The sequence below is a fragment of the Magnolia sinica genome, chromosome 2, assembly GCF_029962835.1.
Source record: "Magnolia sinica isolate HGM2019 chromosome 2, MsV1, whole genome shotgun sequence".
NCBI lineage: Eukaryota > Viridiplantae > Streptophyta > Magnoliopsida > Magnoliales > Magnoliaceae > Magnolia > Magnolia sinica.
The window spans coordinates 32545877-32617965 of record NC_080574.1 but is presented as its reverse complement, the minus strand read 5'-3'; the positions used below and the strand labels follow the sequence as shown (position 1 = coordinate 32617965).

Here is a 72089-nt window from a genome sequence, read left to right as displayed (position 1 = left end):
AATTTCGAGAAAATCTCTATAATGTGTCTCATCAATCAATCAACCACCCAAGTCAAGTCCAACCCATACCTAAGTACAAGCACTCATCCCTCTTTCTCTACAAAGTCAACTCTCTCTCCCCTAACCATCTCTCTTCTTACAATTTTCAACCACAACCATACCTTCCCATTCCCTTCCTTACAACACCCATCCCTTTTTAAAATATCATTTCTCTCTTTCTCTCATTTCTCAAAAAAAAAAAAAAACACTCTTCCAAGCTCTAAACGTCCAAGCCCTCTCAAGCTTTCCCAAATCAACAAGTGTGGCTCACCCTCTCATCTCCCATCCCCACCATCAAGACTCTATCATCCACTGTTAAACGTTGAGCATAGGTGCATAGAAGACTAAGGGACCAAGGAGAAGGCCTAGAGGTGGGTAATCCATCGTTGAATTTCATTTAGGGCCCACACTTGTGATGGGACCCATGTTGATGTATGTGTTGTAAGCTAGAGGGATCCATAGTGGCGGGGTCCCTCCATCGCATGTCTCTCTCTCTCTCCCTCTCTCTTTCTCTCTCTGGTGATGGCCCACTGTGAGCATGTATGATGGTCCACACCAACCGATCGTGAGACCCACCTTGCTGCTGCCTTTGGCAGACCCGGATGAGGGCAAACCACATATAGGAGCCTGATCAGAAGGTGGGCCATGCACATGTGGACCCACCTGACGTATGGAGCTCACCCATGCCGTCCCTCTCTTGCGCTAGGCTGCTGGACTGACTGTCCAGCAGCTGCAGGTCCTGGGTATACAAGCAGCAGCTTGATTTAAAAATAATAATAATAGTAATAAATGATTAAAATGTATATATAGCAGCGTGGCCCTGCATGGGACCCACCTTGATGTAATTAGTTTTTATTTGCACCGTCCATTTGGACGGTGTTGTGTAGCATGCACTGACAAGTGGGTTTCACCCACACCGTCCATCTGAGGTGGGCCCCAGCACTTGTACGGGATGTGTGGGGCCACTGTGATATATGTGTTACATCCACCGTCCCTAATGCACGGTGGGATCCAACGTGATGAATGGCTGGTCCACACCGTCCAGATTGCTGGACGGTGAGCCATGCCCTGATATATGTGCTTTATCATTGCCATCCATCCGGCATGTGGGACCCTACCTTGGTGTATTGATCCAGACCGTCCATTGGAGGGACCTCCAGTCTTCTGGACGCTGACACTCCCACCCTCCCACAACACGTGTATATGTACATATATGATATATATTAGTATATAATATAATATTTTATATTACACAATGCTATGGTGGGCCACTCCTACGTGGGACCCACCTTTATTATATTATCTGCACCGTCCAGATAAAGGCAACCTCCTGTGTTTTGTGTAGTATGCAATATATAATATTATATTATATAATATATATTATATTAAAAATGCTATATGTTGGGCCACTCTTTCATGGGACCCACCTTTAATATGTCATCTGCACCGTCCAGATGGATCTGGACGGTGACTTTGGGCAGTCCCTTATCATTGTATGGATATATAATATATAATATTATATTATATAAATATATACTTTATTAGTAATATTATGGTGGGCCACTCCCACGTGGGACCCACCGTACCTACAGAAGCTGTATAGCAGCTGCATCCACGTCAGCTGTCACTGACGTGAGGGCAGATCCTCACCGTCCAGAGGTTTGGATGGTGGGACTCACCGCTGGAGTTTGTGTTCCATCTAAACCGTCCATCCAATTATGGTGATGGGCCATGCTTCTGGACCCCATCATGATGCAGGTGTTGCAACCATACCGTCCATCTAACTGGCAAGCTTGTCTCCAGGCTTGAGACTAAAAATGAGACAGATCCAGTTATTAGGTGGACCACACTGCAAAAACAGTGGTGTTGAACGTCTACCATTAAAACCCATTTGGGTTACAGAAATTTTGAATCAATATAATATTTATTATTTTTCCTCCCAGTCCAGGTCCTTGTGACCTTATGAATAGTTTGGATGAGAAAATAAATGTTACGGTGGGCCTTCTAAATTTTTAACCATGGGAATCATTATCACCACTACTATTTGTGGTATGGTCCATATGATCTTTTGATCTGATTCATTGTTAAGATAATGCTCTAAAATGATCTTTAGCTATAAATGAATAGTGTGGTTGGTTTGGGCCCATTCAACTCGGCCCATTTGACTTGGCCCATTTGATTTGACTCATTTAATTCGACCCATTATAATGTATATGTGGCCCATGAGTGAGGCTCATTGTGATGTATTTCTGGCCCATGAGATAAGGCCCATTGTGATATGTATTAGGCCCATGATGCGTGGCCCATTTGACGTATTCGAGGCCCAGATACGTAGCCCATTTGATGCATATGAGACCCATGTGTAGGGCCCATTATAAGGTATTTTCAGCCCATTTGATGAGGCCCATTATAATGTTTCTCGGCCCATTGGGTAAGGCCCATTGTGAGGTATCTCCGGCCCATTTGGTAAGGCCCGATGTAATGTACAAGGCCCATGTGATGTGGCCCACTCGATGTATGAGACCCTTGTAAGGCCCGTGGGCGAGGGCTAATGTGATGTGTTCATGGCCCATGCGATGCAGCCCACTTGATGTGTATATGACCCTTATGTGAGGCCACGAGCTCATTATATGTTTTGGCTCTATATGTAGGCCACTCCTTAGGAGCAATGTTGGTTAAATGTCCACATTGATGGGCAATGATGGTTGAAAGTCCTCATTGTGACCTTCCCTTAGGCCTTTGGTTAGGCCGTTTACCGATCCCGATTTATCAAGGCCGATTGTATAAGCCGATGCCGATTAGTGATCAAGGTCGATTATCGTGGCCGATTACCGATTCTAATTGACTTGACCGATTTGCCGATTCTGATTATCGATCGATTTCGATTGTCGTGACCGATTGCCGATTCCGATTGACGTGACCGATTTATCGATTCTGATTATTGATCGATCCCGATTATCGTGGCCGATTGTCGATTCTGATTGACGTGACCAATTTACCGATCTGATTATTGAGCGATCTCGATTATCGTGGCCGATTGCCATTCCGATTGACTTGACCGATTTGCCGATTCTGATTATCGATCGATCCCTGTTGTCATGGCCGATTGTCGTTTCCGATTGTCATGACCGATTTGTCGATTTTGATTATTGATTGATCCTGATTATCGTGGCTAATTGCCGATTCTGATTGTTATGACCGATTTGCCGATTCTGATTATCGATCGATCCCGATTATCGTGGCAGATTGCCGATTTCGATTGTTGTGACCGATTTGCTGATTCTGATTATCGATCGATCCTGATTATCGTGGTCGATTGTCGATTCTGATTGACTTGACCAATTTGCTAATTCTAATTATCGATCGATCCTGATTGTCATGGCCAATTGACGTAACTGATTTGCCGATTCTGATTATGGATCAATTCCGATTATTGAGGCCGACTCCATTTGTCGAGGCTAATTCCGTTTATCAAGGCCGATTCCATTTGTCAAGGCTGATTCCGATTTATCAAGGCCAATTCCGTTCGTCGATACCGATTCCGATTGTCGAGGCCCGTATTTGAGGCCCGTTGTGATGTGTATTCAACCCATATTTAAAGCGCAATGTGATGAGGCCTATTGTGATGCATTTGAGGGTCAAGCGATGTAGCCCATTGTGATGTATGTTAGGCCCATGTGAAAGGCCCATCGTGATGTGTTAAGCTCTTGAGTAAGGCCCATGGTATTATATATTTGGCCCTTGTGTGAGGCCATGGATCCACTATATATTAGGCTCTATGTGGGTCATTCCTTAGGGGCAATGTTGGTTAAATGTCCACATTGTCGAGGCCGATTGTCGATTCCGGTTATTGATACTGATTATGAGTATGTGACAGCATAATATCATAATACATGCCCATACGCATCATCTGTATGTTTGTTATAAGATGTGGTTGATCATTGCATGTGTCATTGAGCGTGTTGTTATGAGACTCCCTGATAGGCGAAGGTTATCTCACATGAGCGCACGATATGCGTAGGATTGATACATGACTGGATTGTATGACTCATGCATCTGCATTATGATTACTATACGCCCTAGCGACATCAGGGTCGTAACCTCCACAGGCATATCGTGGATGGCCAGACGGGACACCGAAAATTTATTCTAACATCGGGCTACCATAGATGGCCCTGGGTGAAAATTCCTAAACCCTCTTGGTACCAGAGGACACCCCAACGTCGAGACCGAGTGGATACATGAGCGCCCGAGTGCCGAATACCAGGAGGTCGCATCTCCCACTATGTCATGGTCGGTTGGGAGGGGGTGTGGCCTTACCCGCTCGAGCGTATGGGGCATTGTTAGGCTGAGTTTGACCAGCTCGTGAATGAGTTCGCTATCGACGTGCCGGATAGGTATTGGCAGACTATTGGCCAGGCGGATAATGAGGTTTCTTACGCTCACTTGGACTGTGCGGCTGGGAGAGCGACAATGTTATTTGGAGTGTACTAAACCCCGGTGATGATCCCAAAAAGGAACTGTACTGATATGTGGACTTATTGAGCAGGAGTTGTATACTCATTCATTTATCCATTCACTATCCACTCGGGCTGGTGATGCGCAACTATTTGTTACGTGTACCTTCGCAATGGCAAGATTTCGATTGGGGCGCGCGACAAACCTGAGATCAGGAGTTTACCACATTGAGTCTAACTATCCAAATTAGGTATGAGACTAGTTTGGATAGAAGTTCATTGTGATGGACCCCATAGCCTGCGATAATACGTACTACCATCCCGACTTCACACTCCAGCATGATCATTCCATTCGCACCGCATATTGTATTACATCTGCGGCATATGACATTTTGGGTTACTGTATTTTTACATTTATATGGTCTAGATACGGCTGACGCTATTCGTGAACTCATCAGGAATTGCATATTACATCACATTCTAGACATCTAATAGTTGACTCTTTATGACATCTCATTTGCATAGTTGTTCTATATTGCGTATTCTGATATTAATTGACTCATGGACTTGTCCGTATTTTCACTTACTCTGTTATCGTATTATTTATGATTTTGTCAGCATTTCTGCTTATTTCGATATTGTACGATTTATGGATTACCAGTAATTCCGGTATTGTATGATGATGGCATTGTATTGAATACTTGGCACTTACCTTGTACACACACTTACACTACCATCTAAGCTTTCTATAAGCTTATGCACGATAGATGCGTGCAGGTGATGTTAGGTTGCAGCAGTGTTGAGCTTGGAGCGTGCAGCGGTCTTCTGGAGCTTGATTTTAGATTTATATATTTTCCTTTTATATTGTACTCAATGATTATATTTAAATAGGAGATGATTGCTACATGAGAGAAAGAAGACAGATCTTGCAAGAAATCAAAATGAGAGAGATGAGTTCGATACCTTTTTCCTCGTTTGTGAGGAAGAACCCTCATTCCTTATTTGTGATTCTCTTCCGATCATCCGTATATATGATAACATCGATGCCATTAGCCTGTAACAAAATGAAGAGGGTGGATTGTATGGTCTCTTCAGTGTCAATCACACGTTCGTTCAGAAGATTCGAGTACAACAACTGTGGAATTTCATTTTCCCTAGCCGAAATCCCTCGATGGATTTGAGGGATGGGCTACGTGTGGTGGAGATTTCAATGCGGGATTGCTAGAATCCCTTCAGTTCAGGCATAGTTTTCGATGCGATGTGTAGTGGTGTTCATCTAACCATCCAAAGGTGCACCAAGTGTATTTTGGGATCCAATCCCTCCTATGTCCATTTAAACCCATTTATGTCAATGCACCAAACTCCCTCTTAAAGAACTCCTAACAAGTTGATATCAGAAGGTGGACGATACATTGTCTAAAGAAACCATCTTATTTCCTTCAATATATGTTATAGAATATTGGTTTTCTAATGCCCCTATCATGTAATCATTGACACCATAGTCTATAATTCAAGAATTTGGAAGTCTTTGAGTAGAAAAGACGAAGGAAACAATACCTAAGTGAGGTACAACCTTAAACTTGTTTAGCTATTCAAGTAGCTCAAAGAGCCTTTAAGAGGAATATTGGAGTTGGTAATATTAACATTGTTGACAGAGTTGGCACTAGTTATAGCATCTTTTGGATTACCATAGAGAATCTGACACCATAGATTTTAATGGCAATGGTACAATGCTGGAAGAGGCGACACAACGTTTGTTTGTTAGAGACGGAGCAACCATTGTAGATGCGGAAGATACAGAAGGGGTACGGATCTCTTCTAAGCAGAGGCACTACTTACGGCACATCCAACGGGTGATACAAGATGGCATCGTGTGGGCTAGGGTTCTGCATAACTTGCCCAACATATCTCAACTGATTTGGTCAAACAGAAGCGGGCGATGACGATACCACTATATAATTGAAATTAGGGCCGCGAGAAGTGATAGAAGATCATTCTCTTCATATTGAGAGGTTGCAATGAATCAGTGGCCCATATCAGAGATGGGCTTTAATACCATGTGAAATTTAACAAGAAAAGATAATAATGCAGGAGAAGAAGAAGATATAAGAGACTAAGAATTTCTCACTGTATATTTCCATAATACTAATTTTATATTTGTATAATAGGTGAACTAATTTTAGAAGATTACAGTAAATTAATCCTCAATCAAATTTGAATTTTTCCATATATGCAATGTTAATTAAATCTAACAAATGTAGCAATTAATCTTAATAAGCATCTTAGTTATCTTGATTGTTCAATGGATGAACAGTTCTGATCATGCAGTGCTTTAATAGAATAATTGTTTGTTCGTGTTGAGGCCACTTCTTGACCTCGTTGAGTTATGGAGTTTCAAAGGGAATATTAGTTACTGTAGCAAGTATATTTTGAGTTTCGAAGGCAATATTAGTTGCTTCAGCAAGTATATTTTATCTTACAGTAGGTATTGAGTACCTCTTGTTCACGACTCAACATTGCCATTTTGAGCAGTGACTAATTTTATTATCACCGCAATTATATGCTTCAAATCAGGAAAGAACATAAAAGGCTTAGAATTCCATCTCATATGTGTTGGTTATTAAAACGGATTAAAACTAATTGCATTTTTCGACGCCCTACGATAAGTAATTTGGAACACATGATTAATCACCATGAAATGTGCATTTATGTGTTTGTCTTGTTGGTCAATAAGGGCTTGTTTAGCTACCATCAAAGTGTTAGAATAAAAGGATTTTAAAAAATAAAATTTCAAAAATCTAGAAAAAATATTTTTCCTTTGTTAAATAACTTGCGTTAATTAGGTTTAGTTTTGTCCCCCATTGAAAAGTTATTAAGAAAATTAGGTCTTTACATTAAAACCCATCACTAATCCTTTATATTAGAAAATGAGGGTATGCCCTAGGAGCAACTTCACACGCGCGCACACATCATAGTCGTGAACGTGGACATGGCGAGGTGAGGCGCGATGCGGTACAGTGTGGTGTGCTTTGATCGAATACTTTTAGTTTTCTTGGAATATGTTTTGTACTCATACACATGAAGACGAAGAGCCATTGTACACCTACTTAAAATTAATGAGCCGACATGTGTCGACAAGCATTTATTACGTCGCTCGCATGTGCCTCAATCCCCAATGGTTACCTACCTTTCCTTTATAAAAACATCTCATCTCCATTATAAAATCATTCAAAAATTCTTTCTGTTGATGCTCAAATCTGGTCGATCCTGCCTTACCTCCTTCAAGCCGCTGAGTACCTGCAATTTAATGGAGAACAAGAGAAGACACTGGGGGCGCCGGTTAAAGGCGAGGACCCTCCGATGCCTTAGTCAGGCATATGGACTCACTGTAGGCGTAGTAGAATCGATATATCTATGTTTACCTTGTTCCATGGCGAGGGGCCTATTTATAAAATCTCTCAATTACTTGTGTGTTTTGGTTGGTTTGATAGATATGTTGCAGGGCCTGTATTCGAGTTAGACTCTAATTTTAATAATATCTCCAACTTTACCTCGATCAACATGATTTTCAGTTATAACCTCATCAGATCGATCATATCAAGATTCTCTCTGGATATTTCTATTCTGAGATAGAAGTTGGTACCCGAGGTCGGGGTCGGTACCTGAGGTCAGTACCCGAGGTACATGAGGTCGATCAAGGTCATCTTTTGAGGTCGGCGAACAATGCCGACCTCTAAAGTCATTGGTCGGCACCTGAGGTCGGGTCAATACTCTGCCCTTCTCTGGAGAGTTTCCTATGACCCTCTGTTTTATTCCAGGTCATCGAATTAGTCCGATTTCACCTATAATACTTTCTTCTCTGGATTTTCCTTCTGTATTATTTCCAAGCAAATCACTTCAAGTGTTCTTGAGTTCGTATGGTTGTGATCAAGAGTACACTAGATCTAAGCTGCTCATCATGGAAGAGAGTTATTGTATCCCGAAGGCAGACTTGCTAGGATCCAATGCATCAAGGATCATCTTCCTATGGGAGAAAATTTATCTTTAAGACAGTAATAATAGGGTGCCTCGAATATCTAAATTCTTCTGTTATTATTATTCCTAATTTATTAATTTATATTTTTTTGCTATATCTCTGTATTTTAGAACCAACGAATTAAAGACCAATTTCTCTCAAAAAGATCTCGGTGCTATGGCTACCATTTTCAAGACTCCTAGAATTGAGATTTCTTATATGAAGAACTTCAAGAGATGGCAACAGAAAATTGAGTTTTATCTTACTACCCTCAAGTTGATTTATATTATCAACTATTTAGCCCCATCACTTAAGGCGAATAAACCAACGGCATCTTTTGAACTATTGAAATAAAAGAATGATGACTCTCTGTGCCAAAATCATATTCCGAATGCAATGACCAACAAGAACTATGATATCTATTGTCGTGTCTCCACCGTCAAAGAACTATGGAATCATCTAAAAAAGAAATTCAAAACGGAGGATGTTGGAACAAAGAAGTATGTAATTAGTCATCACATTGATTTTTAAAATTTCTGATAATAAGTCGACAGTAGATCAGGTGCATGATTTACATAAGATAGCTCATGAAATCTCGTTTGAAAGTATGGTGATTGATAAATCTTTCTAAGCTATTGCAATAATTGAAAAACTTCCATCATCTTAGAAAGAGTATAAAAATTCTCTGAAGCATAAGAGAAAGGACATGAGTTTAGATCACATTATCCTTTACAAACTTATAGAAGAGGAAACTGGAAACTGTGATAAACATTATCTAAATTTAGAATCTATAACTAAGGCCCACCTTGTGAGAATAACCAGAATGGTCAAGAAAACTGAAAGTCTGGACAAAAAAAAACATTTACATGGACAAGGAAATAAGAAAATAGATAAGAACAATAAAAAGAATGGAGGATGCTCTGTATGTGGGAGAAAAAGGACACTTTATTAAGGAATGCAGATTCCACAAAGGTGATAAGAAAGAAAAAAATAATGCACATGTTGCCGATTAGTTTATGAGAATCATCACTGAAGTACTCATTTCTTATGGCTCAAATGAGTGGTGGATTAATTCAAGTGCCAACAAGCATATTTGTTACAATCGTGGTACTTTTTCCTCTTACAAGAATGTAGAAGATGCAAGGGACATTTTTATGAAAATTTTATCTAAGGCAAAGTCGTGGGCAATGGGAATGTGAGCCTGAAGCTTACTTCTGGAAAGGTGTTGTCTTTTCTTGACGTGTTGCATGTGACAGACCTTAAGAAGAATCTTGTATTTGGTTACGCTTTTGACAAGAATGGATTTAAGTTAGTTTTTTAATTTGAAAATTGTGTTATATCTAATAATGGTACTTTTGTTGGGAAAGGGCATGTAATTAATGGATTGTTCAAACTATGTGTTATGAATGATAGTAGTATTAGTTCTTCTTCTTACTTGACTGAGTCTCTTAATATGTGGCATGTTAGAATAGGTTATGTGAATTATCATTCTCTTGAAAGCATGTTTAGTATGGGGCATATTTCTAAAGTAGAAAGGAAAAAACTAAAATAAATGTGAAATATGTCTACAATGTAAGAATTCTAAAAAACCATTCAAAAGAGTTGAAAGGAATAACCAAGTTCAAGCTTTGATTCACAGTAACATATATGACCTTAAAAATATTGTGACTCGCGGGGAAAAGAAATACATTATAACTTTCATACATGATTACTCCATATGTACAAAGGTATATCTAATCAGGAGTAAAAATTAAGCAAAAGATAAATTCATAGTCCCTGTGAATGAGGTGAAAAATCAATTAAAAAGAATGGTAATGGTTCTTAGATCTGATCAATGGAGTAAATATCTTTCTCACAACTTCACATCTTACTGTAAATCAAAAGGTATTATACATGAGGTAACTACACCATATTCACCTCAGCAAAATGAAATAGATAAAATAAAAAATAAAACTCTGATAAATATGTTAAACACTATGCTTTCTAATTATGGTTTGCCATTTAATCCGTAGAGAGAAACCCTCCTTATTGTATGTTATATTCTAAATTGTGTACCTCATAAGCATTCTGATAAAATCTCTTATGAAGTGTGAAAGAACAAAACCTTCAAACCTAAGATATTTCAAAGTGTGGGGGTGCCTAGCAAAGTTAGAGCTACATTTATCAAAAAAAATTATGTGACAAAACTCTTGATTGTGCATTCATAGATTATGTGCAGAATAGCAAGGCTTATAGATTCTTTGTTTTAAGGTCTCATAATTATATTGATACTGATTCCATTATTGAATCCTTAGATGATGTTGATTTTCTTTGAAAATATATTCTCAGCGAAATCGAAGACTATTTTTCTATAAAAGTAGTAGATTCGACCATAAGGATTGACGCAGAGAATGACACAATAAAATGACATTTTGAACCTAAAAGAAGTAAGAGGTTCAAAGTTGATACTAGTTTTGGACCCAACTTTTACACATTCCTTGTAGAGGATGATCCATCCTCATATGCTTAAGCTATGAGGTCTCCTAATGCGACCTTTTGGAAGGAAGTCATTAATAATGAAATGGACTCCATGTTGCACAATAGCACTTGAAAATTAATAATCTTACCTCCAGGTAGCAAACGCATATGTTATAAATGGATTTTTAAGATTAAGCTTAGACCAGATGGGTTTGTTGAAAAATTCAATGTTAGGCTTGTGGCTAAGGGGTATAAGCAAAAGGAATGAATTGACTTTTTTAATACATATTCATCGGTTATTAAACTCATAAATATACAAGTATTGATAGCTATTGCCTCCATCCACAATATTGTGATGTACCAATTAGATGTGAACCCTATTTTTTTAAAATGAAGAATTAGAGGAAGATATCTACAAAAACCAACCAAAGGGGTTTGTGATAAAAATTCATGAGAATAACGTCTACAAATTAATTGAATCTCTTTATTGACTAAATCAAGCTCCAAAGCAATGGCATGAGAAATTTGACAAAATATTGTTATTAAAAAGTTTTTGAATTAATGAGTCAGACAAATGTGTGTATAACAAGCTGTTTGAAAATACATGCATTATCATATGTTTGTATGTGAATTACATGTTGATCTTTGGCTGTAACAATGATGTGGTAAATAAAACTAAGTCATTCTTTAGTTCACAATTCGACAGAAAGGATTTAGGAGAGGTAGATGCGATTCTTGGAATCAAAATTATAAAAGACTCCAATGAAATCACTTTATCTAATCACACTATATAGAGAAAATTCTAAGAAAATATAATTTTCTAAATTGTACACCATAAAACACTCATTTTGATATGTAAAATTGTGTAAAAATGAAGATGATAGTATATCACAGCTTAAGTACTCTAGTGGCATTGGGCATTTAACATATCTAATGAACTGTAATAGACCTGATATTGCATATGCAATTGGTAAGCTAAGTAGATACATCAATAATCCTGAAGAAGATCACTAAGTGACGTAAATAGATACTAATATACTTGAAAAAGTTTTACAGATTTGGTTTTATGTATATTAGATATCCAGTCGTACTAGATGGGTACAGTGATGCAAACTGGATATCATATGTAATGGAATCCAAGTCCACTAGCTATGTATTTACTCTTGTAGGAGCCACAGTATCCTTAAAGTATAAGAAGCATACCTGTATAGCTTGGTCCAAGATGGAGTCCGATTTCATTGCTTGTGGGGTGAACCAAGTTCATTGTTTACTCTGCTTTAGATATACCCTTGTGGGGGTAAACTAGTGGCAGCAATTGCGCTGCATTGTGATAGCTAAGGTAAATAATAGGACCAATAATGAAAAGTCCAATATCTACATCTGAGACATAACTTAGTCAAACAATTGATCCGAGATGGGATAATTGCAATTGACTTTATAAGGTCAAAAGAGAATCTAGTTGATCTACTAACTAAAGCGTTAGCCATAGAGTTAGTGTTGAGTACATCAAGGGGAATGGGGTTGAGTCTCATTCAAATAAATCACCGGCAATGGGAACCCAGGTTATATGACTAGAGATCCCAAGAACTAGATTCAATATGTAACAACAAGTTGCTTGGTAAGATTTGGTATTGGCAATGTATATGAAAATTGATAACCCCATTTATATGTTGTAGCAGTGGCATGACCTATAGCGAAGAAGGAGTGATACAGTAGTATGTCTAGCTGTAGGGACATCTCCAATGGACTCACCTATATGAGTGTGCAAGTTGGGCCGCTTCATATGAGAAATGGGACATTCTTTAGAGCACTCATGAAATTGGGTTAAAGCATTAGGTCATAATGTGTTGGCTTAATAAATTCAAGTTGCTTTGAAATGTTGTATGTGTGTTGTATTTGAGTTGTTATTGTGGAGGGTTAGTTCAAAACTTTATATTACTTTCTCCCAATAAACCGACATATCTACACTAGGCAAGGTTCAAATCTTTTAGATACATTCGCTAATGCATTTCATTTCGCTAATTTGCCCTACTGGTTTTATATTCATTTTCTTGATTTTTCAAATTGTAGTGGATTGTTAAACTAAGACGATTTAAAAGATGAAATTTGGAAAAAGTAGAAATTTCATTTTTTTTTCCTTTGTTAAGCATCTTATCTTAATTGGGTTTAGTTTTGTCCCGCATTGAAAATTTGTTAAGAAAATTAAGCCTCTATATTAAAACTCATCACTAATCCTTTGTATTGAAAAATAATGGTATACCATGAGAGTAATCTTGCATGCACACATGTGACGTAGTCGTGGACATGGTGAGGCGAGGCAAGGCGCGATGTGATGCAGTGTGGTGTGTCTTTGATCGGGCACTTTCGGTTTTCTTGGCATATATTTTATACTCATGCACATGAAGATAAAGAGTCGTTATACACCTACCTAAAATTAATGAGCCAGCGTGCACCGACATGCATTTATTACGCCGCTCGCATGCACATCGAGTTCCAACAACTACCTATATTTCCTTTAAAATGACATCTCATCTCTATGCAAAATCATCCGAAAAATTCTCTCCTCTGAATTTTCCTTCAATGTTCTTTATAAGGAAATCAGTTTGAGTGTTTTTGAGTTCGTGTAGTTGTGATCAAAAGTGCATTAGATCTAAGCCGCTCGTCTTGGAGGAGAATTGTTGTATCTTGAGGGCAGACTTGTTGAGACCCAGTGCATCAGGGATCGTCTTTCTGTGAGGGCAAATTTGTCTTTAAAACAACAATAATAACATGACTTGGCTCTCCAAATTCTTATGTTATTATTATTTCTAATTTATTATTTTGAATTTCCAATTATATCTTTGTATTTTAAAACCTAAGATATTCCCAAGACATTTGTCTAACAACTGCAAATCTAAATAAGCTTATATTAAAAGAAAGTTTTGTTGTACCGATCGTTGTTTGTCCAATAATGGAAATAAAATGGATGGATAAGCATGTGTGGCTTTAGTAAACATTCAACACATTGGCACATGTGGACATATGAGGACATTTGCAATATGTGTGGTACATGTAGAGTGCCTAAAGACGCACAACAGCATGTGGGGTGTTTTTAAGATAGGTGGTCCTGCATAAGGAGCATATGCTCCGCATGGTTATAAAAAGAGAAATTTACCACTGTACGACCCATTTATGGCCCATTTACCTATTTAAGCCCACTTCTTTTTACCTCACCAGAATAAGCCCCAGCTGTACGGATGACTTGCCAAAGGTCAAAAATGCCCCTGCTTTCTCCTTCAAGCGGATCGGCTGGTGCTTGAAGGCTGGGGTTCCTATGGCTACGGATTATAACTGAAGCCAAAGCCATAGCCATTGAAAAAAAAAAATTAAACTGGGCAGCAGTACCGCCGACCTCTGGACATCTGTGCGGTAAGTGCCACCCAGTTTTTTTTAAAAAAAATGGGTGGGTCCCATCGTGGGCCCCACATAATTTTGAATGGGCCCCACACTCAATGTTCATGATTTTGGTGGGCCCCACATCCACCTATGCAACTTTTTTTTTTACATGGATAACTTTATTCTACCTACATTTTTCTCTAATACATATTTATATAAATATGTATATATAAGCATATAAAAAAAAATTCTCTCTTTTTTGTCATTTCTTTCTTTTTTAACAAGATGTCTTCTAAACCAAAATTAGTTACTTGATGTACCCTATATGATTTTAGGATAGGAGAAGCTACTTTAGCCAGCCAACCTGTTTATTTTCCAAGATTCCATCAGGTCGATGGTTAAAAATCCATTTCATTCACTTCGTGGTCAATTTCAATCAGTTTGTGGTCAATTTCATTCATTTCATTCACTTCACGATCAATTCCATGCATTTCACGGTCAATCCCGGCGATTCCGCTTCACTTCACGGTCAATTCCCTTCACTTCACGGTCAATTCCATGTATTTCATAGTTAATTCCCTTCACTTCACGATCATTTCCATGCATTTCACGGTCAATTCCGGCGATTTCGCTTCACTTCACGGTCAATTCTATCGATATCGTCAATAATATCGCTTATAACCGGAAATATCGGTATCGCTACAAGTTTCACTGGCCAACGATACGGAAACAATATCGATATCGTCGATAATATCGCTGATAACCGGAAATATCGGTATCGCTACAAGTTTCACTGGCCAGGGATACGGAAACAATATCGATATCGTCAATAATATCGCTGATAACCAGAAGTATCGGTATCGCTACAAGTGAAGGGGATTGACCGTGAAATGAGTGGAATTGAGCGTGAAATGAGTGGAATTGAGCGTGAAGTGAAGGGAATTGACGGTGAAATGTATTGAATTGACCGTGAAGTGAAGGGGAATCACCGGAATTGACCATGAAATGCATGGAATTGACTGTGAAATGAAGGGAATTTACCGTGAAATGCATGGAATTGACCATGAAGTGAAGAGGAATCACCGGGATTGACCGTGAAGTGAAGGGAGTTGACCATGAAATAAATCGAAATAACCGTGAAGTGAAGGGAATTAACCATGAAATGCATGGAATTGACCGTGAAGTGAAAGGGAATCGCCGGAATTGACTGTAAAATGCATGGAAATGACTGTGAAGTGAAGCAAATTGACCGTGAAATGAATGGAAATGATCGTGAAGTGAAGGGGAGTCACCAGAATTGACCGTGAAATGCATGGAATTGACCGTAAAATAAAGGGAGATGACCGTGAAATACATAGAATTGACCATGAAGTGAAGCGGAATCACCGGAATTGACGGTGAAATGCATGGAATTGATCGTGAAGTGAAGGGAATTGATCGTGAAGTGAAGGAAAATGACTGTGAAGTGAATGGAATTGTCCGTGAAATGAATTGAAATGACTATGAAGTGAAGTGGAATCACCGAAATTGACCTTGAAATGCATGGAAATGACCGTGAAGTGAAGAGAGTTGACCGTGAAATGCATGGAAATGACCATGAAGTGAAGGGAATTGACCGTGAAATGAATGGAAATGACCGTGAAGTGAAGCGCAATCGGCGGAATTGACCGTGAAATGCATGGAAATAATCATGAAGTGAAGGGAATTGACCGTGAAATGCGTGGAAATGACCATGAAATGCATGGAATTGACCGTGAAGTGAAGGGGAATCGCCGAAATTGACCGTGAAATGCATGGAATTGACCGTGAAATGAAGGGAATTGACCGTGAAGTGAAGGGAATTGACCGTGAAGTGAAAGGGAATCGCCGGGATTGACCGTGAAATGAATGGAAATGACCGTGAAGTGAAGGGGATTGACCGTGAAATGAATTGAATTGACCGTGAAGTGAAGGGGAATCGCCGAAATTGACCATGAAATGCATGAAATTGACCGTGAAATGCACAGAAATGACCGTGAAGTGAAGGAAATTGACCGTGAAATGCATTGAATTGACCATGAAGTAAAGGGGAATCTCCAAAATTGACCATGAAATGCATGAAATTGACTGTAAAATGAAGGGAATTGACCGTTAAATGCACGGAATTGACCGTGAAGTGAAGGGAATTGACCATGAAATGCATTGAATTGACCGTGAAGTGAAAGGGAATCGCCGGGATTGACCGTGAAATGAATGACAATGACCGTGAAGTGAAGGGAATCGACCGTGAAATGCACAAAATTGACCATGAAGTGAAGGGAATTGACCGTGAAATGCATGGAATTGACCGTGTAGTGAAGGGAATTCGCCGGGATTGACCGTGAAATGAATGGAAATGACCGTGAAGTGAAGGGGAATCGCCATAATTGACCGTGAAATGCATGAAATTGAGGATGAAATCAAGGGAATTGACCGTGAAATGCACGGAATTGACTATGAAGTGAATGGAATTGACTGTGAAATGAATTGAATTGACCGTGAAGTGAAGGGGAATTGTCATGAAGTGAAGGGAATTGACCGTGAAATGAATTGAATTGACCGTGAAGTGAAGGGGAATTGTCATGAAGTGAAGGGAATTGACCGTGAAATAAATTAAATTGACGGTCAATTCCCTTCACTTCACAGTCAATTTCGTGCATTTCATTGTCGATTCCCTTCACTTCACGGTCATTTCCATTCATTTCACGGTCAATCCCGGCGATTCCCTTTCATTTCACAGTCAAGTCAATGCATTTCATGGTCAATTCCATGCATTTCACGGTCAATCCCGACGATTCCCCTTCTCTTCATGGTCAATTCCATGCATTTCATGGTCAATTCCATGCATTTCATGGTCAATCCTGGCAATTCCCTTTCACTTCACGGTCAATTCAATGTATTTCACCATCAATTCCCTTCACATCACGGTCAATTCCGTGCATTTCATAGTCAATTCCCTTCATTTCATGGTCAATTTCATGCATTTCACGATCAATTTCGGCCATTCCCCTTTACTTCACGATCAATTCAATGCATTTCACGGTCAATTCCCTTCACGGTCATTTCTGTGTATTTCACGATTAATTCCCTTCATTTCACGGTCAATTCCGGTGATTCCCCTTCACTTCACGGTCAATTCAACTCATTTCACAGCCAATCTCCTTCACTTCATGGTCATTTCCATTCATTTCACGGTCAATCCCGGCGATTCCCTTTCACTTCACGGTCAATTCAATACATTTCACGGTCAATTCCCTTACCTTCACAGTCCATTCCCTTCATTTCACGGTCAATTTCATGCATTTCACGGTCAATTCTGACAATTCCCCTTCACTTCACGATCAATTCCCTTCATTTCACGGCCAATTCCCTTCACTTCACGGTCAATTCCGGCGATTTCCCCTCACTTCATGGTCAATTCCATGCATTTCACGGCCAATTCCCTTCACTTCACGATTAATTCCCTTCATTTCACGCTCAATTTCATGCATTTCACGATCAATTTTGGCGATTCCCCTTTATTTCACGGTCAATTCAATGCATTTCACGGTCAATTCCCTTCACTTCACGGTCAATTCCGTGCATTTCACGCTCAATTCCCTTCATTTCACAGTCAATTGCATGCATTTCACAGTCAACTCCGACGATTCCCCTTCACTTCACAGTCAATTCAATTCATTTCACTGTCAATCCCGGCGATTCCCTTTCACTTCACGGTCAATTCAATACATTTCATGGTCAATTCCCTTCCCTTCACGATCAATTCCCTACATTTCATGGTCAATCCCGATGATTCCCCTTCTCTTCACGGTCAATTCTATGCAGTTCACAGTTAATTCCGTGCATTTCATGGTCAATTCCCTTCATTTCAAGGTCAATTCCGGCGATTCCCCTTCACTTCACGGTCAATTCAATGCATTTCACGGTCAATTCCCTTCACTTCACAGCAATTCCGTGTATTTCACGATCAATTCCCTTCATTTCGCGGTCAATTTCTTGCATTTCACGGTCAATTCCGGTGATTCACCTTTACTTCACAGTCAATTCAATGCATTTCACGGTTTATTCCCTTCACTTCACAGTCAATTCCGTGCATTTCACGGTCAATTCCCTTCATTTCACGATCAATTTCATGCATTTCACGGTCAATTCCGGCGATTCCCCTTCACTTCACGATCAATTCAATTCATTTCACGGTCAATCCCCTTCACTTTACGGTCATTTCCATTCATTTCACGGTCAATCCCCTTCACTTTACAGTCATTTCCATTCATTTCACGGTCAATCACAGCGATTCCCCTTCACTTCACGGTCAATTCATTTCCCGGTCAATCCCCTTCACTTCACGGTCATTCCATTCATTTCACGATCAATCCCGGCGTATCCCTTTCACTTCACAATCAATTCAATGCATTTCACAATCAATTCCCTTCACTTCACGGTCAATTTCGTGCATTTCATGGTTGATTCCCTTTACTTCACGGTCATTTCCATTCATTTCACGATCAATCCCGGTGATTCCTTTTCACTTCACGGTCAATTCAATGCATTTCACGGTCAATTCCCTTCAATTCTAGTGATTGATCGTGAAATGCATGGAATTGATCGTGAAGTGAAGGGGAATCGCCGAAATTGACAGTGAAATGTATGGAATTGACCGTGAGGTGAAGGGAATTGACCGTGAAACGCATTAAATTGACCGTGAAGTAAAGGGAATTGACCGTGAAGTGAAGCGGAATCACCGATATTGACCATGAAATGCATGGAATTGGCTGTGAAATGAAGGGAATTGATCGTGAAATGCATGGAATTGACCGTGAAGTGAAGGGAATTGACCGTGAAATGCATGGAATTGTTTGTGAAGTGATGGTGAATCGCTGGGATTGACCGTAAAATGCATAGAATTAACCGTGAAGTGAAGGGAATTGACCTCAAAATGCATGGAATTGACTGTGAAGTGAAGGGAATTCACCGGAATTCACTGCAAAATGCCTAGAATTGATCACAAAGTTAATGAAATTTACTACAAACTGATTGAAATTGACCGTGAAGTGAATGAAATTGACCGCGAAGTGAATGAAATGAATGAAATTGACCGCGAATTGATTGAAATTGTTCACAAAGTGAATGAAATGGATTTTGGACCATCGACCCGATGGAATCTTGGAAAATAACTTGGTTGGCTAAATTAGTTTCTCCTACCCCAAAATCACATGTGGTACGATAAGTAACTCATTCTGGTCAAGGAGATATGGTTGTTAAATAAATAGACAAAGAAATTAAATAGAAAAATATTTCTATATGCTTATATATACATATTTAGGTAATTATCTATTAGAGAAAAATGTAAGGAAAAAAATTCTCCTAGTAAATAAAATAATAAAAAATTCTGCCAGAGTACTGGAGCGTCACTGCAGCCGTAGTGCCGCGGCAGTCCGGGCTTTTTATCTTCTTTTTTTTTGCTGTGAATCTTCATTGCTTTTGTGGGTCCCATCATGAGGTCTGTGTTATATCCAAACCGTCCATCTATTTGGCAAGCTCATATTAAGGCTTGAGACGAAAAATAAGACAGATCTAACTATCAAGTGGACCACACTGTAAAAGGCAGTGGGGAATTGAACATCTACCATTGAAACCCTTTTCGGGGTTACAGAAGTTTTGGATCATTATGAAATTTGTTTTTCCTCTTCATCCAGGTCTTTGTGACCTTATGAATAGATTGGATGGAAAATAAATGTTATGGTGGGCCCTACAAAATTTATAACGGTGAAAATCAATTTTCCCGCTGCTCTTTGTGGTGTGGTCCAGTTGATCTTTGGATATGATTTTCTTTTTTTTTTGGATAATGCCCCGAAATGATCTCGAAATATGGATGAACGCTGTGGATATGATAAATACATAACTGTCGGGCCCATGTAACGTTGATCCCTTTTGAATCGTTCGTACAACTCGGAGTTGGAGGAGCATCAGCGCTCGTCTTCGAGCACCAGCCGATCCGCTTGAAGGAAAAAGCAGGGGGCATTTTGGACCTTTGGGAAGTCGTCCGTACAGCTGGGGCTGGTGAGGTAAAAAGAAGTGGGCTTTAGCAGATAAATGGGCCATAAATGGGTCGTACAGTGGTAAATTTCTCCTATAAAAACAGCTGTTTAAGCATGTGCCTTATAAAATATATGCATTTTATCCAAGTTGTCTTATATAAAATGATGGCTACTTGATCATACAAACGTATCATGTCTAAAATTTGGAAAGACAAGTGCACATGTGTTCAAAAAATCACCCTCGAAATGAGGGAATTACTATTGGACTACGGAACGTCAATGAATAGAGGTGAGGGAAGAGATATTAAGTTCTTTTCCTCCCATTGTTTTGCACTACGGTTTTGGAGCCGGGAGTAACAACCAGGAAACTAAGGCCATATGGACCACATGTGTGCGAACACGTACCAACATCAGATGCCGCTATGTGTCCTAATGTGAATCCAAGCCGTCCATCAGGTGGGCCAAACGTCTATGTTCTGTGGCCCAAAAGCAGCAACCGCATGGACAAAAATGTTAGGCTTTCCTTGAGTTCACCTATCAACACAATAGCCTGATTCTGGGCAAGGACATCTACATGATGGGACACACCTGATGATGGACGTCTTGGATTTTGCACACCATCTTGGCATATTTGGTGGTGCGTAAAGGTGCTAGAGTGCTACTTACAATAGGAAGGCATTAGCAAATCATTTATAGAGGAATGCCTTTTTCTCAACCCTGTCAATGTTGGACAGTCTTGGAATTGGTCGCATTTGATCGCAACCCTGCTTAAAGAAAGTGGGGCCCACTTCCCGCTATCTTCCTTCCTGCTATTCGCCTCAGCACACTCTAACTCCTGGTGTTTTGCAACTACGGGGAGTTATTTTGATAGGGGTGCAAATGGGTTGGATTGAGTGAAAGATACCTCGTTTCAACACCGAGGTCTTGGCATTGAATCCCTAGTGGTGGTGGCTAACAATGAAGTGTGATCTGACAGTGGGTGTACTAACAAGGTAACAAAACAAAATAAAAAAATGGTTTCATTGGACTTGGGAAATTTCTGAACTTGATCCCTCACTATATTAATTGGGTCTGTAATTTATTTGACCAAAACCCAATTCGTTAAAATCCGAGTTGGTTTGGGTCATTTGCCAATCAAAATAAGCCAACCCATTAATTTAATAGGTTAGTTTGGAGAATTTAGACTTGATTGATGAGATTCATGACCAGTTTGGCCAGGTCAATGCATTCTCATGGTTGTCCTACGCCATGGATGGCCAAAATCTGATAACTTGTATCTGTTGATTTTTATTTTTTTCTTTTTATTTTTATTTTTAAAAAAAAAAAAAAAACTTGTTTGTGTTGATTGCATGTGATGGATGGCCAAAATCTGGTAACTTGTATGTATTGCTTGCATGTTCACGAGAGCAACCAAACCTAGCAGTAGCATTCCTTAGGATGATGGTCTTTTTTCTTTCCTCTTTTTGGCAAGATAGAAGAGAATTAATCACATACAATAGTTGTATGTGAACTTTCACATCCATCCATTTCTTTCCCACTAATGTTTCAGACTCGTGAGTATTAGTCTGACTAACTTTCACATCCATTCACTAACTAATTATATATAACTTTTCAATTCCCACATTTTCTAATTAAACTTGGAAATTAACAAATTTTCTTAATTCACACCCTGATCCATATCTCAACTGGTAGACTGAGTGGAGATACCTCGTTTCAACACTTGAGGTCTTGGTATCGATCCCTAGTGGGTGTGGCTAACAGTGGAGTGTGTGTACTGACATGGGTGTATACTAACAAGCTAACCCAAAAAAAAAAAAAAAAAATTCTTAATTCTCTTTTTTTTCCTTTTTTTTTTTTTTTTTTTGTAATTAAACTACTTTTCTAGGGTTAGATCCGGACCAGTCCATTTTAAGATTGCCCAAATTAGACCTATTTACAAATTGGATCCCGGCATGTCAATTTTGAGAGATTTCATACCTGACCTGCTTAGTAATTGGTTTGAATTTCTGGACCCGAACCCACCTAATTAAAGATGGAATGGGCCTGGTAGCTTGCCCGACCAACTCCAGCTTTGGGATAAATTGGACCCAATAGCTTTGCTTGTGGACCAGCTCGGGGCTCATAGTCATATGCATGGCCTGGTCAATTTTTGGGGCGGACTTGAGCCTCAAGTCATTTTAGAGTGACCCACAAGTGTTATATCCTACAATTATGTCATTCCAATCGTACCGTTACGCAGCCCATCCATCTCGAAAGTAGACCATCTGTTTCATTCCTCTAAAATGTCTACTTCTTTGTACATGTATGACCTTCTTCATTAATGAATAGCTTAGGAATATTGAAGTTGGAAATATGGATTTTATCAGCCTCATCATATTTTGGGTCGGGTTCGATGCCCATTTTCACATCTTATTAATACTCTGGTAGGATATCATGCCCGATACTCAGGCACTTAAAAATTGTACACGTGGCATGCATGAACCTAAATTAAGCTATCAAAATAGTAGAACTCACTGTGTCTAAGTCCGGTTGACACTTGTTTGTTGAAATAGGACAGTTGGGTAGTTCTTATTTGAATCATCCAATAAATGTCCACCAAAAAAATTTCTCACTCCCTGCTTATCATCCATCACAGTCTTCCAGAGCATCGAAGTTCTTCTCATGAAGTACTCCCTGTAGAGCGCAGAATATAGAACCATGGATAGCCTGCGTGTGCATACTCTTCACACCATCCTACGTGCAGACACGTGTGAATATGGAACACATGCTTGGACTCCAAGCTGCTATTCAGATGGGCACCACCGTTGATGTTACCGCTCTAATAATAGGTCAATCAGAACTACTAGATTACAACATTGAAAGTGAACTGCCGGTCAAGTGTTTTTTAGCCGTCCATCTTCCCCCCTCGAATTCAAGCTTTTAAGATTGTATAAGGCCCCGATTTTTCACCAGGCACATCAAAATCGTGTGGGACTTGACGATTAGCACCATGGGTTCAAAACTCGTCCACGGGGATTCCCGCGTGCAACATTAGCACCATGCACGGTGTTTGGGACTGGACCATTTGGAATAATTTGCGGCTGTGGCCCATCCATGTGTCAGTGCACCAGATCAACGGTACCAATCAATCCTTCTGGTGTCCGATATATATACAGGGTAGATATGGTAAGAGGCGAACCATAGAACGATGCCTACATCCACGTGGCACATGTGTATCGTTCACAAAGGGTTCTGAACGTGGTCACTTCCCTCCTTATTCTCCAGATGGTATTGAACATTTCTTTTCAACTGTCCATTTGATTGCTCAACAGTTGGATGGCCAAGATTGCCCATTGAGTACAAGTTTCATGCTATGCTCCCATCCACAAGTGGGCCCATGGTTTGAACGGTCTAGATTGATGCACATGCGTCTCATTTCTATAGTAGACAAGCAACCACTTTCGGGTAAACAAACTGGAACAAAAAACCTAACGTTCAAAGTCATGCAAGGAATGGCAGATATGGACGGAGATATGGGGGAGATGCATTTGCTTGACATGGTGAGATGCCTATATCTCATGGACCTCTTTAGCCTCTCACTTCATCGAAAGCTTCCATTCCCAAGAAAATCTGTCCATCTGATATTGAAAATCAGCTACTTCCTGTCGACCGGTATGTGATTTCTACCCACAAAATTCTTGTTATGTTCTTCTTACGAGGTTCTGTTCTTGTAGCAGAAAGGTTATATTCTCCACACTACTATTCTTCTAGTATTCTTGTTCTGATATGGACTGTTCTCCATTCATGAAGAATATACACACATGATTGCATGCAGCACTTGTTCAGCAACTTCCATCCCTCCAGCCTGCCGTTGGGTGCAACAGGTTTGGCGGATGCTTCCTTTAGGAGAAGTGGCACTGCAGAAATGAGTCTCTTCTGAAAGTAAATGGCTGTGATTGATGCATTTCAAAATCCCAAGCCTCTAATCCAGACTGTAATCCAATCAGCGAGGCTTATCGTGTATTAACCATTGGCTTATGACATTAAACACTCCTGTCAGGGGCCTGCAAAGGGGCAGATACTTTCAGATGGATGGTTGGAAAGGTCCATAACCATTCCTGGGTTAATTGATCCAAAACACCACCATCGCAGAGCTAGTTTTGTTGATTCGTAATGAGCCTGGTGCCTTGTGAAATATTCCACACAGTACTAGTAAAAGAACTAAGAAACAGATCTGCATTCATTTAAGCAGTCCAAATCCTTCCACATCATCATCATCATATCCTTGTCCCTGATATTAGAGGTTGGGTTTATGAATGCTATATATATATATATATATATCCCACCGTAGAAAGTCCTTTTAGGCTTCAGGCAGGGGGGCATATCAGATCATTGAATAGGGAGAAATTCTCCCTAGGGGTTTTTGAATAACCTCATTCGTTTTTGTTTTTTTTTCTTTCTTTTTTCTTTTTTGATCTTCTCTAGCCTTCCCGCACATTTGGAGGCTGGAAGAAATAACGTTCAGTACATTTCAGCTGAAGATGGCAACAAGGACATGATGAAGATGACAAGAAGAATATACATACACAAGCATGTATGTACGTTTGTATGTGTTTATGTATGTATCTATGTTAATGTACGAGAGACTAAACCAACAGAAGCACTGTGATAATTACACAAGGCCATGAATACACAAATATCCAGCATTTCTAGAGTTCTAAAGATGCCCACTACAAACAAACAGAACCCAGACACAAACCCATGCATCGAACACTCCCCCACAGCATCCATCATCTTTCCTGTATTCTCCTATTGCTTTCCTTGCCATCATATAGGTTGGAGAGTTGGGGGTTTCTCCAGTCCAAGATCTAAGCTTCCATCCCTTGGTGTTTGTTTTTTTTTTTTTTTTTTTGGATTTTCCATTGAACCACCATCTACCATCTCTAAGCACCCTATCAATGGATGGGGTGATATTGCGTGATCCCACGTTTGGGGGGCAACTTCCTAAGGATGAAGAGGACCAGAGCAGAGGGAACAATCTCCACCAGCTGTAAACACAAAACAACATCATCAGCGTCCTTTTGCCATCACTCAGCATTCTGAATTTTGGTTGAGAAAAGATGCTGTGCATGGAAAGCGAAAGAGCAACAAATTATTGCCTTCTGTAAAATACACAGATACTATTGTTGGTGTCCTACTAATGTGGGAGAATGCTAGCAGTACAACTCAGGCGGATTGGGTTGGGCTGAGGGTAGAGTTGGGCAGAAACCAGACCGATCCGACGGATCCAACCCGATCGGATCCAAACCAAAGGCCAGGATCGGGTCGGATCGAGTTGGCCCAATCAGATCCGACCGTACATCGGATCGAGTTCGGATCAATGGTCAATCCGGACCGATCCGATCAGGGATCTGATCTAATCCGATCAGATTCGGTCGAGTCTATATAAGTAGTTATTTATTTTTTTTCTTTTTTACTTTTTACCTACCCGGCAGCAGCTACCCTCACCCGAACCCTAAATCCCTAATCTTTTCTTCCTCTTTCTCTACCCGAACGAGCGCCGCACCCATCTCGATCTGGCCCACTCATCATCACCGTTCATCTTCTCCATTGATCAGCCCGGCCCCTCTTCTCTCTCCTCTCTCACTCCCTGTATCCAATATCTCTCCCTCTTAAAATCCTACGGAACCTCTGTGCTGGAGAGATCTTAAACCAGACCTCGTTCGTTGAATCGGAGGGCATCGAAGTTGTTGCAGCCACTTTCAAATCTCAATCTCTGGATCTCGATGTGGCTAGGTTTGGTCTGCAACTCCTGGGGAATGTTTCATTAGCAGGAGAAATGCACAGGTCTGCAGTTTGGGATCAGTTCTTTCCAAAAGTATTCGAGGAGATTGCGCAGGTCCGAATTTTTTTATTTTTTAAAAATTTTCCAACAAAAAAAAAAAAAAACATCAGGACCGATCTGAACCATACCCAATCTGATCCGACTCGATTTCCCTAATCGAGTCAAACTCGGATCGGATCGGGCCAGCAATGCACTAGATCAGATCGAGTCAGATGACCCGGACTCGGTCTCGGATCAGATCGAGTTCAGGTTAGGCCATGGAAATTTCGGACCAAGTCGAGTTGGACCCAATCCGGTCCGACTCTACTCGATGCCCAGCTCTAGTTGAGGGTTAACCCAAGCCCAACCCAACCTCCAGAGGACACAACCCGACTTGAATTCCAACCCAAGTTTCCCAACATGAATTACTCTACCTGAATTCCAACCCAAGTCTCCCAACACGAATTACTCTATACTAAACCCAAACGGACCTGACCTAACCTGACACAAATTTGCTCAACCTGAACCCAACTCAATTTCAAATCGAGCCAGGTAGTCCAACCCAACCCAACCCCAGGACCCTGACAACCCGACCCGAATTTGGGTCGATTGTCTTTTTTTTTTTTGAAAGTTGGGTCAATTGGGTTTGACTTGATCCAAACCCAAGTTGCAGCCCTGGAGAATGCAAACATCAATACCTTGGAAAAGCTTACCAGGTAATACAAAAAGTTGAGCACAGGATGGTTCAAAACATCGAGGTCTGCTGTTTTGTCGAATGCATTGAAACACATCTGAAGCAATAAAAGAATGGGAATGCGTGAAGTTAATATCAGCAATCAAAATGCAGAAATCATGTAATCTGTTGTATAGATTAGAGTTACTGGTGAGTTAGAGAATGGAGGCAGACTCACCATTACACATCTCACCAAGAAGCAAAAGAAACATATGGTGGTTACGTAGCCAACCTGCAACATCGAGAAAGCAGTTTATTACCTTTTTCCTAATGAGAGGAAGATTTGCACCTCAAGCAAAAGGACCAATAATCAAATGGAATCCCAACAGCTAAGTGGGGTGTGAAATAAATGCACCACCCAAACAATAAGACAGGTAAAATACCTCCTGTAACTTTTTGCGCCGCCCTTTAGATTCAACTGGGAAGCGTTGCAACATGAGGAAGAGCCTGTTGGCAGGTGTAGCAATAAATCATTAGTAGGAACGGGTAGTTGGGACAGGCATTTTGAATCTGTTAGATTGCCGAATGGCAGTTTCATGCCTAGGCTATTTGGAATCATGCAAAGATGTGAGCCTCAGTCTCTATATCTTTGGAAGCACACATGTTCGCACATTAACACTTTTTCCCCTATCATGGTACGTGTTGAAGGTGGTAAGAAAATAGGGTCTTCTTTTTTTAGTTTGCATGGAACGTCTGATTTGGGTAACTGATACCAGTGACTAGAATTTGTTCTTCTTTCTTCAGAAGCAAGAGTGTTATTATGTCACATATTGATACTTGGAATATTTCATTACCGATTTTGTTTATTCAGGTGCCTAGAAAATCCTTCCAGCTGGCTCTTATTTAATAGAAATGTCTGAAGTGGAAATATATGTGCTTGGTGCTTGTTTCAAGGTATCCACAAGATGCTGCTTCTACTATTTTGCACCTCATCACCATCATTGTAGCCTTATCCCAGCTATATTTTGGGCCGGGCTAATTTGCACACACTATAGGAGAAATTATGAGGTCCCCCTGATGCATCAGAACATGATTAATGCCTAGATGAGCCAGTTTGTGCAAGCAGCACCCATAGTTAGGTGATCCAAATTGTTATGAGTGGTCCAAAAATCCCTTAAAGTTGAAGATTTTAACCCTTTCATTGGTAGCTACACATACATGGTTCATCGTCATCATCGTCATCTAAGCCTTACCCCAACTAACTGCCGTCAGCTACACAGATTTATTTATTTTTATTAACCGTCCACGATGGTTAAGGGGGGAAAAAACAGAAATATTTCATGAAAAAGGCCACATACTGGATGACTAGGATCTTTAATTCAGGAATGCTTTTGGGTTGTCTGCCATCCATCATAGAACCCATCAGTTTGACATTCAGATCGCTTAACCAGAGAACCACTTGTACCAAATGGATACATCAGGACACTTCACATAAAATGGCAACAGGACCCTATAATTTGTTTTGCTTGAAAAGAACCACATTTTATCTTTAGTTCTCCATAAGCAATACTGTGTCTGCATGGATGAATGCTAAACACTAGCACGAAATGGAGGGCTTTATGGCACACTTGCCAAGGTGGGATACATGTGCGAGCAATCTAGACTATTCGTCATCACCATGAACATGCCCTTGTCCAAGTCAGGCCAATTCACTAAGCAGGCAGGCTACATGTACAGTGAATAGTGAAATACAGACTGCTGGTCATTTTTTCTAAGCAACTGTTTTTCCCATAAAACTATGGCCCACCTGAGAAGTGGAAATGCCTATTTTTGAGCCAGGTAGATGAAGTTACAATCATCATGAGCACCACCTGATGGTGGTCATGAATCTCGCATGAGAGTTACCTCGGCACTGGTGTCATGAAGCCAGCTTCATGTCATATGAGAACCTTTGCACATCCCTCATAAGCATGTCCCTCAACGGGTTGAATGACTAGATGTGCATGAGTGGAATGCTTAAAGCTTGTTATCTAGTGAGGACATGTCGGTCTGCCATGCTGCTAAGGGGCAAATTTTGCAACATATGAACAAATCATTAGTGTTATGACATGTTAGAAAGGAATTTCTTTTTAAATGTGTCCATAAATGAATTCCTTCCCAAGTCTGCTTTTTATTGACTGCAAGTCTACAAATGGCATATCTATATTTACATGTCCCCATATGCCACACACAGGGGTTTTGCTTGCAAGCCCTAAATATTTGTTGTAGAGAAATGCAATGTTCATCTGTCAGTGCATGTGAATGTGGATGCAATACTATCTTTATTTACAAATCTGCTTCATATCAACTACAAGTCTACAAATGCATCTCTATTACTAGTCTCCATGCACGCCGCATGTGGGCTTGCATTGCATGTCCCTGAATTTTTGGGTATAGCTATATGCAATCCATGTGATGGCCCTACCATTTTGGGTTTAGCTACATGAAATCTGTATCTTTCAGTGCATTTGCATGAGGATGCAAATCCTTGTGCCTGGCAAGCATGTTTTCCATAGACAACACTGCATCTCTATTACTAGTCTGCTTCATATCAACTACAAGTCTGCAAATGCATCTCTATTACTAGTCTCCATGCACCGCCTGTCGGCTTGCACGTCCCTGAATTTTTGGGTATAGCCATATGCAATCCATGTGATGGCCCTAAGTTTTTGGGTTTAGCTACATGAAATCTGGATCTTTCAGTCCATTTGCATGAGGATGGAAATCCCTGCGTTTGACAAGCATTTTTTCCATAGACAACACTACATCTATGCATGCATTCATGTGGTTGCAACTTGCAACAAATGGGAAAGCGCAATGGAGAAATGAATGATTAGAACCTCACCTCCCTCCATAGAGAAGAAATCCAAAGGCAGCGAACAATGAGACACCTGCCAATATGCAGGTCAAAAGGCACCAAGAGTTAATTTCCCATTCAAGTAAGCTACAGTTTCATTAAACATAACAGAAAATAGGATTCTTTAGCAAAGAAAAACGCACCGGCGAAGAACATCTTGGATAGGATGAGCACAAGATGGATAGGCTTCCACCATAGTATTAACCACAAAGCAATCTGCCAACAGAGTTCAAAGACAAGATTATCTGAGTAATCCATCTTGGTAACAGTGAGAGAAAAAAAAATCTAGACTGAAGATGAAAACAATGTGGCATTTTAAGCAATCTCATGAAAACAGGCAAATTCATAGTGACACAGCAAACATAACGTACACCACTCAAATTGAAATCAAGGAACTTGGAGGGATACTTCCTGGTCTAGCTGATAGACCAGAAAACAAGCATAGAATAAATAAAATCTGACAACATAAGATACAAGGACATTATGTTTGGGTGAAGGGATTGAATCCATGGCACTTTTAACATTAGTGTTAGGATAATGCAACAACACTTGAGCTTGACTTTTCTTTTTAAACACCAAAAACATGAGTATTATTTCATGAGGATTTTGTGGCAAAGTGGGAAGGATCCAAAAAGATGTCTTGACTAAGGGAGCACCAGAATCCAGTTTTTAGGGGCAGTAATATCCTGTAAATAAATCACCACTCCAAAATTTAAAAAAAGTAAATAAATTCAGCAGTAATCTTTGTGAAAATTAACCACTTTTGCATGGTTTATATGCTATTGATTGAATGTTAAGCAGACTATGTTAATCTTGTGGTCACAAGTCCCGTAAAATTATTTATTGCTTTCTAAAAGAAAATTCTTGTGTACATAAGCAACCTGGGACCAAGATATGAGAGCATGAGAATGGAGTTTCTTCATCCCTTTGCACACGTATCAGAGAAGGAGGCGGGCCCCGGTCTCTCTGTGACTGGGCGAGTATCCATGTTGAAGACCCCATAGTGCATGTACGAGCAACTGGAAGACACTACTGACTACACTGGAAAGATGCACATGGGTTGCTTTAGGGAGTGATTTGGACCGTCAGATTTGAGGGATGTGATGTGGGTCCTTACTCTTGCCCGGGTGGTAGACTCTCAGGAGTTTCAACTCCCAGTCAAGGGTTCGAGTACCCATAGGTGGTGAAATTCCACCAGCGTGAGTGTGGGGTGTGTGTGTGCGTGTGTGAAAAAAAAAAAAGATTTGAGGGATGTGACAATCAGACCATTTTTCATCATAGGACATACATGTTTTAGGATCCAATTTTATGTTTGATTTATGCTTCTGGACACTTTATGAGTAGTTTTATTTCTTAGACTAGAGTTATTTTGGTTAAAAGACAAAGTAGGAACTATTTTGTAATTTTGTTAAAGTTCTCGAGACTATATGGGGGGATCTAATGGTGGATTTCTCAAAAAACACCGTGAAGCTCTCTCTAATGGTGGATTTCTCAAAAAACAACAAAACTTCTTTATTTCTTCCTCATGCGATGTGAAGCCTTGTTCCATGCGATTTGAAACAAAGATCGGTGCGATGCCCATCTCAATCACAGGAGTGCAAGGCTTCCAATTATCAACCATTGATTCGTTCTTTTTCCTTCAAGGTATTTTGCAGAAATCCCATCTTCTCTTCACCCCCAAGCCATTCAAAACTCTTCCAAACATCTTCCCTTCTTCCCCATTACCCTTTCCCATCAAACCCCTTTACTGTGGACCAGACCCTACCCATCCGGGCCCCACACGTGTGACCATACGGCCACATATGTGAGCCCCACGACTGGTCCGTACAGCTCACCTTTTCTTCCCCCTTGCATCTTTGATCCTTCCTTTAAAACCCCATCATCCCTTGTCTAAAACCCTAACCCTAAAACCCCAAATCTCCCAATTTCTCCAAATTCTCAAATCCTAGATCTCGAAATCCTCCAATTAACCTAAAATCCATAATTTCCTACATCCAAAACCCTAATTCCCAACCCATAATACCTAAATCATTTAATCCCTTCATCCAATTCCCCAATTTAGCCTTAATTTCATCATTTTCCTGAAAGTTCCCTAACCCTAGCTTCACCCACACCCAAATCTAGTAAACACTAGATAGTATTAGACCTTCCCCTTTACAATAAACCTAACCCTACGCTATTTGAATATCTCTACATCCATTAGATCTTAATTTTCCATGTTTAATGATTATGCAGGATGATGCTAGACGACTTAGGCTTAAACTATGCATGTTTTCCTCTTAGAATCTTGATATTTGTGATGATGTTAGCAAGATTGGTGATTCTTATTAATTAATTTAATTTTACTGATTGATCTCACACATTATTTGATTCCATGCATTGGTCCTGCATCAACGAGCCACCCGCCTCACACGGGCCGCCCACCCCGAGTATGCCCTTGCATCCCACGGGCCACCTCACTCGAGCCCGATGTGAAAATGCCCCTGCATTAATCACCCCTGGTGAGAAATCTCAAACACGAGACCTCCCGCTCTGATACCACTTTGATGCAAGACAACTAACCACTTGCTCTAAACGCACGAACTAATAGAGCGTGGCAAATCAATCCCCTTATCTCATAGCCCGGGCCCCACATCCCATGGGTTAGGTCATCGACTGAACCCCCTCATGGGCCCCACGTCACATGGGTTAGGCCTCACATAGGTGGGGCCCGGCTCACACAAGCCACCCACCTCACACGGGCCGCCCACCCTGAGTGTGCCCCTGCATACCACAGGCCACCCCACTCGAACCTAGTGTGAAAATGCCCCTAAATTAGATATCCTCACAACTAATACCATCTCACTTTTTTAAAATGAATAACCATCACCACAGATGTTCTCCAACAAACGCTCCATTTAGTTTACCTCACAAAGCTGTCCTCAATTGCACCTTTCCACTAACAAAACCAAGACAAAGGAACCCACCTCCTTTCATAGGTCCACAATATCTAATGTTTAATGAATTGATAACAGTTCTGATTTTCCATCCTGCACCAGTTAAGAACTTTGAAACTTCTCATTGCTCCATATCAATTGGTGTCACAAAAACAGACACAAAGCATAGCATTGATTTGGAAGAGTAACTACCGGGAACAACCTTTGGCAGTATAGGAGAAGCTTCCTTCCCAAGAAAAAGCCTCACTAAATAATAATAGAAAACTGAAATTACAGATCCCATAACCCTTTACTTAAAAAAAACTTTAAAATCTTGCCTATAGTAGAAATAGGAAAGTGAATCTTGCATAACCAGAAAACTAGCTAAAACTGGGTAATGATGTAAACGAAAAATGAAATAAAAAAACTATGTTAATCATATCCCTGAAGTCAAACCAAGAAAGGAATGTTGAACAACTTATTTCAGGAAAAAAAAAATAGCTTCACCGTAACACAGCTCTTGTCAGAAAAGTTATCTTGTACACAGATGCCGGAAATTTGGACACTTGAGAAAGTAGTTCTCATGGCCATTCTGCGTCAACTTGTTAAAGAAAGAAAAGGAGCTTCTCAGCCTCAACAAGCAGACGCTTTCTCTAGGTGCCATCCTTCTACAATTTTAGCATATTCAGTTGTTAAATGGATGGTCAAACTCCCATTCTTCCCCTGGTTTTGCTTCAACTAGAGCTTCTCTTCCACTAAATCTGATGCTGTAACATGTTCCTGATCAAGCAATTTTGCATGAAAAATCTCAAATCCTTTGTTCATTTTCCCACAATTTGAACATCTGATGGCATCATATCTAACTTTCCCAACAACTAAAACACCTAATATCATGGACTTCTGAGTCATTTTCCGAATCCCCATATCTTTTCCTCCACAGTGTCCAATCAACTTCATGATTTTTCATCTCTCATTTTTTTCATTTAAAAAAAAAAAAAAAATAGTTTCCATTACCCTCCCTAAAAAAAAAAAAAAAATCACTAAAGGTTTCCATTAGCTGCTGTATTTACATAGTCACATAGCTTCCACACAAAATTTCTTGTTTAATCACCTTAGGATAATCCTGCAAACTCTCTATTGCAATAGATCTGGGACACGCTCCATATCTGAGACCTTTACCTAAATGTCTTGATTTGACAACACCATGCTAGCAATCTTCAGATGTAAGAGTGTGTGTGTGTATTCACCTTTCAAAAAAAACACCTGTAGTGGTGATACTGGTATATTGAGCACATAAAAGTGTCTGGACACCTTAGCCCCTAATCACGTCCTAACTTCGCAAAAGTAGCATTACATAAATGCAATTATAGTTGCGTAGATCTCTTTCTAGTTAAGTAAACATTTGCCAGTTATTTCTTTCTAGTTAAGTAGGCATTTGCCAGTTATCTCCTAATTAGGGATGCAACCGAATGGAACCACACCCACTAGGAAAATACTAAGCCTTTAGGTAGACACAAATCCAGACACATTCCAATTAGTTATTGGCATGAAAACTCCACGATCAACCTACAGACCTCTAGGCTCAACACAAGGCAAGTCCAAAGCAGGCTGGACTTGGGCTGGGTCCAGGCCAGCTCGACCGACCGGAACCCCAATGCTAGTGACAGGTTTTTTCCCCTGGGCTTACCACCTTCACAGTATAACCAAACAACCGAGATCCTCAATCCAATTTCCCTGAGCAGCCGGCCACCGTCAGAATATGTCCAATCAACTGGGCAAGTATGACAGAATAAATGAGGGAGAATATTTGCTAGAACGATGGCCCCTTGATTAAAGCTGAAGCTTCCAGGGCCATCATCAGATCCAATAACTTGTTGATATCTACTAATATATTTCTTTCTAGAATCAATGTGTTCCAACATCTTCATAGAACTCTCCAACCTAGCGGCACATTATCATGCATTTTCTACAAAAAAAATTCTTTCCTTTTGTATTTGTGGCGGCTGCAGAAGCTTTTAGCAAAATTTTGGACAAATGGCAAGCCGTAGGTCTCATTAAGGGGTTCAAGGTGGGGAATGCGGAGCTTCAAATTTCTCATCTACAGTTCACCGATGACACTATCATATTCTGTGAGGCGGAGAATAGCATGGTAGATAATCTAGGAAGATTGTAAGGTGCTTCAAAGTGGTATATCGGACTCGAAAGTTCATATCTTAAAAAAGTGAGATGCCGGGGAAAAGTGTACCAAAATCCAACGTAGTTAAATGCGCTAAGCGCACCTATCCTAGAGCACCTAAAACATCTAGGTGCACGTCCAGGTACAACTTTTTAAATATTTAATAAATATTCATATTTACATATTAAAAGGATTCTATCACTTCTTCTTTTTTAACAAATCAAAATCGACGCCTTTCAAATTTCAAAAGAAAACGAAAAGTAAATAAGAGCTAATAGAAATCAACTTACACACTAAATCATGTATTTATCAATCTAGTATTATTAATAAATGCAATAAGAAAAGAAATGAGAGATGATGTTGAAATTTGGGGGAAGAAAATCTTGATCTCAAACAAAATGGGGGGGGGGTTGAAATAGGGTTTAAAGGACTCCTCTTATCTATTTACACCCTTGGAGAGTGGTAAAATATCCAAAAAAAAAAAATCACAAAAAGGAGCTACCCGTAGGGGTATCTCACATCAAATGGTAACAGTGTCACAGGTGCGACGAAGCACGCCTAAGCGCTAGGCACTAGGCACTCACACCTAGGTGCACACAAGCGCACGCCTAAGGTAAACACCATGCTCAAGGTCCAAGTGACATCAGGCCCAAATGCCCAGGTCGCATTTGACAACACTGTCCAAATTGAGCTGACCCTATTCATCTGACTTTCTTTATTTATTTATTTATTTATTTTCCTTAGGGTCTGTTTGGGCGGTGGGATTAGAAGGGATTAGGTGGGATGGGATTCATCTGGTCCTGTGCCAATTCCACTTCATGTTTGGGAAGAATGGAAAAGCTTGGAATTACATTAAATAGAATTGCATCGAGTCCCGTGCCAATTTCACTCAATGTTAGCAAGTTGTTGTAGGTCCCACCATGATGTGTGGGCTATATCCACACCATCCACCCATTTATCGAGATTATGTTAGAGCATGGGCCAAAAAATCAGGTAAATCTAATGCTCAAGTGGACCCCACCATAGAAAGCAACGGGGATTGAATACTTACCGTTGAAAACTTCTTTGGGGCCACATAAGTTTTGGATCTACCTCATTTTTAGGCCCATGCCATAAAATGATGTTAGAAAACAAATGAACAGTTTAGATATAACATGTGTGTTATTCTCAGTAATTTCAAATGATGGTGGGTATATCCATTCAATGTAACACTGTATTATCAACAAAGCAGGCATTAATCTTATCCCATGGCAACAGGGGACAATCCCTGCCATGGGTAATAATTATGTTTTTTTGAATCCCATCCCACCTAATCCCTTCTAATCCCACCGCCCAAATAGACCCTTAAGTTTCTTGAGGGAAATGGGCGTTTATAGATCATGGATGCATTGGTGGGACTTGTGGTATGTGTAATTGTGGCATCGATACTCAAATATAGACTTATAATCTAATGTATTGATATCAGATATTTAGAATATTACATATAGGAATTTTAGAGTTAGTCGCCAGTCGTGCACTTTGTACTCAGCTTTAAATAGGCAACCCAACAAACAGTATTCCTTTTTTTTTACTTTTCTTTTCTTTTTGAAAGATCCGATGGACATCATTGGGATCCTCACTTTTTTAGAATTTTTCCAATATTTTTTTAGATTTTTTTCTCAAATAAAGAAAAAGAAAAAAGCGGCCTTATTTACAGCAAGCTGGTTTGACATGGGGGCCAATACAATACTCGGAACCTTGATGATGATTAACACTTTTCATAAATGAACTGAAATCCAAAAACCACATTCATTGCTAAAGCCTCTATCAAATGAAACATTCTAGCATTCTGAACATGCCAGTAATGAAAAGCATCTTCATTTAGTTGGGTTAGATAATAAATTGGAAAGATCACCCCTCCATTATTACCTTTCATAGAGGCACCTTCTAGAGAACACAGAGAAAGGAAGGAAATGTAAATATGGGTGAACCAAAAAAACCAAGCAGTACAAAAATATAATAAATTTGAAATTGACATAAAGGTCAACACTTGAGCAATCACAATCAATTCTCGGATTTCTCATCGCAACCAAAACGTGGATGATATGTTTGTTATTCATAAATATGTCAACAAATACACCGCCACGTGCAAGGACCACTAAGGTTTTGAAGTTGGGCCAGCTGGTTGAGCATGTGTGCTGTCTTCTTTTTATGTTGTGCTCCCACTGCCGTTTTAACACTGCTGTATCATTGAGCTATAGAGACAACAAAATCAAAGGCCGGGACTATCTGCTATGGCCTAATACATATGAAACACATTTCCATTTCTATGTCAAGCAGTACAACATAGAACCATCCCGTTGCCAACCTGTTAGCACTTCCATTGACTATTAATAAGCAAGCAGACAAAGTATTTACCTGAACAGCATAAACCACAGCATTAATTGTGTAGAAACTTGGCCTAAGACCATCAGTAGATACAGCACGTGCCTGGCAAAAACTCCATATCAGAGAACGAAGTATAACAGATCATCTTCAGAAATCAACATAAATAAACCAGCCATGAGTCCAAATTCCAACCTGATAATATATCTCTGCCCAAAACAGGACCAAGAGCACATATGTCGTGAAAAATGCAAGACTGGGCATATCAAGCAAGATATGTCGGATAATCTAACAATGAGGCCATAAAGATTGTCATTTAATATCATTGAAATGGACAGATGAAAAAGGGGATTTCTACAAAACAGTGCCTCATTAGTTAGGAATTGACATCCCAGTACCTAAATCATTTTTGCATTAAGGTACCTCATTGATTCAGGTTTCCATTAGATTTCTCTTACTGTTAACTCAAATGCCTGATTTTCTCTTCTTCTTCTTTTCCTTCTTTTTTTTTTTCGGTAAATGAAAGAAAAAAATGCCCTTCTACATACACTGACAAAAAAAAACCTAGAGTTATTTAATACCATGGACGTCCACTAGATATCATTTAATTGCCTACCTAGGACATCATTCCAATAGCATTTCTTTTATAAACCATCTGAAGTGGGTCCAACCATCTGATGGGTTTAATTTCAGTCAAATATCACCACCTAAATGGTTGTTGTATGCATTTGTGTATCATTTGTCACACTCTGCTAGAGTATAGAACCCTATCCCTTCCCTTGTACAAGCCTCCCAAAATAGAGAAAAACTTTTATCTTTGGCAGTGTGATCGATGATACACTAGCGCTTACACATACATTGTGCATGTCACATACAAGCAAGTCAAAGTAGGGCTGCAACTGACGAGAGAACCTGAATCCAATTGACCCAACCAAAGTTTGGGCCGGGCTGTCAAGGTCCTCGGGTTGGCTTCGGATTGGAAAATGCCAACCCAATTTGAATCCAGTTGGGCTTAGGTTGAGAATTGGGGTCAGGTAGTCGAGTATAGAGGAATTCAGGTTGTGTCAATGTTGGGCACCTTGGGTTGGAATTAGGGTTGAGTTCGGGTCGGGTTCAGGTTGACCCTCAACTTGACCCAACCCGCCCGAGTTGCACCCCTAATTCAAAGTAAACTATCCAAATTAAGAGTCAAAAGTTTTGCTTATTGATTTCTTTTTTTGAATTTAAAAAATAAAAAATAAAAATAAAAAATTATTATTATTAAGAAAAAGAGCACCCAAAAGGCTACAAGAAGACAACTAGGCCAAAAACCCGATTAGAAAAGAGAGAGACACACTCATTGAGAGCCTTTAAGCATGAGGCCCATTCCATGACATCTAATGTCACCTTTGTAAAGACATCCGTGGATGACCAACTTGAATTCCAAAAGCACCATGAGTTTCTTTCTCCCCAAAAAGCCATAGACTGAACAACAAAGCTAATGCGGGGGCATTTTCACACTGGGCTCGAGTGGGGTGGCCTGTGGGATGCGAGGGCACACTCGGGGTGGGCGGCCCGCAAAACACATGGATTTGGGGCCCACAGGGGGGTGGAACCTATGGATTTAAGGCCCACGAGGAGGGTTCGGCCGAAGACCTAACCCATGGATTTGAGGCCTGGGCTATGAGATAAATGGAATAATTCGCTATGCTCTATCAGTTCGAGCTTTTAGAGCAAGTAGTTAATTGTCCTGCATCAAATTAGTGTCAGAGCGGGAGGTCTCAAAGGTCTCATGTTCGATACCTCCTCACCAGAAGTGATTAATGCGGGGGCATTTTCACACTAGGCTCGAGTGGGGTGGCCTCTGCGATGCAGGGGCACACTAGGGGTGGGCGGCCCGCAGAACCCATGGATTTGGAGCCCATGTAAGGCAAGTGGCTCATGTGAGGCGGAACCCATGGATTTGGGGCCCACGAGGAAGGTTCGGCCAAGGACCTAACCCATGGATTTGTGGCCTGGGCTATGAGATAAAGGGATTAATTCGCCATGCTCTATTAGTTCGAGCTTTTAGAGCAAGTGGTTAATTGTCTTGCATCAAAAGCAAGCCTCCACATCAACCTTTCTTTCCTACCGCCTCCGTGCTATGTGAGAAATAACTCCTCAATGATCTCTGGCATCACCCACAACCTAAAGAAACTTTTTTTCAGGATGATTATAAACTTTCATTAAAATAGATGAAGACAGCTACCTAAACAGCAACAAATTGATGATAATAAACTTTTATTAAAATAGTTGAAGGCAACTGCCTAAACAGCAACAAATATAACAGTACATGTTTGGACTATTTTATATATTGGACCCAAACAGAAAAACTGTTTCACATTGTTAGACCCTGCTGCTCATTCCATTACATCCCTTTTGATTTTCCAAACGACCTCTTCCCAAGGACCTGATTTGTTGTGCAAGCAACAGGCGTTTCTTCACCCCAAATATTTCATAGAACTACTAGAAGAGTAAAGCACCAGATAGTTTGCTTTCCATTGGGAGGGCTGGCCCCGTGCCACGACCAGAATAAGGATTCAACCGAATTAGGCATGACCCAATTAACTTCAAGGATTTTGAGAAGATGAGACCACAACTGGAAAGCAAAAGGACATCGCAAAAAAATATGGTCAATTGATTCTACATTGGCCATACAAAGAAGACAAATATTGGGGAGAATCACGGCGGCTCGCTTTTGAAGGTTGTCCACTGAGAATTCGACGTCTTTCCACCAGCCAAGCAAAAGAAGCCACTTTTGGGGAGCCCCATACACCCAAAAAGCATAAGAGAGATCGCTATCCTTTGCGTTTGCTTCCCCCCGAAGTATGAAATACATAGATTTAACCGAGAAAACTCTGGATGGCGTAGCTTTCCAAATCAAGCAGTCCAAAGAATTAGGGGAAGGGTGAAACAGGTGTGCTCTCTAGGTGTCTTGCAAGCTCAAGAGAGTCTCCTCATCTGTTAAGGCCCTTCGGCATGGGAGCACCATGCCCTTCTCCCGGCATCATATGAAAAGCAGGAAGCCACTGTCATATTGATCTCCAGGGCTAGACAAAGTAGAGATGGAAATTCCGATGCTGGGGGACCATCGCCACACCAATTCTCTTCCCAAAAACAGATCCTATTACCGTTTCCAAGGGAGAATTTCGTTTCTGCTTTCACCATAGGAGCAATCAAGGATATGGACTTCCAAATTCCAGATGACCTATAACGAAATGACCTCTTGGTTTCCCATCCTCTCATTTTTGTGCCATACTTAGAAGCGATAACTTCCCCCCAAAGTTTCCCTTCTTCGGTTCCAAACCTCCAAACCCACTTTCCAAGGAGTGCCTTGTTCATAATATCTAGGTCTCTTATGCCTACACCTCCCTCTACTAGAGGTTTGCATGCTTCTTCCCACTTGAGAAAGTGGAATTTGAATTTATCTTCCACCCCTTGCCATAACAAATCCCTTCGTAATTTTTCTAACTTTTCCAACACCAACTTCGGGCATTTGAATAATGACATGTAATAAATGGGGAGATTCAATAATGCCACCATGATAAGAGTAATTCGGCCCGCCAAGGATAAGTGCCTGCTTTTCCTTTTAGATAATTTCCACCAGAATATCTCTATTATCTTGTTCCACAAATGCTTCGTGGGTTTGCCTCAATGTTGTCGAATGGCATGTGATCATGTGCAATCGCATATGCCTATGTGCATATGCGATCGCACAATCGCATATGTGACCGCATATTTTTTATTTTATTTTTTCGAAAAATAAAAAATATATATAATAGGGAAATTTTCAAAAAAAAAAAAAGAAAAGAAAAGAAAAGAAAAGAAACTAAGGGGAAATTTTCTAAGTTATTAATAGATAACTAATTTTACATATTTAAAATACATTTGAGAGAGAAAAAATCAATTAAACATCAAATCAGCGACATTCAACAATATAGTTAACAAGAAGTAACAACAAAATCAACAAGCTATTTATTTATTATTGTAGAAAATTAACAAGCTATCTTCCTTGAAACTTAAAAGTGCTTGAATCTTGATCTTCCAACTTCCAAGAGAGAGGCAATGTAGGGAGGGAGGGAGAGAGAGAGAGAGATTAAGATCACTTGGAACTAGGAAATATAATAGAGAAAGACCACTTGTAATTAAGAAATGTAAGAGAAGAAAAGAGTAATAGAGTTTTGGAGTGAGAATATTGCAAATGGAGGAGATTTGGAAGCCTTTTTACAGGCAAAATGTTGTTTTTTTTTTTTGCAAAAAAAAAAAAAACTAATGTGCCATGACCAATATGCGATCCCATACATTGCATATGCAATCGCATATTTTCGCATATGCCACATATGCAATCACATATGTGCCATGACCGCATATGCAATTTGCATATGGATATGCGCATATGCGGTCACACATGACAACACTGGTTTGCCTACACATGAAGAAACTGAAGAAACTCTACCAAACAACTCTAGCAAAGGGCCAGTGGATGAACAAGTGGTTCACCAACTCCACGTCTTGCATGCACAAATTGCAAATATTTGGAATAGCCACACCACATAATAGAAGCATGGCCGCTACGTGCACCCGCGGAAGGTAGACCGTAGGAGCGAACCAAATATCGAACTAGTGGACATGTATTGGATAGTTAAAAATGAAAAGTATCCAACAGTCCTACTTCAACAAACAAGCATGGTATTCAAAAATGGTGTGCGGATCCAGTCCATTTGGTGAGCTCTAGCATGATGAATCCAGATAATCTATTTGATGGGCTCTAGCATGATGTCCTGCAGGGGTGTGTGGGTCTAGTCCATTTGGTGAGCTCTAGCATGATGAATCCAGATGGTCTACTTGATGGGCTCTAGCATGATGTCCTGCGGGGTAAAAAAGGACCCTCATCGGAGAATGCTAGCATCCCATCAATTGACACTCCCCTTTGAATGTGGATCATCCACTCTCTTCTATTCTCAATGTCCATCTAAAGGCTGCAAATTAGACAGCTACCATTGTTGTTCAGGCGTAGTTTTTGTGCCATGGGCCATGCACAGTTGTCCCATAGATTGGACGTTCAAATTCAATAATCTTAAAACAACACTCAAATTAAACCATTTAGGCAGTGGGACCACTTTAGATGATTTATAAAACAAATACCATACTGGAATGATGTCCTAACTAGTTGGTTAGACAATATCTAGTGGATGGCCAGGGCATCGAATAACTCTATTTTTCATTGCCTATCAAATAACTTGATTGTGATTACCATTGCATACAGAAGGCCATTTTCATCATGTACAAAAAACATAACTACTTAACTACCAGCCATTGGAGAAGTCTAATAAGAGATAGCGGATAAAGAATACCTGAATTAATGAGATACCTAAAGAAAAACATGATTAAATTAGGTACCAGAATGTAAATTTCCAATTAAAAAGGTAATATTCTATAAAATTCCCAAAAACAAACTTCAACTCATGAAATGTCAATATAAACCTCTGGTTTTATCTGTTGCACATTCCGACGGAACACAAAGATTATGGATCGAACTGCAATGCATAGCAAGAAACAAATGGATAAGAATTAATAACATATGAAACACTACAAAACTAAGCAGTACATATGAAACACTACAAAACTAAGCAGTAAATAAATATGATACAGAAAATTGGACTAGATACAAACCTGCATTCACCACAAAGTTCAAAAAGTGGAAGACTTTCTGCGTAGTCCATCCATACTCAGGAACTCTCAGTTCTATTCGAACAAGTTGAATCTGCAAATTATATTCTACAATACTTTAAAAAAGTAGAAAAGAACGAAAGAAAACCAAAACAATTCATCAACCATGAACATGATAGCAAAGTTCAAACTATTCCAAGTCTGTGTTAAACATGGTGACATTAAATAGGGGGAAAAACCAGGATATCTTTCATTAGTACCTCTATTATATTCACATAAATCAGATGACATGATTGCCAATTGTGGAAATACCAATAACTCAAATCACGTGACATGATTGCCAATTGTGGAAATACCAATAACTCAAATCACATGACATGATTGCCAATTTCATTAGTACCACTATTGAAATACGAGAGCCTAGCATGCTGATGAAACTGGTTGCAGAAAATTGAATAATGAGCAACACATTCAGAGCTTCGAACAATAAAAAGAAAAACCCAAAAAAAAAAATTGTGGGTAGAAATTATGACCTAATGTCACATAATTCTCTGTTCAGATCAAACAAAAAAGCCAGATAAATTCCTCCACCCCTACCCTCCATAAATCAGCTACTGTAAAGAGACTTCTCAGCAAAATTTTATTCAAAATTATCATCAGCTGTTCCACACTTATGGCCATAAAGCATCTTGATAGAGAACCGTAAAAAGGTCTCCTTTTACAACTCAAAGTACTTGCGAAAATCATAACAGTCTGGAATTCTAAAGAGAGAAAAAAAAGAGAAAAGAAAAGATCTAAGAGTCCAAAACTACCACACTGCTAAATAGATCCTATAAAAAAGGAAATAATGCAACCGTGCAGAAAATACTATCCGTAGGACTTTATGGCCCAAAGGTCGTACGACTGATGTACTTTCTACTAAGATACCCCATGCAAGGGTATGTATAGCTATACGTGTGGTAGATGGACGCACTTTAGGGACTGTTCAAACATATTGTTGGACTTTAGGTACATCAGTTCCCCCCTACTTCGAAAACTCATAACGAGTTTGAACCAGCATCATTCTCTAAATCTGGATCATCACCATAGCATGTCTTTAGTAGCTTGAGGGTTTTGATGGTGATACATGTTGAATTGGCTGAGTCATGCACCTTCCTCCCTTGCATGCCTGTGTGCGGTACAATGTCCTCGAATGTCTTCCTTTTCTTCGATGGTGGCAGCGTAACTTGGTTTCCTCGTGTATCGTGTCTGGCACATTTGCCTCTATTGCAGTTTTAATGACCTCATAATTTGCTTTCATCTATGCATGGTAACCACGGTATTAAAAAATGTTTATGTAACGGCCATAACAGCGGTTCCGTAACAGTAACAATGTTGCCTGTTACACAATACAGGGCCGTAATGACCAATTTGAAAATAATAATAATAATAATAATAATAATAATAATAATAATAAGTGGAATGTAATGGACCAATATGGGGCCAATAATTTTTTTTTCCCAAACCATTATAGGGTCGTAACAGCCATTACAGCTTGTATCTTAACATCCATAAGGCTGGTCGTTACGGACACCGTTACCATTATTGAATACTTTGACAGCAACAACTTTCGCTGTTCCACCATCATCTTGTAGTGGATGACAATCTCTTTTCGCTCATGTAGGAACATGTACATATTCGCGTACCCACAATACTATACCTCGGATGTCCAGGCAACACATGACAAAACCACATTGGAGTGACTTCGCACCAGACAGATTTAATGTGGCCCCAACAAGTAAGTCACCAGACACCAGTGACTAGTTGGCATGAACTTCCCCCTCAAATAAGCAACCTGTAATTTTTGCCGGTACCTTTCTGTATGAAGTGCAGTTGATCGACCATTCATTGTGATACAAAATTGAAGTTGCAGCCATTATTGATGATAATCTTGATAGTCTTCCCTTCACAAGACACGTGTGCAGAAAACACTAGTGCACAGCCAATTTTCTTTTGTTTCTTCCTTGGAATCTTCCCCAATTCGTTGAACCACAAACAGAAGTTCTTCATTCAATACCTCTAGTGTGATCTTATTACTTATTACCATCAATATGATCTGCATCCTCATCCTTTGGCTTTTCTTCCTCAACAGTCTTGTTACAATAGTTAAGAAACTTTGACAAACAAGTAGCTTAGGCAAGTCCTTACATCCCCACTTAAAAAATGTAATAATCTTATGCTCTCTTTTCGATGTCTCCCATTTCATCTGTTGCCTTACGACCTGGAGTCGATATGGCCTTTTTGTTTCTATCCATTGGTGATAACAAGGATGCATGGGTTTTCCTTAAACTCGTGGTACTGCCACTAGAGGTGATACCTACTGGAAGTAGTATGGGAGACAACTGATGCACCCCGGTGTAGCATCTAGAAGCCAAACTTCTTGTGATATTCTTGAGCTCATAGTGCAATATGATAAGCATCATCGACGGCATTTGGTTTCATTGTGCCACCATCTCCCTCTGGATCTCTAGTTCGAATCCATTGTCATGTCCAACAACATGTTGCAATGCTGTCTCAAATAACTTGCATTGAACCATCAAATCATAGTGTGTGTGTGCATGCATATTCTTCAACAGACATTCTTGCCCCCAATGCACGAAGATCTCGAAATGTGACAGTCTCATAGTCCAAGGGTAGGAATTCTTTTCATCATAGCCTTCATTTCCTCCCAAGTCAAATCGGGCTAAAGTCCACTACATCTCAAATTGATTTCAACAAATGCCACCAATTCAGTGCAAGCCTCTTTAAGCTTTAGCGCTGCAAATTATAGCTTGAAACCGTCACTTATCTAGCACTACTGTTGTAGTTAATCATGGAAAGCATGAGGATCAAGATACCAGCATAATCTTCAACCTTTCAAACCAAACCCAACCCCCCCCCCCCCCCCCCCCAAACTTCTAAGCTCGGCCTGTACCAGCCAAGAAGTGAGATCTTAAATTGGTCTGGATACGAGGGAATTTCAAACTTGAAATTTTGAATAGCCCAGATTTTCGCTAACTAGCAGAGGCGGGAGCTGAAAGGTCGGCAGCTGGCGCAAAAGTCAAAAAGGCATCATTAATGGAGAAGAAAACGGAGAGGCATGCCATTATTGCAAACGCCGCCTCGAATTCTGAGCGAATTGGGGGGTGACAGCTATCAACCGAGTCGTCGTGCCTTTGCTTGAGCGAACCATGTGGCATGTGGGGAGTCTATAAATACCCCAAGGTTGCTTCTGTTTTCGCTCATTCGCTTCATTTTGGTGTTGACGCCATGTTATTTCTTTGCAACTTTCCCCAAGTCGCAGCCCAACCTTTCTAACTATCTTCTGCAACAGGTTGGGGTCACCAAATCGCTACTTGCTGAGCAACTAGACTACAGGAAGTTGGTCACTGCCAAGCTTCTGCATCAGTTCTGCCTTACTCTAGATGGTAAGTCTCTTGGCTCGACATCTTTGTCACTGGTCGGTAGTTCTTCAAACTGAATCTTCACTTCTTTCTTTCTTTTTTTATAGAGATGGTTGATCGTCCTCAACCGAGAAAGAGGAGGGCTCCAGTCGGGGCCGAGCTCGATAGGTTGAGCTGTAGCAAAGAAGATAGCACTTACCCTTGTGACTCCTCCTCCTTTTTCCTAATGCCCCATCAGACGTGGTTGTTGCCCCCGCAGCTCACCCGAAAGCAGCCGAGGTCGCCACTGCTATTGCTTCAGTAGTTGATTCAGCAATGGTCGGGGCTACCGCTACTGTTGTTACCCCTCCCGCTCTACAGTGGGAGGTGGTCAATCTAGATATGCCCTCCCGAATGGTCGAACAGGCCTGAGCCGAGGAGCCTCCGAGTGTCGAGGGTGCTTCTGAGCACCAAAGCTCAGCTCATGGGGGTGCCGCAACAGGGGGACCCTCATCTTCGTCCATCCCGAGGCACCTGGTAGTGCTCCTGAATTGGGGTCGAGGCTCAGTGTCCGAGGAGGAGGTGTTGTCGTTGCATCCAAACCACCTTCTCAAGACGATAGAAAACTCAACTATCAAGGTATATGAATCATCAGAATGTCGTACAGTTGTTTTATTTTTTATTATTCTTCTACTAACTCGACTTATTTTCTATCCCAAGAGGCCCTTGGCGCCATTGCAGTCCGGCAATTCACACTCGAGCTAAAGGGCCAGATCAAGGAGGCTAGGCTAACCGCTAGTTGGGCGTTGCCAAGGCCAACCTCGAGGTGAAGGCCCAGGAGCTGTTAGCGGCCGCGAAGGCTCAAGAGGCATCCCGAGCTGAGGCCAAGTCTCTCTGTGATGCCCTAAGGGCAGCCAGGGAGGAGCACGAGGTCGATATTTCCGAGCTAGTAGATACGTCTTCTCAGCTGGCGACAGAACGACAAGGAAATATCAAGCTAAAGGCCAGGCTGGTCGAGCTTAAGGCCAGGGCAGCCGAAGTAGAGGCTAGCGTCCCGGCAAAAAAGGTGGCTACGGTGGAAGCCTACTAGACCTCTTGAGGACCACAAGGCCAAGATGGATGAGTTCTTCAATATTGACTTCGTAAACCGTCGGGAGGAGGTCCAAAGACAATTTCCCAAGCTTAACCTATCGTGGTTGGACGACGAGGCAGGCTCGGCGACGGGGGACGCTGCTGATCCGGAGCAGCGAGCGGCTAGCAAGGGAAGCGTTATTGAGGTCGTCACCGAGCGAGGAGGGCATCACTAACGTCGCCAGCGAGCAGAAGGAAGCCTCGCCTTCATAGGCCATTGATGCTAGCCCCAGTTTTTGTAAACTTTATAGCTTTTTGGTCATACCATGTATTCGTATCTTGTAAATTTTTCTATTGTAATGAAAAATTTTATTTTAAATCTCTTTGATCTTTCTCTGTTGTGCTTGTGTGTAGACTTGATTACTTGTTGCAACCCCCAAAAAAAAAAATTTATTTTAAATCTCTTTGATCTTTCTCTGTTGTGCTTGTGTGTGTACTTACATACTTGTTGCGCCCCTTTCCAAGCTTGACCTGCTCGAGCTCGTAAGTGAGATCTTTGGGCGGGAATCTTACTACCTTCTGTCACTCCTTTCTTAACCACCTTACCGAACAAGGCTTGTGGCTCGGTGAAGGGCGGTGGATGTCTCTTAGACTATTCCCGATTACTTAGGTCGATATGGAAGGTACCTTCTCTGGCCTGTCTTCCTCTGATTCTTACCCAATCAAGGCAACGTGGTCAGCTGGAGGGTGCCTTCCTTGACCTTCCCTCTACTTGGCTCTTTTGTCCGATTCAGGATGGTAGCCTTTGAGTCTTTCAGAGCCAAAAGGGTTCCTGCTCTGACTTTACCCTTTCCTTGGCTCTCTAGCCACTGCATTTGTCACTTAGAGACAGTAGAACAGTCGTTGATGTAAGGGGGGGAAAAGTACTTGATTTATAAAGAATTATTACAAGTAGCTAACACTAGAGGTGTTTGTCGCGAATAGAACGCCTGAAGCGTTTGTAGAGCTCGGACTGATCAGTCTTTACTGATAGTACATCTTCAGGTGCTTTGCATTCCAAGAATGGAGCAAGCTCATCCTTCTAAGTCGTTTAGTCGGTATGTCCCTGGTCGGACTATACCAGTGACTTTCTAGGGTCCTTCCCAGCTCGGTCCCAAGGCTCCCGAGTCGGGCTCTTTTGTGCTTAGGGAGATTTCTCGAAGCACCAAGTCTCCCACTTTGAAGCTCTGCTGCTTCACTCTTGAATTGTAATATCAAGCAGCTCTCTGTTAATAGGTGGCAACCTTCACTTGTGCACTGTCTCTGAATTCATCGAGCAGGTCGAGACTTAGTAGCATTTGGCCTTCGTTTGCTTCTGGACGGAATAACTCGGTTTGGCACGAGGGCATTCCAATTTTTATTGGGACCACTGCCTCGGCGTCGAAGGCCAGTGAGTAAAATGTTTCCCCGGTAGTTGTCCGAGCTATGGAACGATATGCCCATAAGACGTGCGGTAATTCTTCTGCACATGCCCCTTGAACCTCTCGAGTTCGATCTTGAGCTGGACTTTGATGATTTTGTTGACTGCTTCCACTTAACCATTGCCTTAAGGGTTCCGAGGTGAGGCAAAGGCATTGCGAATGATGAGTTGCTCGCACAGACCTCAGATCCTGGCGTTGTCGAACTGTTTACCATTGTCGGTGACAATGTTGTGGGGTATGCCAAATCTGCGGATAATTGATTTCCAAATGAAGTCGATTGTCTTCTGCTCAATGATCTGAGCTAAGGGCTCAGCCTCGGCCCACTTTGTGAAATAATCGACAGCAAAATTGGTGAACTTAGTCTGTCCCTTGCTTCTAGGCAGGGGGCCGACAATATCAACCCCCCCTTGGGCGAAGGGCCAAGGACTGCTCGGGTAGCTGTCACGGCACCGCCATGATGCGTTGACACTTGTCGCATTTCCTCACGAACTGCTTGGCATCCTCATGCATGGTGGGCTAATTATACCCTTATCAGACCACTTTGTGTGCCAACGCCCTCCCTCCTGAGTATTTTTGCAAATTCCTTCATGGATTTCTCTCAGGACATACTAAGCTTCTTCCGATCGTAGACACAAACTCAAGCAGGACAACGAGAACCCTTTCTTATACAAGATGTCTCCCAATATAGCATACCGAGCAGATCAGTAGCTGACTTTTCATGCTTCTAACTTGTCCTCAGGGCAACTCGCCATGTTACAGGTACCATACAATCGGGGCCTTCCAGCTCGGTGCATCGTTAATTGGGAGGGATTCTTTCGGCTCAGGCTGACTGATGCTCGTTTCTGGCAGAGGTCAGTATCGATGGCCGATGCCAACCTGGCCAGGGAATCTGCATTGGCGTTCTCAGATCTCGAGACTTGTACAATCTCATACCCCTCAAATTTCTCAAGCAAGTCGCGGACCATGCTCAAGTAGGTGCCTTTGGCTTGGTACTCAATGGTCACTTGGTTGACCACCAGCTGCGAGTCGTTGTAGATTCTCAATTTTTGTGCTCCCATTGCCTTGGCCAGTCGTAGGCCTACTAAGAGTGCCTTATACTCAACCTCTTTGTTGGAAGCTCAAAAGTTAAATCGCAAAGCATACTCGATCTTGACCTAGTCGAGGGAAGTTAGAATTAACTCTGCCCCGCTCCCTTGTGCATTCGAGGACCCATCCACGGAGGATCCAAGTCGATCTTGTCGGGCTCTGCTCTTTCTCCTCATCTGTGGGGGGAATGCCTGGAGAGTAAGTATACTCTGTGATGAAGTCGACGACAGCCTATCCTTTGAAGGTCGTCCGAGGTTTGATTTCTGATGTCAAATTCGCCAAGCTTGGTCGCCTACTTGGCGAGCCGACTTGAAGCTTCTAGTTTCTGTAGCACTTGGCGAAAGGGCTGATTGGTTGGGATGATAATGGTTGGGCCTGGAAGTAGGGCCTGAGTCATCGAGACGACATGACCAAAGCAGGTCTAGCTTCTCAATTTCAGGGTAGCGCGTATCGACATCAGTCATTGCTCTGCTTACGTAATAAACGGGTCGCTAAGCACCCTTGTCCTCCCTGATTAGGGCCAAACTAACTGTTGTTGGCGAGACGGTCAAGTATAGCAATAGCTCTTCCCCTTGCACCGGTTTCGAGGGCAGAGGTGGAGATCCTAGGTAGGCTTTGAGCTATTAGAATGCCTGCTCGCACTCATCTGTCCAAGTCAGCTTCCTACTCCCCTTCAGCTACTTGAAGAATGTTAAGCACTTATCTGTGCCCCGGGAAACGAATCTATTTAGTAACGCCACTCTACCTGTGAGGCGCCGAATCTCTTTTGTCGAGCTAAGCGAGCTCATTTCTGTGAGAGCTCGAATTTTGTTAGAGTTTGCCTCGATCCCTCTCTAGTGGACCATGGAACCCAAAAACTTCCCAAGGTGACGCTAAAGACGCATTTGCTACGGTTGAGCTTCATCCGATATCTCCTTAGGATACCGAACATCTCTCAAGTCGGCTATGTGGTCCACGGCCTCGGCGCTTCTGATGAGCATGCCGTCAACATAGAACTCCATAATTTTCCCAATCTACTTGGCAAACATCTTGTTCACCAATCTTTGACATGTTCCTCCGGCGTTCTTCAAACCAAACGGCATGACCCGGTAGTAGTACAGACCTCTGTCTATGATGAAGGAACTCTTCTGTTTGTTGTGCTCGTGCATGTTGATCTAGAGTACACATCTATAACACTGGGTGCGTACCCAGCAGTAGCGTCCACCAACTGGTTGATCCTAGGTTGTGAAAAATTGTCTTTGGGGCGAGCTTTATTCAGGTTGGTGTAGTCAACACAAACCCACCATTTCTCAATGGCCTTCTTCACCAGTATGACATTGACGAACCAGTCGGGGTAATAGACCTCTTCAACAAAACCGGCATAAAGAAGCTCGGCGACCTCTTCATTGATTGTAGCATACCTCTCTGCAACAAATGCCCGTCTCTTCTGTCTGGCGGGATTGTGGTCGTGATCCACGTTTAGGCGGTGGACCATGGCTTTCGGATATATCCCGAGCATGTCTTGATGGGACCACGCGAATACGTCGGCGTGCTCTCTTAGGAGGTCTGTCACTTAACACACTTCAGCTAGGGCCCGAGTAGTGACCCAATCTGAACTATCCTTATCGGATCCGTCTCGGAGAGTTGCACATGGATGAGATCTTCCGCGGGCGATCCTCTTTCTGTAACTTCTTCCCTGAGGTCTAGGGTGGTGATCTACATCGCCCGCTGTTATCGCGCTCTTCCTCGAAGAGCTGTCAAGTAGCATTGTCAGGCTTTTGCCGGTCCCCCCTGACTTTATCGACCCCATGCTCAGTCGGAAATTTCATGTACAGGTAATAGGTGGAGAACATAGCCCGCGTGGCGTCCAAGGATGGTCTGCCCAAAATCGCATTGTACACTGAGGGACAATCCACCAAGAGGAAATCTACCATGGTGGTGACCTACTTGGGGCCTTCTCTTGCTGTCATCGACAGCAGGATGCTCCCTTCTGAGGTCACACTCTCCTGTGAAGTCGAGCAAATGGGTTCGCATAGGCCATAAACTCGACTTCCCTATCCCCATCTTGTCGAAGACAGCTAGCTACAAATAGGATGTCTGTCGAGCTCCCTATGTTAACCAACATCCGATGCACTTTGTGGTTGGCCACAGTCATGTTGACTACGAGTGCATCGCTATGGGAGTGTTGGATCCCCCTCGCATCCTCCTTTGTGAAGGTGATCGTACATGAATCTATCCTAGGCTCTTTCCCAGGACGACATGTGAGGTTCAATTGATGGACCTCATCGGTGAGCCTCGCACTCCAAGCATGAGCTCGGCATGCTCGGTTCGAGTCACCTCCTCCGGCGGGTCCGCCGAAGATGACGCGGATTTCCCCAACAGGCTCATTGTCGTTGTGCTCCTCCTGCTGCTCCTGCCGATGAGCTAATCGATCTTCTCTACACCTAGCGACGAACTCGCACAAATAGCCCCTCTGGATGAGGGAGTTGATCTCCTCCTTGAGACTGAAGCAATTGGTCGTGTTGTGGCCGTGATCCCAATGAAATTGACAGTATTTCAACCTCTTTTCTCTAGAGTGGCCCTCATCTTATTCGGCCACTTCAGGATTCTCTTCTCTCTGACCTCCATGAGCACCTACTCTAGCATGGTGTTCAATAGAGTGTACTGGTGAAACCGGCTCTCTGGGATTCAGGGGACCCGAGGAGCGCCACCCTGGTCATCGTCTCTCTCTCTTGAGGTTGGCGTTAGGTCCCTCCTTGGCCTCATTTCTCTTTTTGTCTTTCACTGAGTTACTCTCGCCCTTGGCATCCTTACGAGGGCCAATCAATTCCCCGGTGTTGGTGTATTTCTGGGCACGGTTCGTCAAGTCGGCCGGATTCTTCAAGGGGTTCTTGCCAAGCGAGAATAGGAACCTCTCACGTTTAAGCCCGGCCACCATGGCTGTAAGGGCTACCTCATCGGAGTAGTCCTCTACCAGAATAGCCTCGACGTTGAACTGGACGATGTAGTCTTTCCGCGACTCGTCATCCTTCTAAGTTACTATAAGGAGGTGAGTCATTAGCTTGTGTATATCTTTGCCTCCGATGAACTGCGTAGCAAAGGCCCTACTGAGCTAGGCGAAAGAGCCGATGGACTTCGGCTTCAGGTTTATATACCACTTCCGAGCTACCCCAGTAAGTGTCAAGGAGAATGCCCTGCACATCACGGGTCCGAAAGCACCGCGAAACTCTATCCATGCTCTGAATGACTCCAAGTGCTCGGCCAAGTCGCCCCGAACCCGAATAAGGTTCTACACTCCAAGTGCTTATCTTGGCAACTTGTTTCCGAGTCGAAGGAACTACTCGTCCTGTGTCGATGGCCCTTCTGCTTGGATTTCGATCACCCCAGCTCGGGGGGGTCTTCCTCAGCTCGGAGGCATATCACTTATAGATAACTGTGGCTCTTCACATGTGAGGGACCAGCTCGGTTTTCCCCACAATAGAGACCATCCGTTGGATGGAAACAAGGCTGTAAGGCAACATGGAAATAGGGGAAATGGTTTTTTTTTTTCATTTGTTTTTTTTTTGGTACATGGATTGCAGAAAGGGTAGGAAGGACTAGTAGTCAAGTTGCGAAAAATTGTAAAAGGACCGCAGAAAAAATGGCACAAAATTTTGCAAAATAAAAAAGGCCCTAAGAGCAACTAATGCAAGATGTGACCTGATGAAACTGGTGTAGAAGATTGAATAATACGTACGACACTCAGAGCTCCAAACAACACAAAAACAATAAAATCTGAGTGTAGAAGTTAACAACTCTAACACTTCAGAAACACACTCCCACTTCCACTTCTTAGCCTTCTGCACTTGATAACATTTTGAAACAGGCACTTCCCCACTCCCACACCCAAATTTTTTGCTGCTTCACTCCACGCATCGTACAAACAAGGTATAAACGTAATGGTAGTATTGGAAAGCATTATGCATTGTCATAACGGCCACTACAGAAAAATTGGCCTGTAATGGTCCGTTTTGGGGCCAAAATAGCTTTTTTTTCCAAAAAATATATATCCATAACGGCCGTTATGAGGGGCTGTAACAACCATTATGGCCCGTATCATAATGGTAACGGTGGTGTTACAGCTACAATTATTGTTATGCAATACCTTGCATGCAACTATAGACTTCTTAACAGAATTTTGCTGCTTCACTTCACGCTTCATACAAACAAGGTATAAACGTAATGGTAGTCGTGGTAAGCATTACGCGTTTCAGGGTCGTAATGGCCACTACGGAAAAATTGGCCTGCAACAGTCCGTTTCGGGGCCAAAATAGGTTTTTTTTCAAAAAATATATATATCCATAATGGCCATTATGGGGGCTGTAACAACCGTTATGGCCCATATTGTAATGGTAACGATGGTGTTACAGCTACAATTACTGTTATGCAATACCTTGCATGCAAGGATAGACTTCTCAGCAGAATTTTATTTTAACTTACCATCAAAAGTGTGTTTCATATGTATGATCTCTAATACATAATTATGACTAACTAAAATGAGAAGAACTCATTTTTAGGGGTCTGCAAACAGGCCCTAAGGAAAGAATCCAAAAACTACCAAATTGCCAAAATAGATCTTATAAAAAGGAAATACGGTACCATGCATAAGACTTTATCATGGCATCCATACATAACCATATGGCACAGGAGCCATATGGTTTCCATACATTCTGCTAAAATACCACATGCATGGGTACACGTGTGGATAGATGGCCCACTTTAGGGACAGTTCACAAATATGATTGGACTTATGCTGCATCAGACAATTACAAAATCTCATCAAATTCAGCATCATCACTGCAATTATAGCAGCAATATGATATTAAAGATATTACAATAGAATTTCTTTATTATCCCATACTTGATTATCAAAAGAAACAAACCCTAACGCTAAACAGCTAACAAGAAATATTGAAAATTGTAATCGCTCACAGTTTCATTTCGAAACCGTACCTTCAAATCCTACCAATTCCTACGGCATGAAATTAAATAAAAAAAACTAAAAAATAAAAAATAAAACCTAACATGAGATGAACAGATATAAAATTAACCAAAATATATATATATATATATGCAAAAATTGAATATCTCAGAACGAAATTAGACAAAAATTACCACAGCGACAGCAGCTACAAATCCGTAGAGTCCAGCGAGGGCGTGAAAGATCCGGTCTTGCCAGATATGGGAGTTATTCACCTCTTCCCACCAATCAGACGCCATTCTGACGCCAAACAACGTGATCGCCGACGGAATTCCGGCCGCCGGCATGCGATGCCCGGAGAAGTCGGATTTCCGGCCAATCGAACGGAGGTCCCTCGGGAAGATTCCAGAGGGAGAGAGAGAGGGAGGGATGGAGAGAGACGGTGGGGTCTGGGATTCACGTGAGGATGAAAAACATAAAAATGGAAACTACCGTTCGGCGACCGGAAGTAGTCGGTCGATGCGAGGGTTTACTGGCACGTGGCGGACGTTGGGAAAACAGCTCGATCGCCAGCTAAGCGTACAGCTCGGTCGTACCATATGCCCCGCGAAGAACCACGTGATAAAAGCTCAGGTGGCTAGTTATTTTACGGACGTCGATTCAATCAGGTGGCGACCGGACCAAGTTCGGTCAGGTCATGACCGTGGCCCACCTTTATGTACGTTTCGTATAATCCACTCCGTCCATCCGTTTTCTTAAGTCATTTTAGATCGTGAATCCAAAACTGAAGTGGATCTAAATCTCAAGTGTCCCACACCATAAGAAACAGTGATGATTGACGCTTACCATTAAAAACCTCCTAAGGCGCACAATAATGTTTATTTTCCGTGCAACCTGCTGATAAGGCTAAACACACCTAGATCTACGGAAAACATATACCATCTTGATGTAAATTTTTCGTTGCTCAAATAAGTTTTTGATTATCAATCACTACTATTTTCTGTCATGCAGTCCGTAGGATATTTGGATTTACTTCAGTTTTGAGCCCACCATATAAAATAAGCAATAACTTGCAAAAAGAAAAATAATAATAGTAATAGACGACGTGTATCTACCACACATATATCAAAGTGGGTCCACGGTCGCGACCTGGCGTGACACGGTTATGTCTGAATCCGCGCCTGTATTAGGGAAGCGGAATCTTCCACGTAAAACACCTAATCTCTGCGTGTCAATGGTGTTGTCCATGGGAAGTCGAATCCGTCCATCTCTATTTGTACGGTAGGTACGGAGTATATGCCCTATCAAAAACTCATTTGGGCCACACGAGTGGAAACAATGTAGAATTGCTTCCTAGCGTAGCCTGACTGAATTCTGTATCAGGACGCTTTCTGTACTTCATCTTAATGAGTTTCACCTGATTGACGGTTTGGATGAAGGATATACAACGTGGTAACTCCACGAACAAATCTACGGTTAGCATCTCATCCCCTTTGTTATGGTGAGGACAGTACACTTGGATAAGGAAAGAGGAAGAGGAGATTGGTGTCTTAGGCACCAGGCAAAGCATGGGAGGTGATGGTGATGCCAGTCCACTTGTATAAGGAAATAGGAAGCCGAATATGGTAGAGCTATCCTCCATAGGGCTCGTGTCAATGGGAGACAGTGCCAGGATACACTCATGTACCAATGTAAGATGCATGGCTTACGTGTTAAAAGTAAAACCGATAGGATAATCCAATTAATTTCTTTTTTTACCGTCCATTCCACTGTTTTTGTTTTCACCATGGTTTCAATGGCCATAAATTAGATGGACGTGCCTGTCTAATAAGTGTGATATTTGAGACAAATTCCATGCACACGATCGGATTCGATTCTAAATATATCCTGCCACGTGTACTATAGAGAGGTGACCCTTCGAAACTCGTTCCTCTTGCTCAACCGCACAATAGAAATGGGCTATTAATTAAAATAGCTCCAATAATGACATGATAAACGTGTTGGTATCAGATTTTTAGTACGTATCTTTTTAGCTTCATGGCTACTTTTTTAGCTTCATGGCTACTTTTTTAGCTTTTTATGGTGATAATGTCCGTCGGTAGTCGTCCTTTTGCACAGTGAAGAAGTCGAGAGTGTCATTTGATGATAGAAGTGTAGGTCTCACTAAATTAACGGTTAGGTTCACCCATTGGTCGATTTGATCTATTTATTTTAATTAAACCGACATAAACCCATAATAGGTCATTTCAAAAAAATAGAGTTGTCTGTGAACCACAACTGTATAATCGTTATAAGTTAATTCTTAACCATTTCATTTAATATAATCCATCCATGATGAGTTTTACCTTCAAACTTGAAAAAATTACAAGAAATTAAAACTCATTTCATGTAGATGGTTTGGATCTATTACAAGACTAGTAGAGCCCATGTAAGATGGGGAATGAATTCAATAGGTGGGTCTCTTGTACAGAAAGGTCATTTAACATTTTCTTTCTTTTTTTTACAGGAAAGGACTATTTTGGCCGTTATGACTCTTACCACCTCTGTGGCACCCACTCCGGTCAGCTTTCAATCATTCCCTCCATTATGGCAAGTTTCTTAATATTTTTTTGAAGATTTTTAGCCACTCTTCAACATAAAAGTTGTGATCATCGAAGGTAAGTTTAGGTTAGGATACTAGTGGCTTTTGTATGTTTTTTTTTTTTTAATGTGTATCAATGGTAAGATTTTGTGAAAATGGGACTAGGGTGTGGTGGTTCTCTTTATAATTTTTTTTTTATATGATGGTAGGAGTTTATGAAAGATTTGAGTTTTTATAATGGAACAATGTTGTAATTGATAAATTTTGAAATAAAAAAGTGTTGTAATGGATGAACGTGATAAATGTCGAAATGGATGAATGTTGTAATAGATAAACGTTGAGATGGAAGAATGTTTAAATGGTCAAATGTTGTATGGTAGATCGCCGATATTCACTGTGGATCATCGATATTCAGCAAGGATCACCAATATTTACTGTGGATTGAAGATCGCCGATATTAATTGTGGATTATTGATATTCGGTGAGGACCAACGATATTCACTATGGATTGCCGATACTTACTATGGATTGCTGATAAATACTATGGATCGTCGATCAGACGAAAATAGTCATAACTTCCTTGTTACATGTCCGATTTTTGTGATCTTAATTATACTTATTGGAAAGAAAATTTGATGAACTCTCAAATGGATTTAAAATCATCTCATTTGGACACCATTTTAATTGCCAAAAAGTAGGCCCAAAGTTTATTAAAGACCGTGGATTTCTAATTAGACGAATCGTTATGACAAGTATGATTGTTCATCAATTTCAACATTCTTCCACTACAACATTCATTATCATTCATTAAAATATTTTTGCATTTTAAAGTTCATTCATTACAATATTCATCCATTATAAAATTGATCCTTTTTACAAACTCCCACTATTCATACTAATAAAAAAATAAAAATAAAAACAATTATAAAGAAAACCACCACCCTTTCAGAAACTCTTATCATTAATACCTACAAACAAAAAACATATAAAAGTCATCATTATCTTAACCTAAACCTACTTTTAGTCGTTATAACTTATATGTCGGAGAATGGTCGGAAATATTTTAAAAAACACTCAGAAACTCGCCGGAGTGGGTGCAACAAATGTGGCAACGGTCTTAACGGCCAAAATGGTCACATCTCATAAAAAAAAGGCTAAATAGCCTTCTCGCGTAAGGGACCCACCTATTAAACACATCTTATATCTTGTGTGGGCCCCACTGGATTATCTTTTAGTAGATCCAACTCGTCCACATGAAATGAATTTTAATTTCATGTCATCTGCCCAAGTTTAAGGGCAAAACTCATCACGGATGGACAAAACCAGAAGAAACAGTTTAAAATTAATTCATAATATTAATACAGTCATGAGCCACAAACAAGTCCATTTTTTTTCCTGAATAACCCTATTTTGGGTTCACAGATGTTCAATTAAAGTGAACGGATTAGATCAGCTTATGGTGGCCTCAATCGTTGATTTAGTGGAGCCCACATCTCCGTTCTCAAAAGGCCCTCTTGACTTATGTGAAAAGCTCTGCCATATGAAGGGGACAACTAATAGAAATACATTTTCTTCAAAAGGAAAAAAGAGTTAAAAAGTACGAGGGGCCTAAAAAAGATATAGGTTAAAAATATAATGCCAATGTCTCTATTACGTCATAATTGAGGACCGTTTTAATTAATAGCCCCAAAGAGATATGGAAGAGGTGTATCTAGGCGCACGAATGTGGGACCTATAGCTCATTAGGTGTGCCAACCTTTGACATGGTTTGTAAATTAGGCTAACTCGCTCTTCAATGAGAAAAGTTGTGACAAAATGAGGGGCAAGAAAGAAAGATATATCAATGACATTTATTTAGTGGCACCTATGGGATGCCTAATTAATAGGTCGGGCTTAATTGTGGGTCACGTCAAAACCCACCAAGTACATTGAATGAAGATTAAAATTTCTTCCAAACCCATACATATTGCCTCATACAAACTAGTTTTGTAGATAAATGATATGACTGTATCTGTTTGATAGCAACCTAAAACAGCCCAACAAGGTACAATGGGGTTATGCAACTCAGTTGGAATGATGTTTGATATGGCATACAAAACTAATTTTCAATTCTCACATGGATTGGATCTTTTCAACATTGGCACCTCTTCAATGTAGAATAGGTCAAATGGGTGCCATGTTGGCAGCTCTTTACTTTCTTGTGATGTGGTTCACCTACCTTGTTTGTTATTTTAAGAAGTGAAGGGAAAATACAAGAATAACTATGGAGAAAATTTAGAATTAGAAAACCCCCTTAAATTGGAAAATGTGAGAGAACTCTCTGTCTCCTATTATTGATGCTTCTATTATATAATTTTTTATAGTTTTACCGTTACATCTTTCATTTGTATTACTGCAAGTCCCTTCTTATATTGGTATGAATGGAATAACCTTGCACTATTACTAATTGCCATAGGGAGTCTAATCAGAGTGTGTGTCCAAATCAATAATAGTTAAGAGAGTTCTAGCCCATGGCTTCGTGGTAAATGGAGTGTGTTTTAACACTAAAGTCATGGGTTCAAGTGACTATATGGTGTTGGTGTGTATAAAAGAAAAAAAAAATCAATAACACCGTGTTACACGACTTGATTGGAAGAGCCTAGCCATCAATAATTGTCCTTTCTTAATTGATATTGGACCTTCATTTCTTTTCATTCGGATCCATGAAACACCACTAAGGCTTTAATTTGAAAAAATGGGAAATATATTGAGCCACTAATATGATAAGAACCTACATGGATAGAGAATGGAAAACTCTTGCATGCCTCACCTAAGTACCTAGGTGCATGAAATCCATCCTTGGTATTGTTGCACTCTAATTCAATTAAACAGGATCACTCACATGACCAAGGGTCTAGATTGGATACACGTGTATGTGAGTAGGATATGCGAGCATGCCAAAGTCTTCCTAACTCAAGGGTTGATTGAATTATTGGTGTCCCCTTCACCAAGACGAACAGCTTAGAGATCGGGACAAAAGATTAAGAGTCCTCTTGACCACTAATATCACGCTTCGTTCAAGCAAGTAGTGCAAGGAAAGGATGTTAATCCTTCTGAATGACTTTTCTTTCACCTTGTGACAATAAACATAAGCCTATGGCATTAAGGATTTGTTCTTTCACTAATACTTTAAGTTTAAAACATTTCTCAAATGAACAAAGATACACATTTAAAGAAAATATAGCGAAGTGTTGTCAACATCGTTAAGTATTTTCAAATTATTTTTATTTACAACTGCTAGCTTGCGAGACAGCCAAATGAATAAACAAAAATAAAAATAAATAAATACATTATACAGTTATTAGAACAGACGAATCAAAGCAGGTGTAATCAACCAAATCAGAACTTAGAATATCATGATCTACAACTTATGGTTGCAGAAATACTAACTTTATCCTTAAGTCACTCTAGCAAGAGCCGCTACGCAGTAGCTAAATTAAGCTAAGTTATGCTATAAAACGAAAAGAAAGATAAATAAAAGGTAGACTGATTTGTTTGACATAGGGGTCCAAGCTTTTCTTCAGTTGCTCCTTTTATAGAACATCAAGGCAGTGAAATCCTTGTTAAGGTTTTCTTGTTGTTTTTGGATCTTTCGTGTTCACATCGCTAGCTTAGATATGAGAATCTTTAAAACCGTCAGCTTGTATTGGAAAGAAAAAGTCTCAACTCGATCCGAATATGTTAACTTGCCAGATCTTCTTCTCATAAATGATCCGTCATAAAGATCTTCGTGGCCCACTAAAGATTAAGCTTGTGACCACTACGGTTTTCTAGATATGGGCCACCAGACTAGGTTTTGAGAACCTCATGGGCTGATCCGATAGGGACCTCTATAAGAAATTTAGGTTGCTCACCCACAGGATCCCATCGTCTTGATGGTTTGAAATATTAGAGGGAGTAGATGGACATGACCCATCGCATTAAGATCTCTCAAGCCCTTTATTGGGGTTTGGTTAGACTAATTTTTGGATCTAGTTCTCTCATTTTCCTGATTCTGATTAAGGTTTGAGAATAAAGACCTGATCAAGCCGATAGTTCTATCTTTTCCGATTTGGATCCAAGCCATTACTAAATTTGCTTGGACATCGGTCTAATCTCTAGAAACTGATGGAACGCTACAATCTCCCTAAACATCTTTAGAAAGATTTCCCATTTTAAAAAGATTATGAGAGATGGCCTTACTAAGAGGATCATAACTAGATTCGTGATAAGATATGTTCTCTCGACAGATCTCTTATAGATATTGTGGGCACATTGCCTCATTAATGGGCGTGATAATCGCGTCCACATGGCCTATGCTATTTTGTTCTTCAAAAGGCAGGCATAAGGGCTTATGCCTTCGTAATTTATAACGGAGTATGTAATGCTAAAGGAAACGCCATGATAATACTCTTGGGTGAGAGTATGTTTTGCGCCAGTTTTAGTTTCATGGTGTCAACACGTGACACCCTTTGATTGGCCCATGTTAAGATGCCGAAAATGGGTGTTAACAAATATTGTACATCTAAGTATTGGAATCATTTTCGTGTAATCCTTTCATTAGATGAATGGATTGGATGACATACAAAGACCATGGTGGGCCCTACACAAAAATGGTGGTGGATGTTCATCCTACTTATTTACTATGGTGTGACTAAAAGCTGATTGATTTTTGGGTCTCAAGGTGAAAATGAGACAGCATACCTTAGAGAGTGCATCCCACAAAAATTCCATCCACGTGGTGCTCAATGGCAAGTACCCACACCTTATTAGTGTTAGCTTAAAGTTGGCAATGGCCTGGGTGAGGCCAAGATTCCGGTTCAAACCCGACCTGCAAGCCCTTGCTGTATGGCCCTAAGACCCAACTCATTTATTTATAATTTAGTCGGGCTCTACCAAGGCGACTTGACTCAACACAATAAAACTTAGGTTTAATAATGGAAATAGGGCTAAAGGTACAATGAGGTGGTACAATGAGGTGATCCAGTTAGTGGATGCATACAAACATACATATATTATATGCATGCATTTATTTATTATTTATTAATTTGTTTTGGATTTTTCAGGTTGGACAGGATCATCTGACCCATTGCCCATTTAGCTCCACCCAAACCCAAACCTATTTATTTTAATGGGCAGGGTTCAGCCCTGAACCCAACCTATTTATTTTAATGCACCACATTTTCTATCTCAAATCTGACCCATTACCCATCTAGTTTTAACCATTCAATCTCTATTTGTTTTTGAGTCCAGTGGACCATTTCTGTATGTTTAGCTGTCTACTTTCTAGCTGCATATGAAGGATTAAGATATGTTACATCTGAGGAATATGTGGGAAATGGGTGGCAAATCTTAGGCTCAACACATCAACTACATAGGGCTACGGGATATGGGCCCACTCGTGAAAATTATGCCTGCCATTTGTTTAAATAGGCCATTTAAGGCTACTGATCGCACGGTCAGGATCGTCCAACAGGTGCAATGTTTGCAGCATGGCCATCGCTGATTGACTGTGGTAAACGTCTATTCATCACTTGTACGGTGGAGATAGGAGGTAAGTCATCTAGCTCTTGTAGTTTATTGTGCCACCAGGCAGCAGTGGATGTAGTGTCCCCTTCATCACAGCGCCTTCTACGAGTCACGATGAATGCAAGGCTAAGGACGAGGTTTGGCCACTGACCCAACACCAGACAGCTAGCTGGTGTCAAAGCTCTGTGGGCCCCACCATGATGCATCAAAGCCCTGTGGGCCCCATCATGATGTATGTGTTTTATCCACGTCGTCCATCCATTTTGCCAGCTCATTTTAGGCATAAGCTCCAAAAGAAGCAAATCAAAATCCCAGGTGGACCACACAACAGGAAAACAGTGTTTGATTCAACGTCCACCGTTAAAAACTTCCTAGGGTCCACCGCGCCAAGATCTCCCAAATGTAAAAGTCCTAATCTTTCAACGGCCAACAAGGAGGCTGTAAGAAATGACCTGTATCAACGGTCCATATCAACATTTCAGATGGCTGAACCATGGTCCTTGCCTCCTTGGTGGCATAGACGGCCAAACATTGTATGGTATTCTTCTGAATAACGGGCGAGAGCAGATTGCCTCTTACTCGGGCACAGAGATATTGGGCTTTGTGGTGTGACAAATCCACTCCGTCCATCTGTTTTGCAAGACCACTATAAGACAGGAATCTAAAAATCAGGAAGACCCAAGACTCATGTGGGCCATACCATAAGAAAAAGTGGGGATTGAACGCCTGGGGTGACGTAAGTTTTGTATCAGGATGATATTTGTTTCTACAGTTTATCTGATTGGTAATAACCCTATGAACGGTTTGGATGCAATATATACATCATGGTTCAATGGCGGATGTTTCCATTCCCACTATTTCGTTTGGTGTGGCCCACCTGAGTTTTGGATCTTCCTGATTTTAACAGTAGTCCCATTGTGGCCTTTCAAAAAAGATGAATGGAGTGGATTTCTCACGAACATTTCCATGCCCCACACAGCCCCGGCACAGGTATATCTCTGTGGGGCCCCATATCCCACGCAATCCGCCTCTACGTGTGTCCGGTGACAAAAAAAATGACGAATGCGGATTGCACGTAGGTACGTGGTGTAAGGACTTTACGGGCCACCATGATGTATGTGTTTTATCCATGCCGTCCATCCATTTTTCCCTCTCATTTTTAGGACATGCTCCCAAATTGAAGCATATCCAAAGCTCAAGTGGACCACACACAGGAAACAGTGGGGATTGAATGCCCGCCGATGAAAACTTCTTGAGGGCCACAAAGTTTTTTGATCCGTGCCATTCATCTAGCTGGCCTCACCATGGATGGAGTGCACTCAGAAATCACGCTGGTTGGATGATCCTTACCACTTGGGTCCGAATGAGTTGAACGGGTCGAGTTAGGCGAGTCGAGTTGGTTCAGGCCCAGCTCTAAGTTCTGCACCTGTGTTTCCTCTACTTTCATAACCCATCATAGGTTTCAAATATACATTAAAATTTAAACTAACATCAGCTTCCAATCAATCCCAAATGTGGCCCATCTGAAACCCCATCTCATCCATTCACCTACAGTGGATGGCCGTAGATGTAGCACTGTACGACAGCCAACCAGAATATACCAGATATTATCTTCTCTGACCCACAATTCAGCTGGCATAAAAACAACATCCAGCCAGTGATTCATGGGAGGAAGCCCATCCAACTAGGGCTGTCAATGGGCTGTGACCTGGCCCAATAAGATCTAAAGTTTGAATAGGCCCAGCCTCAAACCCAAGAGAAGGATTATAAAATCTGGGTGGATGCTATGCTAGACACATTGTTGTATCAAATGGGCCATTTGATAAAACTTAATTTCAGTACTAAGTGCTAGAATTTGATATTTTTAATAATTTTTACTGATTCAATTACTCATATTGCAATTCTAACTTATCAAGTACATGAGTTAATTGGTCGGCTATCCCATTCTCCACTTAATGCGGAAGGCTAAATGTAAGAAGTGGTGATGCATTAATTTTTTTATTTTTTTCACCTTTGATTAAAATATTACTAAAATTATAATTCAATACTTAAAGCGCTTTTAAAATTTAATTTTTAGAGCGTATTTTTCATTTTACCAAATGGCATCAAAGTAAAAATAAATAAATAAATAAATAAAATGCCCTTACCCTCAAAAGTTGATGTAGAGTGGGTCGCGAACACTTTAATGACCAAGATGGATCAGAAAAGACCCTATTGGAGACAGTGATAATCTGGACCATCAAAACTTAAAATCGATGTATCACGCAAATCGGAATGAGTTATCAAACATACTATATATGATTTTGGGATAGGACAAGCTACTTTAGACACCCAATCCGGACGTAGAATTTGTGAAATACTATGGGAACGACAATTGAATTTCTATTTTAATTTCATTTTTATTATTTATATTAAGTTTTTGTTTGATTATAACTCTTCATTTGTTGAGCTTTAAGAGTTGTACTACATGAAAACTGCTTAGAATAATTAGGAGAGCAGTGTGGTGAAGCCAAATAAGTTACTATTTTTAGCCGAAAACCATGCGCACTAGTAAGAATCACGACTGTCTATAAAATAGTAACTTTACTATTTATAGTAAGTCATGAATTCTAAGAGTTTTAATTATAGTTTAATTCCAAAACTTATTCCATAGCTTAATATTCCTATTTAAAGGGGTGTAAACTTATTTATTTAGATATTAATCAAATTACGAATTTTATATAATTTATTTATATTTTTCTTACTCTTTTTTCTTGTATATTTGAGAAGTCTCTGCGAGGAGTCCAAAGAAGCTTCGTTAATCCGGAGTAGTTATCCTTAAGGAAGATGATGCTCGACCTGTACACATCCATCCTAAGTCAAGAGCTCACTTGGAAAGTCAAACCATTAGGAGCCTCACAGACTGATAGTACTCCGCACTAGGCCCTTGCGGCCGTAAGCCTGGATCAGCTTCAACCCAGTTAGCTTTTGCCCGATATTTTAACCCTACCCAAACTTAGCCCAACTTGGCTTCATATATTTATTTGCTCATCACTTTGCCATTCATTCCTCTAACTAACTACTTCATTTTTGTGGAGGCAATCCATGTGCCATTCAAAGTTGGCCCAATAGGGGAGGCCCTCTAGGGAAAAAAAATTATAAATGAAAGGGTGTAAATAGTCCATATTTTTTTAAGATTTGGATTTGGCAAATTCAATGTCTTTTATTTGAAAAGTAAGTTATAAAATCATGGATTAGAGAGCATATATGTCAACGTCAGAGCAATTACTACTAAAGCTTTAATTATGTAGATTTGTATAGTCTTTAGGTTTTTTGGAGCTTTGCATTTGCCACAAATCTATGGATTTCTAGAAGAGGAGATTTGAGAAATTAATGAATTTAATAACAAACAGAAGAGATTTGGAATCTTCAGATTTCATAAATCCTTGTCTCAAATCCCCTGCCATAACACAATCCCTTAAAGAAATATTTTGGGTCTCCTTCATTCATGATGGGTCCCACAAGCATAAATGGTTTGATTGGTTGAAAGACGAGTCAGATCCAACGATTGTCACATTCATGGTGAACGGAAAACATGGACAAGCATCTTTAAAATAGGGAAATGTTACTATGGGGTCGACCTCATGGGAACTTCCCATGTGGTCGAGCTGTGTGGGCTCCACTCTGATGTTTGTCAAAAATCAACACCTTGAATTTAATGGGTCCCCTTTAGGTTACGAGATATCCCAAAAATCAGGTGTATATGGAACTCATGTCGGCCATACCATCTAAATTCATGTGAAGACATGCCTAAAACATATAAAAGCACTTTATAGGCACTACATTAGTTTTGGATGCTGCCTAAACTTGGTGTTATCTCTCATCCAATTTAGACACACACAATGGATGGACTGGATTTATAAATCACATCTCAGTAGGTCCAATAAATGATTATGAATGTTTTAATGGGAGGGTAACCCTTCTCAAATGTTGTATGTAGTGTGGCTCACCCAAGTCATGGATTGACTTGATTTTCAATCCTGTAGCCCACCATGGAATGGTTCATCTAACTGATGGGATAGATTTTCGAAAAACATCACAGTGGGTCCCACACAGCTCGACCTCATGGGAAGTTCCCATGAGGTCGACCTAATTCTTATTTTATAATAAAGGCCTACCACATATTGGACTGGGCCATTGGATGGGCTTATTTTAAAAGCCCAAGAACTGCCCTGGTCCACATTGTCAGGCAGCATGGCCCATCTTCACCTCTGATTTCATCGTGCACGTACAGCCAACTTCATCACCAGATCCAATAAAATGACCGGTTTTCAGATTTTCCAGGCTCTAGCCTGGGCTTGTTGTTTTGAGCCCATGATGGTTGGCGAACAGGACGTAGACAGACCCGGCCCATAATCTACAGCGTCCAACGTGAATCTCAACATGGCATATGCTTTTAACTTGTATACAATAATTACCGGAATGCCATCGTGACGAAAAACGTCCTTATCTGCCTGACCCACCAACCACTCATCATCGTTATCATCGTCACCATTATTTCATCGCTGGCATTGCTATTTTGAGAGATGGGATAAGACCATATCAACGACTCACTTGCGTCCCATATCTTGACAAAACAAAATGAATGAACTAAGCAAAACGGTCCACTTCTCGGATATAATTGGGAATGAGGGCATTTTGGTCTAACTCGATTTGAATATCCTTTTGGAGGTGATTGATCCCACGTGGCTGCATCTTCAAATAATCTGAACGGTCCATCTTGTGGGAGGCACCGCGGTTGTTCTTGAACTTTTTGACTACTTTGGTTTTCAACCATCCACTTGAATGACACCAGTTGGAGGGTCAAGAAACCATGATGATCAGATCGTAATCTTTTCTAGTGTTGTCAATTTAGGTATTTGGCATCAGATGGATGGTTTGGATCATCTGATTTTGAGGTCATCAGAGGTTTATCTAGACAAGCCGGCAGCATGGACCCGAGTCATGACGCGCGGGGCAGGCGCTTCTCCAAGAAAGGATATTAAAAGGGAACGCGTCTGGCGGACGCGGATTGCGTCCTACCCCAGCCCGGACGGTAATCCGTCCGGGCAGGGCTCTGTGGGGCCCACCGTGATGTAAGTGTTTTATTAAAGCCGTTAATCACTTTTATCAGATCATTTTCAGATATGAACCAAACATTGAGCAAGGTAAAAGGCTTAAGTGGACCACAAAGTGGGGATTTAATTTCCACCATAAAAAACTTCTTGGGAGCTGGATAAGTTTCGGATCATGCTAATATTTGTTTTTTCACTTCATCCACGTCTACATGAACTTATTAATAGGTTTTAAATGATCCACTGGAGATGTGGACCTGTTTCAATTTCACATGTACCTTAAAATGATCTGAGAAAAGCGATTAACGGCGTGGATAAAACACTTAAATCACGGTGGCCCCACATAGGTCTGCCCGGACGGATTACTGTCCGGGCGGGGGTACGACGCAATCCACGTCCGCGTCCGGCATGCCCTTTGTTCTCGGAGAGCGGATTAGGTGAGACCCCGGCCTCACCCACGACGGTGCAGTCCATATCGTGGGGCCCACCTTGATGAATGTATTATATATCCACACCGTCCATCCGTTATTACAGATTATTTTATCGTATTATTCAAAAAATAAAATAGATCTAATCATCAGGTGGATTGTAATATAAGAAACAGTGGTGATTGATCATCAATGGGTTACGAATTTTTTGGATCAAGCTGATATTTGTCTTTTTAATCTTCAGGATTATGTTACCTTATCAACAGATTGGATGGTAAATAAACACTACGGAGACATTAAGGTAATACGTGGGAAGTTTTTAATGGTAGGACGGTCAATCACCACTGTTTCTAATGGTACAGTCCACCTGATAATTGGATCTGTTTAATTTTTTAGTACCGTGAAATTATCTGGAAAAACGGATGGACGGCGTGGATACATGATACATAAAACAAGGTGGGCCCCACGGTAACCCCTCTGTAAGGGCAGCATGGTCTTGGGTGAGGCCGTGGTCTCACCTAATCTGCTCTCTTGTGCCGGTCAACTAAAGCGGCTCGAGCCCCATTACCAGCCAATCACCAGGGCTCGCCGTAGAGTTCTGGTCCACTTTGTGATAGACCGTCAGAGATACTACGAAATTTATAAAAATAAAATAAAATCACTGATTGGATCTTTTTACCTAAGAAATGGACTGCAGCTGCCAATTTGGACCATTATTTCTAAGTCACTTGGGGCTCAAGTAATTACAATTATTATTTCTAAGCAAGAAGAAAGGAAAAAGAAGCGTGGTTACATCTGAAATAAAAGTTATACATGTGAGAGAAAGATAAGTGCCAAAAGTCCATTAGTGGGCGACCCATCTCATTGATGTAGAGCCGATTGCGGACAGTTTCATGGCCAAAAGGCTCGGTTGATGACAAAAGTGATTCGGACCGTTGGACCTTAGATCGGACGTATCTCACAATTCGAAATGAGTTATCGAGCGTAAAATATATAATTTTAGGGTAGAACGAGCCACTCTAGCCATTCAACCCTGTTACACCGAGTTACGCAAGCTAGATTTGCAAAATACCCCCTTTATGGTCGTTTCGCTATTTTAATTCCGCTTTTAAAGTTTTTTTTTTTAATTATAACTCCTCATCCGTCGGGCTTTAGGAGTTACGCCCAACATGAAAAAAAGCTTACAATAATTAAGAGAACAGCTTGGTGAAGCCAAATAGGACACTACTATTTTTGGCCGAAAACCTTACGCACTTGTAGACATCATGACCTTCTATAAATAGTAAGTTGCGAATTCTAAGAGTTTTAGTTGTAGTTTGCTTCTGATTTTTCTCCGATTGTTTGGTATCTTTATTGAAAGGGTTTTGAACTTGTTTATTTCGTTCATTAATTAATTTTGAATTTTATAGAATTTATTTTTTATTTTGCTTGTTTTTTTCTCGTAGATTCAAGAAGCATCTGTGAGGAGTCTAGAGAAATTCCGTGGATTCAGAATAGTTATTCTCTTGAGGAAGATGGTGCTTGACTTCGTCACGTTCATCCTTACGTCACTCATGTTTTTCAATGTCGTGGCCCACATAAACTCTAGATCTGATCTAATTTTGTGTTGAATTCTTAAAATAAACAAGCACAACAGATATATGGGTAATATCGTGAATGTCACATAGTCATATTAGTAAACCCCAAAAATACATCTTTGCAAAATTTCTCTAATACTTTACTCACATGTTAGCTATACACAAATAGAAAAAGAAGCCAAGGAGCGCGGTACAACTGTAGAAGTCAAAAGCCATAAATGCCTTTAGTTGAAGTGTTGGGCCAGTCATATCATAAAATTCATTGTTCACGCCTCAAATCATGACTAATTCATTGACTAAACACTCTTGCATTTAGGAGTGGAAATGGGCCACACTAGGGCCAGCCCTGGCCTAGCCCAGCGCTAGAGCCCCAGGCCCTGGCTCTAGCTCGACAAACCCTAACGGGCTAAAGAAACCTTGGCTTTCATCCTCACCCTAAATGTCTGGGCCAGATATCAGGGCCCGAATTGGCCAATCCTTTTAAGTTAAAGATAAGCTATATCTTTGCTACGTGTATCATTGGTTTACAATCAGTGAATGTATGTTTATGAACTATCGTGCTCTTTTAGAGTATCAAAGTTTATATATGGCATACCTATGTCAGATAATATAATTCATTAGCAAATGTATGCCCCACTCAATTATCTATTGCATTTCATGGTTTTAAATGAGTGCATTAATGTACTCTTCACCATCTAAAAAGGATCCACAATTTGGATAGCTCATAATGCATCAACCAAACTCTGTCACGGTATCAAAGTTCTCCATGATATTATATAGATTAGTAGACAAGACTCTACAATGTACTGTTCAACATAAATGTTTAACTTGTGATAGAATTTGAGATTGCTAACTTCATTGTGAGCAATATGCACCAACGATGGCCTACTTAGAGATTTTCATTAACATGGGAAACAAAATATATTTTAGGTTGTGGTCTAGCACAAACCCTTGGTTATAATTTATGCGGAAAAAAAATCCTTGCTTAAAAGGTAAAAGTAAAATAAAACCAATTTATAACATGATAGAGTAGCTAATGCAAATAATGCACAAAGGTCTTAGTCCATGGTTCTTTGACTTCAGTGTCAAGATCATCGAACATGCTAAATACTCCAGTGCTTTAAGGACTTAATAACAATGCATTCACCATGTGTATAGCTTTAGAAAGTTTGAAAAATCTAGCATTACGCCAGCCTCATCCTGAGGCATTTAAAAGACTTCAGACATAAACAATAGACAACTATTCTGTTGGAGAAGTGTATAGCTTTAAAAAGTACAGAAAATCTAGCAACACGCTTACCTCATCTTGAGGCGTTCAAAATACTTCAACCAAAAACAACAGACAACTATTATAGTGGAGAAATCAAGGGTAAGCACAGATTGCTTTGATAGTCTGCGCAAAACTACTGGGAGAAGTTCAATAACACATCTCAAGTAGTCAGTGCGGGGCTGCTGTTTGGGACCTTGGACAGTCAACATGGGGCCCTTATTAGGGCTCTGAATAGTTAATGTTGGGACTTTAAGTCTCTTTGAAAGTCGATGTAAAGCGAGACTATTGAACTTCTATGGTGAGGAGCCATTGTTGGAAGGTTCCAAAGCTGACGTGGGCCATTTTCAAAAGGATGAGTCCTTATACCCTCTCATTCTTACCTTATCATAGGAACTGGTGTGCGAAAAATGAAAAGAAAGTTTAAAGAGTATTTGGAGAAAGAGTATTTAGAGAACTCTTGAGTGATCTCAGAAACCACAAATAACATTACTTGGAAATGAGAGACTGAAAGAGTAATAGTGATGAAAGGTTGTTATTTCCTTCCTAAAAGGTGGTTACACAGTTATTTTATGCTAAGGAGTTTGTTAGGCGATTACGGACACATATTGCGCTACCATTAGTCGACAATGCAAAATGTGTTGACCATGACCGTTAACACGGAGGGTGCTCTTTTGTAAAAACTGATGTCGTGCTAACCTCTGGAGTGTCAGCTTCGTCAGTCA

General features: G+C 40.7%; 1 protein-coding gene across 2 annotated transcripts; it reads right to left on the bottom strand.

The window, feature by feature from the left end:
• Positions 1-24943: 24943 nt before the first annotated feature.
• Positions 24944-55324, bottom strand: LOC131236912 (tobamovirus multiplication protein 3-like). 2 transcript variants are annotated; one of them, XM_058234444.1, is made up of 11 exons: positions 55066-55324; positions 42918-43008; positions 42729-42781; positions 37422-37514; positions 37260-37331; positions 29915-29987; positions 29760-29805; positions 27319-27382; positions 27114-27167; positions 26916-26993; positions 24944-25426 (listed from the first exon to the last, which is right to left on the bottom strand). In XM_058234444.1, exons 1-11 carry the CDS (start codon positions 55216-55218, stop codon positions 25334-25336), a joined length of 870 nt encoding a protein of 289 aa, XP_058090427.1. In that variant the 5' UTR covers positions 55219-55324; the 3' UTR covers positions 24944-25333. The 2 variants fall into 2 exon arrangements, with proteins under 2 accessions (XP_058090427.1, XP_058090428.1); XM_058234445.1 differs by lacking the exon at positions 37422-37514.
• Positions 55325-72089: the final 16765 nt, after the last annotated feature.

What these genes read in the sequence shown, in the direction of transcription:
- LOC131236912 (XM_058234444.1), bottom strand. Translation starts at nt 55,218, where the DNA reads ATGCCGGCGGCCGGAATTCCGTCGGCGATCACGTTGTTTGGCGTCAGA. An exon ending in GGGCAGAGATATATTATCAG is followed by an intron (nt 37,332 to 37,421) that starts GTTGGAATTTGG and finishes AGTTTTTGCCAG; the next exon opens with GCACGTGCTGTATCTACTGA. An exon ending in TCTTGGTGAGATGTGTAATG is followed by an intron (nt 26,994 to 27,113) that starts GTGAGTCTGCCT and finishes TTATTGCTTCAG; the next exon opens with ATGTGTTTCAATGCATTCGA.